The sequence below is a fragment of the Orbicella franksi genome, chromosome 7 (genome assembly GCF_964199315.1).
Source record: "Orbicella franksi chromosome 7, jaOrbFran1.1, whole genome shotgun sequence".
In the NCBI taxonomy this organism is placed as follows: domain Eukaryota; kingdom Metazoa; phylum Cnidaria; class Anthozoa; order Scleractinia; family Merulinidae; genus Orbicella; species Orbicella franksi.
This window is the reverse complement of record NC_138151.1, coordinates 24,564,641-24,636,729: the sequence shown is the minus strand read 5'-3', so window position 1 is coordinate 24,636,729 and position 72,089 is coordinate 24,564,641. Positions and strand designations below refer to the sequence as shown.

At 39.2% G+C, this 72,089-nt stretch overlaps 4 protein-coding genes and 1 pseudogene across 6 annotated transcripts; 2 read left to right on the top strand and 3 right to left on the bottom strand.

Moving 5' to 3' along the window:
- Positions 1-913: 913 nt before the first annotated feature.
- Positions 914-4,196, top strand: LOC145492375 (uncharacterized). Of its 3 annotated transcripts, none has more exons than XM_081471824.1 (2): positions 914-1,227; positions 1,392-2,404. In XM_081471824.1, exon 2 carries the CDS (start codon positions 1,409-1,411, stop codon positions 2,396-2,398), a length of 990 nt encoding a protein of 329 aa, XP_081327950.1. In that variant the 5' UTR covers positions 914-1,227; positions 1,392-1,408; the 3' UTR covers positions 2,399-2,404. The 3 variants fall into 3 exon arrangements, with proteins under 3 accessions (XP_081327950.1, XP_081327948.1, XP_081327949.1); XM_081471822.1 differs by adding an exon at positions 4,130-4,196 and having other exon boundaries at positions 917-2,427; XM_081471823.1 differs by having other exon boundaries at positions 917-1,146; positions 1,271-2,404.
- Positions 4,197-10,413: 6,217 nt separating this feature from the next.
- LOC145492548 (ATP-binding cassette sub-family C member 4-like) lies at positions 10,414-17,692 on the top strand (annotated as a pseudogene).
- An 11,161-nt stretch (positions 17,693-28,853) lies between these two features.
- LOC145492469 (opioid-binding protein/cell adhesion molecule-like) lies at positions 28,854-44,611 on the bottom strand (the record flags this gene model as incomplete). The annotated part of the gene is made up of 6 exons (XM_081471918.1): positions 28,854-30,828; positions 32,518-32,615; positions 33,498-33,737; positions 34,775-35,041; positions 41,620-42,003; positions 44,542-44,611. Coding segments are annotated over 6 exons (1,188 nt in total), but the record flags the coding sequence as incomplete, so codon positions are not given.
- Positions 44,612-46,254: 1,643 nt separating this feature from the next.
- LOC145492520 (tyrosine-protein kinase receptor Tie-1-like) lies at positions 46,255-51,308 on the bottom strand. Its single transcript, XM_081471987.1, has 5 exons — positions 51,114-51,308; positions 49,666-49,706; positions 48,843-48,939; positions 48,291-48,390; positions 46,255-47,679 (listed from the first exon to the last, which is right to left on the bottom strand). Exons 1-5 carry the CDS (start codon positions 51,155-51,157, stop codon positions 47,614-47,616), a joined length of 348 nt encoding a protein of 115 aa, XP_081328113.1. The 5' UTR covers positions 51,158-51,308; the 3' UTR covers positions 46,255-47,613.
- Positions 51,309-51,429: 121 nt separating this feature from the next.
- On the bottom strand, positions 51,430-70,131 carry LOC145492309 (uncharacterized). The gene is made up of 14 exons (XM_081471734.1): positions 69,716-70,131; positions 67,084-67,461; positions 63,460-63,723; positions 61,080-61,319; positions 60,121-60,218; positions 58,863-58,921; positions 57,761-57,951; positions 56,771-56,890; positions 56,309-56,327; positions 55,658-55,700; positions 54,639-54,975; positions 53,250-53,360; positions 52,508-52,698; positions 51,430-51,871 (listed from the first exon to the last, which is right to left on the bottom strand). Exons 1-14 carry the CDS (start codon positions 69,780-69,782, stop codon positions 51,725-51,727), a joined length of 2,265 nt encoding a protein of 754 aa, XP_081327860.1. The 5' UTR covers positions 69,783-70,131; the 3' UTR covers positions 51,430-51,724.
- Positions 70,132-72,089: the final 1,958 nt, after the last annotated feature.

Below are 72,089 nucleotides of genomic sequence, written 5' to 3'. Positions count from 1 at the left end.
ATTGTAATGGGAAATTATTTTTGTCCTTTCACAAGTTACACTGACAAAATTTGTCTGTAGTGGTTTTATTGAGTCATTTTTTCAGCCTGCGTATCTTATACAATCATCAACTAAAATAATACTTGTAGCGTGTCGTTCTTCGACTCTGTGACACTGCATGTGTACCCTGCCACGATAGATCTTAATTGATGCATTTTTCTTTCGGTGACAAGGCCACAAGGGAACGAAAACTTTATGGTCTAGGGCACCTGATTTAGTGTAATATGCATGTATGTAAATTAAAGCTGCGAGCGTAAACTAAATTTCCTTCAGCAATGTATTAAACTGGGGAGAATTCCATTGCGATGGTTCCAACAGGTATAAACATATCTTCGTGGGATCGACTTTGCATCATACCCTAGTGATTTGCCTTAAAACTTACCAGCGAATTTACTAGTTACCTTCGCAGTCGAACAATCCTTAATTTTCACGTAACTGATAATCGCCGCCAACGTGGATGATATATAACAAAAGATTTATACCAAGCCTCTTTTGTTTTTATCATCAAACATAGCCGGCAAACTTTTGTCATTTCACTCTCTAGAGACTGGTTGCAAACCATCAATAGCGAATTGGGAAACTCCATTAAAAATGGAATTCAGCTGGGAGATGTGAATTCGAAAACAGTTTGAAGCAATGCTTACAATATTAAGTCGCAGCATAGTCGCAGGTCAACAATCACACAGGATGATACGTGAAAGTCTTAGGCGTAGTCTCCATGCTACGTTTTTTCCAGCCAACAGTTAGACTGTCGTCAACGGCACATCACAAGCTGGTAAGAAAAGTGAAACTCACTGCACGCCAAATAATTACGCTCAGGAGGTGTCCCCTCATTTTTGTATAAGTTTTAGGAATGTCCATTCAATATTTAACAGTGGTTAGTTTGCTTGACCATGGCTTGACATTCCAGCTTGAATTTATATCTAACAGTAGGGGTATCGAATGGTCTTTGCGAGCATTTGCGAGCACGGGAGCAATGCGTTTATTTTATCCGAGCACAAACAGTGATTCTACCTTGTCATCAGTCTACGTCACTACGGAGTCACATGAGAAGCGCATGCGCGTTGCTGATCAGTGTGCTTTGCGTTTCGCTGGCAGTTTCACGCTGTGAGTATTTTTAATCCTTTAATCTTTGCAAATCTAAACCATCGCCGGGTTTTTCCACCTTTTACATACCTGGAGAGGAAGGTAAGGCTAAAATTGGATACTTATTGTACTTTTTCTTCTACAGCTCGAGCGATTCCTTTCCAAAATGTCTAATGAAAACACAGAAGCGTCGGGCACCTCCGACGGCTCTCCAAGCATGGTAGATTCACCTAATCTCAATAACCGAGATCTTGCGTTATCTCTAGATAACATAAACAGCAACATGGGGAAAATGGCTAGTCTTTTAGCTAAATTGTGTGAAAAGCCAGTCCCTGACGAACGCCCACAGGGCTTAAAGCGACAGTCAACATCCGCCGTATCGGATAATTCAGACTCTGAGTCTGAAGAAAACTCCCACAAACGACGGCGTCATACTAGTCTCTCGGATGATAATATTAGTCTTCACGCTAGTGATGATCTGGACGACGCAGATGACATTAAAATGCTCACCGAGTGTTCAAAGGCCACCGGCCAAAAAGAGCGGGAAATTCCCGCCAAGGAGACAAAGCTCCTTCAAGACTTTGCTAACAGTCTTGACGAGGATGACGCCACCGGCGACAAAATCCAGCAAGAGCTGGCTGATATTGCACTAAAACGATGGGGCAAGAAGCTGTCTTCTGACAAAATTAATAGTTTCTCAGACAAATATAAACAGCCTCAGAACTGCTCTGACATAAAGGGTATAAAAGTCAACCCCGAGATATGGAGCCAATTAAATGCCAAGAAAAAGAAAACAGACCTGAAGATCTCAAATTTGCAGCAGGTTATCCGCAAAATCACTTTTGCGACGTTACAAATGACCAATGTGCTTATTCAAAATCCCTCTGGTTTAGAAAACAACAAAATAATGGCTAAACAAGTTGACACCATTGCAATGCTGGGACATGTAAATACGCAGTTGGCCCAGCTGCGAAGAGATGAAATCAAACCATCAATGAAAGCGGAGTACTCTGCTATTTGCTCGGCTGAAGTGCCCATCACTAGCCAATACCTTTTTGGGGACGACTTGGCGAAGCAATTGCGAGATGCCAAAGAAGCGAGCAAAATTAGCCATTCCTTTACATCCTCATCTAAGAATGGTCTCTTCAAAGGCAAACAGCAAAGTTCAAAACAACATGCCCATCATTCTAAAGGTCCTAGAAGAGATTTTTTATGGAAAGGCCAAAACCGGCACTACAACAAGAAAAAATCACCAACCACCGACAAGAAATAATGGAACAATTGCTTCAAATAAAGAACAGGGTAAGTGGCTTTGGAAATTTCTTGCCCAACCTGGTGAATTATTTACAAATGTTATGCAATACATTTCAGGCTGGGCAGGTGGCTGCTCATTTTGCAGCTTGGAGGACCCTTACTAATGACAAAATCCTATTATCGGATGTGTTGGGAGCAGCAATTGAGTGTACTGCCACCCCTGTTCAACACAAGTTACCTAAGCAAATCTTCTCAGAACATGAATATCCCATTGTTTGTCAAGAAGTGCATAAATTACTTGAGAAACGTGTCATCACAAAGGTGTCACCTGTATCTGGGCAAATTTTGTCCAATGTATTCCTTCGTCCGAAGAAGGATGAGACTTATCGACTCATACTAAATCTCAAAAGGTTTAATGAGTCAGTTAGTCATTATCATTTTAAAATGGATTCACTTTCTACCATAACAAAACTAGTTACCCAAAATTGTTATATGGCTTCTGTTGACATGAAAGATGCCTATTACTCTGTCCCCATTCGATCTTCAGATCGAAAGTTTTTACGCTTTATCTGGGAGGGGGAGTTATATGAATTTACCTGCCTTCCTAATGGGTTGTCGTGTGCTCCCCGTATATTCACTAAAATTCTTAAGCCCCCTCTGTCTACTCTGCACAAACAAGGACACATAGCTGTGGCACATCTTGATGACCTTTACCTGCAAGGGCAAACCTATGAGAAATGTGTCCAAAATGTTATAGACACTACCGTCTTGCTGGACAAATTAGGCTTGGTTGTGCATCCAGAGAAGTCTACTTTCATACCCACACAAGTGCTTACTATCCTAGGGTTTGTAATAGACTCAGTAGAAATGACAATACAACTGACCAGTGAGAAAGCCACTAGTTTACAAAATGTCTGTACTGAGTTATTAGAAAACTCTTCCCCTTCTATTAGGGAAGTAGCAAGTGTTATTGGGAAAATAGTTGCTAGCTTCCCTGGGGTGATGTATGGAGCTCTTTACTACCGATACCTGGAAAAAGATAAATCCCAGGCCCTTATTAGAACAAAGGGTAACTTTGATGACTTGATGTCTTTGTCTCCTCATGCTAAATCTGAATTACAGTGGTGGATTCAACATGTGGGAGACATGTACAATGTAATCAACCACCCACAACCCCAGCATCAAATAACAACAGATGCTTCCCTTATGGGTTGGGGGCAGAATCTGCAGGGGTGTCCTCGGGAGGAAATTGGTCCCATCCAGAGTCTAAACACCACATCAACTATCTGGAAATGTTGGCTATTTTGTTGGGGCTCCAAACCTTTGCTAAAGACAAGAGCAACACACATATCAGAATAATGTGTGACAACACTACAGCAGTTAATGTGATTAATCACATGGGAACAAGCCACTCAGATTCTTGCAATTCGGTCGCTAAGGAGATCTGGGAGTGGTGTATAGATCGCAAGATCTGGCTTAGTGCTGCACATATTCCTGGAAAACAAAATCTTATTGCAGATTTTGAATCCAGAAGAAACCAAAGAGAATCTGAATGGAGGCTTGACAAGGCATCACTAATTTGTGCTCTTGAGAGGCTAGACTTCAAACCTGATATAGATTTGTTTGCCTCTCGTATAAATCACCAGTTCCCAGATTATGTGTCTTACAGACCAGACCCCGAGGCTATTGCCATCGATGCGTTTAGCCTGAGTTGGTCCAACCTTAATTTTTATGCTTTTCCTCCGTTTAGTGTTATTCCAACAGTGCTGAACAAGTTGATGACCGAGGGAGCACAGGGGATTTGTGTGTTGCCAGATAGGCCCACACAACCATGGTACCCAACAGCTCTCCAGCTACTCAAACAGAAACCAGTGTATCTAAAAGCCAGGAAAGACCTACTCCAGCTGCCAAGCCATCCCAAGGAAAATCATCCAATCTGGCACAAGCTGAATCTCCTCGTGTGTCACTTATCAGGGAGGGACTAAACAAGTATGCTTTATCACCTGCGGCAAAAGATGTGCTAATGGCTTCATGGAGGGAAGGCACCTCCAAGCAATACCACACTTACCTTAGCAAATGGAATCAATACTGTCAGGACAATAGCATCAATGTTTTTCAGCCTGGAGTAACAAATGGCATTGAATTTCTCGTTTTTCTTTACAAATCAGGCTTAGGATACAGTGCTGTAAACACCGCACGTTCTGCGCTCTCTTCAATATTTGTTTTGGAAGACGGAGTAAAATTCGGAGAGCACCCGTTAGTAGCTCGCTGCATGAAAGGGATTTTTGAGTTAAAACCAGCTTTGCCCAAATATACTGAAATTTGGGACGTTAATATTGTGTTAGATTATTTGAGAGCTGCTGCACCCTTGAGATCCTTATCTCTTAAGCAGCTTACTCTAAATTTGACTATGTTACTCTGTCTCACTACGGGACAGCGTGGACAGACTATACATAAGTTTGATGTTAATTACATCCAAGAAATGGATGACCGCTACAGAATAACTATTTGTGAGAAACTGAAACAGAGTAAGCCTGGGCGACATCTAGCACCCATTGATTTAATTTCTTTCCAAAGTGACAAGAAACTTTGTGTGGTTGAGCATCTTAAGGAATACTTACAGCGCACAAAACAGTTGCGAGAGGAGCACTCACAGTTACTGATAAGTTATGTTAAACCATTTAAACCGGTATCCAAAGATACCATCTCCAGATGGGTTAAGCAAGTGTTAGAGTCAGCCGGGATTGACATTAACAAATACTCTGCTCATAGCAGCAGAGCTGCATCAACGTCCAGTTGTAAGGCCAAAGGTTTAAGCCTAGCAGACATCATGAAGAGTGCAGGGTGGTCTAATTCTAGTACTTTTGCGAAGTTTTATGATAAGCCTGTCGTCACTGCCTCAGCTAATTTTGGCTCCGTGCTGCTGAATCCAGACACACTTTGATCTGTGAAACTGTATTTTCTTTTTCCTTGTTTGGGAATAAAGTTTGTTCACTGTTATGAGTTGCTCGTGATGCAGGACTTTGAAGTCTCATGTGACTCCGTAGTGACGTAGACTGATGACAAGGTAGAATTATCAGATTAAACGAGACTTACCTGTAAGTTGAAGTTTGATCAAGATTCTATCTTGTCATCAGTCCGGAACGAAGGAGTCACATGCCCTTATGTACCCCCCCTCCCATGTCCTTCGTTCCTATTTTCTCCTGCACCACTCACGTTGAATACTGATCAGCAACGCGCATGCGCTTCTCATGTGACTCCTTCGTTCCGGACTGATGACAAGATAGAATCTTGATCAAACTTCAACTTACAGGTAAGTCTCGTTTAATCTGATAATCAAACTTGTCTTGTCGTTAAAAATTACAGATGGCGAGCAGCGAGAACTTCGTAAATTTACCGTTTGTCGGAATCTCTCTTTTATTGAAAGGACAATAGGCGCAATCCCGGTTCAACCAATCCCAGCAGCTTGCAGCCAATCATGCCTAATGAAGAGCAGCGAGCACTTCGTAAATTTAACACATGCAACCGGACAAATAACACGCGCAACCGATAATAATTGTATTGCCAAAACCTATTTTAACTTAATCAGTTCCACTCAAATCGTTTCAATTTCTAAGCTCAATTTAAATCGCAAAGACCATTCGATACCCCTTCAACTGTCAGGTCGTACTGCCCTGAAAGCTGCAAAGAAAAAGAGAACTGCAAAGCAAGCCTATCTTCAGTCTGAAATAATAATTGGTGAAGGGCAGGTAGAGAAACGTGGAAGTGCGAACTAATAAATTATGGTGTCCCGTGTTTAACACTTCTTCTAATGGACACTAAACTGTGGGAGTTGATGTTGGAAAAGTACATTTACAGACAGCATAAAACATATATAAGGGACTAATGGTACACTTATCTTCCCTGGAGTTTTCCTGTTGTTCAGTCCATATAAATCACATTTAATAATGACTACTGTACTTCATTATTCCAGGTAGATAATCCTTTTTTTTTTTTTGAAACAGTCATGGTAAAAATGTTTTTGATATAGTTCCCAATAAAGCACCTGATGAAAGAATTCTCACAGAACCACTGGCTGACTTTTTCGACCAAATGAAGCACTTGGGAAAAGCATTCTCACAAAAACGGCAGCCTAAAATTTAAAGGCCAAGCTGCTCTGCTGCTTCAGGGATTTAGCCAAACAATATTGTTTGGTCTCGAAACAATTAAGATTTAAATCATTGCTCAAAAATTATGTATTAATGTTTAATTTCATTAAGCCTGACTTTAACTTCCCAGTTAAACACCGGGAGAAAGAATTCCCACAGAACTGCAGGCTAAAAAGGCTAAGCTGCTCTGCTGCTTCAGGGATGAAGCCAAGCAATAATAGTGTCAAATCCAAAATAAATTTTCAAGTTTAGTAATATTTTAGTAGTAAATTGGTAATAAATTGACGATTTAAAATATTTGCGTTCGACAGAACGCAGTTCTAATTGGGTAATGTATTTTTCTATGGACACCAATTTGCCCTTCCCCCCCCCCAAAAAAAAAATTCTTCAGAGGGGAATGACGTCATCTCCATGTTCGTCCATGCGCTCTCTTTCAAGTGTTGTGCTATATTGCGGACTTTCCGGTGTCGAGGCAGCTTGTTGTGGACTGTAGCGGATAAGTTGTTTATTTAAAGCTTGATTTGGGTTTAATGGCATTTAAAAACCTTGCAGATCCATGTTTTCACGAAAATGTGTACGACCTTTCAGAAAGCTGTAGTTTGGCTGCGCGTTGTGTACCCTCTTCTCTTCGACCAAAACCAACGCTGCCTTCTGCTGAATAAATCAAAGGAGGAATGCGTAGTTTCACTGGTAGTTTCGCTGGCCTAGATTTCTGTTCTATGCACAAAATATGTAGCATAAACCCAAGGATAGTGTTTACATAGGAAAAGAGTTCAACTCCAACAGGATTACTTTGTTACACCAACATGTCCTCCGTTTCATTGTTTTGGAAATGAAAATGCTCAATGGCTGTTCCCCCGAAGCCAAGGCGACTCAAAGTCGTGTTCGTAAACAGAATAATTGTCCTAGTTTTGGTAATAAAAGCACGTCGTCCCGCATACCGACGGAACAGGAAACGTTTGTGTCCAATAAGACGGTCCAGAATCGTAGGGTTCCGGTCAGTATAAAACATGGACTGCGGACAGCGGACTGCGGACTGCAGACGGCCAACGGCCAACGGCGGACGGCCAACGGCGGACGGCGGATGGCGAACGGTGGACTGCGGACTGCGGACGGCGGAAAACCGGAATGCGGACTACGGACTGGGTATAAAGCACGGTGTGAGACATAAAACGCGGACTAAGCATCACGGACTTGGTATAAAACACGGACTCGGGTAGAAAGCGCGGACTGCAGTCCGTGTTTTATGCTGACCGGTTTTAATTAATATAATATTACGTAATAGATGTATAAACAAACCTCCTCGTATGCACATCTTTTCCATCAATCCATTTGTTTTCGCCCCTGCTGGAGGGAGGCCAATTTTACATCTACCTAACAGCTCAGGCACAAAATGCTGTTCTCAGAATTTTTGTTTTTTTAACGTAAACATACCAAACCAACCAAAACTCTAACGCACTCTTTAATCCACGATTACTGCTAGTTTTAAGTCTATCAAGTAGTAAAAATCCAATAGATGTACAACCTTGAGTAGACAAGACAACAAAATGCTTAATTTAAGTTAGGCAGCATTTGAAACTGCACTTGTGTTTTGGTGGCAATGACAACAATAGACTTAGTCACTGTGATGCAATGAACCTGCACCCACTTCATTTTTAGCCGAGGACCATTTAGCATTTTTCGACCTCTTTCAAGGCTTCGAATGGTTGCTTAACCGGAGTTGCTTCAACGTTGCAGGGCTTGAACACGCTTTATATTTTCTGGTGAAGGTGACAGCGTACGTCTGTGGCAAGCAGGCGGGAATCTCACCATTCCCACCATTTCATCGATTGAAAGGGGATTTATAAAAGCTTGATCGTTTTGAACTCCCCTGAACCGATCATTCAGCGCCTTGTAGATTTTTCCCTCGCACTGAGTTGGCAGGAATGTCAAAACTAGTGGACACCACGACCGTACCCCTTTTCCTTTCCGAGCCAAACCATCGACCTTGGCGACAAAAGTGGTAGACTTGGTCGGTGCATAGATTGATCAACAATATCATGGATAAACTGTGCTTGCTACGGTATTATGATTCGGTCTGTAAGACTGCGTCCGGTTTACATAGTATCACTGGATAATGGTTCACATACCATCATTCTCTCCGGCGCTTAACCTTGAATGTTATTGTCACTGTCATAATCATTAACCATTCGCATTGCATGACCATCTCCTGTCTGGTCTTCTTCTCTTACTTTTGTAGTGAGATGCGCGACAAGTCGATCACCGCAAAGTACACGGCGATGACAGATTTTTCGATCTCGTAACACAACTCACCGGGAATTAGAACCCATAACCTGCTGCGAATTTTGGAATCTCATAGGAGGGTCCTGGGGGGGGGGGGGTAGGGTACTCCCAGAAAAGTTGGGTAGGGGTGTGCGGCCTACTTCCCAAAACCTTTACCCTATTTATGACCATAATCTGCGATTTATGCTACCCTATTTACGACCTGGCCAACAATTTGATACGCTATTTATGACCTTTGTAGCTGCACAGGTGCCCTAAACATAAGTTATGAAGGGCTTTTGTTGACGGTCTTATTGATAACGATGAAAAAGTAGCTTCTTCTAAGAAACATACCCAATTCAAGACTAGAGTGCAAAGACCATACCCTATTTAAGACCAAAATGGCCAAAATCGATACCCTATTTATGGCCAAAACGGTTGAAAAATCCTACCTTTTGGGGTCGCACATACCTATATAGGCCATATAAGGGAGTACCCCCCCTCCCTCCCCGGGAGGAGGGTGCATTCAAAACACAGCTGAAAGCGCCTTGATAGTCAGAATAACATACTTGTGGATTTGGCCAAACCTAAAAGCGGGGCTCCCGTAACATACTTATCATTTACTCGAAACATTAACCTTTAAGAAATTCACCAAAAAGCATTTCTCCAAACCGAATGACTTCAACAAACAAAACGAGGGGTTCCGAACGGAAAGTGCGAAGTTTTGAACAACACTTAGCGGCGGCAATAAGTCTGATATCTATGATGCTGCGTGATAATAAATAGGTGAACGACATTAAGATCGTGTTCATAAGAAATAGTGACTTGCTTATATCAATAAGTGTTCTCCAAAAGTGAGCTTATATTGTTATACAAATGCGTTTTGTTGTCCATCTGTTAAGAACGTAACGCAAAAGTTTATAGAAATAAAACCAAAACAATTCCCCTAGACGAAATTGTTGATTTACTAAACGATAGTTACATTCGATTAAACTGATATTTCCATACCATAGACGGAAAAGTCTATTTTAAACTTGTCTGCAGTGTTCTGTAGCACCGTCTTGTTTTACAAGTATTCAGGGAGACCGTTGATTCAGACCTTGTTGCAACCAGAAGGACGATATAATTTCTTCTAAGCCATTATTACCCTCTTTGCCATGGGTCGAGTCTTCTTGATACTTATGTTCTGGTTCTAAGTACGAAATTTTATCTGAAGTTTACGTCCATTAATGCGCGTAAAAATACCGTAGAATTCCGAAAGTAAAGGCCCCCGTTACGTTCGGATTTAGCAGGCAAAAAGGGCCGCCACTTTCGGGTAGCCGTTACTTTCGGATGGTTAAAAAACGTTTGTAAGATAACAGTCGTTTCAGACAAAGTGGACACGTAGCATAAGAAATTAAACATTCCATTTATGTATGTTTACAAAGCAGACTGTATAAACAAAAAGACTCGGGCCTTAAACCGGTTGGTACTGTATATCACAATACAACTGATTACCCTACAGTATATCATTTGACAGCTGCTAGACAAACACAGCTTATAAATCATAGTTTCAAGAAAATTCAGTCAGGTTCGAAATAAAATCACAGATAACTCTTCAAGTCAATGCTCAGTCCTGCATTCAGGCTGCTCCATCCGCATGATCCGCGTCTGAGAAGAGAGACTTTCTCTTTCAGTGACTTCTAAAGGGCCGCTACTTTCGGGGGGACCGTCACTTTCGGGGAGCCGTTATTTTCGAGGGGAACGTTACTTTCGGAATTCTACGGTAACGTGACAGTGGAAATCCCGCTGTAATCGTGTGATGCGATAGCCCACGCGTAGACTGCGTAGCAGGCGTTAAACGTGGGAGGGGGAGGCAAAGCGCCAAAGGAAGGAAGGTATTTGCGGCATAAATTTGCGAGCTGTGAGTCAGCCGGCGAACTCCGAAACGACAAATTTATATTATCTTGTCGTCAAACTTGAATTTTGATCTCTATATGTTGATCTGCGCTATTTTTCAGCTTAACTGTCATGGCAAGGAAAGGATACAAGAAGATCTCCACGAACGAAGATAAAGAAATAGTCAGCTTCGTGTCTCTTCTGCTATTTTCATGGATGAATAGTATCTTCAAGATAGGCAGTGAACGACAATTAGATGAGAATGATCTTTTATCGCTTTCAAAAGAGAATTCTACCTCTTTTCTGACCGATCAGCTTCAACAAAACTGGAACAAAGAAAAAACAAAGTGCAACAGAAATCAAACAACGCCTATACTTTGGAAATGCGTCATAAAGATGATACCAATCAAGGATGCCATGGTTATTGTATTCACAAGTGCTGTAGAATCAATTTCTTGCCTTCTCCAACCACTGTTATTGGGATATCTTATTTCAATACTGATATCAGCTGAGCCACAGAAAGATAATCTTCTCTACGCTTGTACACTTGCTTTGTGTATTAATGTTGTTATGAGAGCTCTCAGTATGCATTAACATGACTATAGATACGAGATGTTGGGTATCAGAATAAGTTGCGCCTTAAAAGGTCTAGTTTACCATAAGGTAAGCACGAGTAGTCTAGAATAGTTTAACCTCCGACCGTGCTTTCTATTTGTTCGCAGAGGCGCAGTAAAAAGAGCGCCTGATCTTAGTTAAGAATAGCCAAAGGATAGATCCTGTTTCCCTGAGGCTTAGTTACCTTTACCTAGAAGTTTGATATTCTCTAAAGGGATTTGGTAGTAAAAGAATCAAAGGTTCTCGTTTAGAGCTTTCAAGGGGTATGCCAAGGTCGTTTTACGGTGGTCGTGTCATGTCGCCCTATTTAGAGTGCGCTGCTTGTTCTCTTTTAGACGTCGTTACTACTAAAATCCATTCTTGTTTTCAGAACTGGATGTTTCAGTAACGCACTGTAATTGCATTTTTAGGTTATTTTCTTTGTCCATTTTATTCCGTATTTTAAATACTCTTCTGCGGAAAACCAAGACGAGAAAATCCATGACCTAGTATTATCTGGCCAAAAAAGTGCAACTACCTTACCCTTTAAGATGGCACATATCTATATAACTTTAGTAGATGGTACTTCCCCGATTGTAGGTTGACGGTCACGCTTGTCTTTCATAATATCGATACAGAGTATACACTAGTCGCACACTAGCTTAATTAATAGCAATAAACCTAACTTACTTGACATTAAAGCGATTTTTCACATGAGAAAATCTCTTTAGTTCATAATTTGTCATGGTATAAGAAAAGTAGTATTATCTGAATTGATGCATATTTTTTTAAAATAAGACAGCGATGATGACCGTTAAATTTATTCCTTTTTTTAACTATTAAACAGTTTTTCTTGCTTCGCAGATGCTTCTTCTCAGCAAGGATGCATTACTAAAATTCACCGCAGGCCACGTGATAAACCTTATATCAAACGATGTTCAGCGAATGGAGGAAGACAGTCATGTGGCTTTCCATATCGATTTCTTCGTGTTTTGTCTTGGTTGTGATAACAGTGTTACTGGAGTATTTGATTGGCTGGCATTCTCTTATGGGAGTCTTCTTCTTTTGTTTTCTTGTGCCATATTTCGCTGGGTTCTCCTGTATTAGTGCTGCACTACGCTTGCGCACGGCAGCGGTGTCCGACCGGCGCATCTCTTTGATGAACCAGGTGGTTTCTGGGTTTCGTGCCATCAAAACGCGTGCGTGGCAGGGAGAATACCGAAAAAAATTCAACACACACGAAGGTAGGTGGAAAGTGGAAAACAGATGTGGTGCTTAATATTGACTCAGAGCGTTCTTGGTTTTTGGACCAACAATCCTGAAATTATCGGTTTATTTTTCGTAGTCCTTATACAAACGAAATTTTCAAGGCAACGCTCTTGTTATCATATTGATATTAATGTATTCTTATATTCCTATTTTGTTCTGTTTTCAGAAGTGAAATTAACATCACCCGTAAGAAAAGTGTCATTCTGTCAGAAGTTCTTGCCTTGCAGAACAGTTCCCTATCAGTGGCGACCCTGTTGTCTGTCGTTACTCTTGTACTAACTGGTCAACCCATAACACCTGTCAATATTTTTGTGCTGCTTGGTTTTATGGATATCGCAAGAATAGCAACATGCCGTTTCTTTCCCTCTGCTTTACTACATACAAACGATGCTTATGCGTCGCTGGGACGAATAGAAGATTTTTAGAAAATATCCCCATCATCTCACGTGGTCAAATTAGCAAAGACACCAGTAACACAGACAGTAGTTCAATCAAGGCTACGAACGGTCTCTCTGATCAAGAGAGGAAAAAGGAAGCAGTAATCAACTCTCACCAAGTAAGAATTCAGGAAAAACACAGTGCTTTATGTGTGACAAGTCTGACGCACAGACATACCAAGCGAGAAGACGATTTTATTTTACAGGATATCCAATTTTCCACAAGGTCACAAAGTCTAACATTCATCACCAGACCAGTGGGAAGTGTAAAATCTACTCTTCTCTCAACGATCGCCGGTGAGATCACCGACATCAGCGGCAAAATAACCTTCCAAGGTTCTTTTGTTTATGTTCACCAGACAGCTTGGATCTTCTCTGGAACCATAAGAGAAAACGTTTTGTTTGGTCAACCGAAGTACAACGGAGTAATCGAGTCATGCGCCCTCACGGAAGACATCCAGCGATTTCCTGACTATGACTAAACAGTTGTTGGAGAACGCGGTGAAGTTCTGAGTGGAGGTCAGAAGGCGAGAGTTAGTTTAGCACGCGCAGTTTACGCTGGTGCAGACCTTTACTTGTTAGACGATCCTCTGAGTGCTGTGGACGTAAAAGTTGGCCAACATGTCTTTGAAACATGTATCAACGAACTACTGGGCGATAAAACGCGAGTGTTAACATCACACCAAAAACAGCAGATGAAAGAAGCTGATCAAGTGATTGTATTGTACAAAGGCCGTATGTTGGAAAAGGGAAGTTTCACTGAAATACAAGAAGAAGGTGTTGTAAACACAACTGTTGACCCTCTCTATCAGACAGTTAGGAACGATAGCAAGTTAACTAAGAGCGTTCCTCGGGAGATTGAACAGAAAAACGAAGATGACAATGACTGTGAAACAATGGTTCCACTACATAATGAAGCTAGGGGTCTGGAAATATCGCAAGATCGTTCCATCGGAGTGCTTTCATCAAAGCTTTACTGGAACTACTTTGCAAGCGGAGTACATTGGTCAATAATCTGTGCAGTAATTTGTTTGTGCTTTATATCGCAAGGTAAGAGTCAATATTGTAACTACTCGTTCATGGGTAACAATTGCACGCAGTTTCATTTTTGTATTTGTAACAGGACTATATAAAAGCTGGTCAATGACAATTTCGTTATGATTTGCTTCTTGTCAATTTTTTTGTCATATTATTTTAATATCGCCTCTTTTTTCTCTCAGCAATGGTAGTTGCTCCTGACGTCTGGCTCTCGTCGCTTACAAAGAAACTTCCAGAAGACCAGAAAGACAACACGAACCTCATTATCTATGCTTGTCTTGTCAGTGCTTCCCTTATCTTTTCCGTCATTCGAGCATATGGATTCCTTTTTGCTTCCTTAAGATGTTCTGAACGCCTTCATGACAAAATGGTTTTAGCTATGTTACAAGCACTGGTGCATTTCTTTGATTCAAATCCCGTGGGAAGAATACTCAATCGATTTTCAAAAGATGTAGGCTGCCTTGACGAGTTGTTGCCCAAGACTTTTCTAGTATCTATCCAGCGAGTCTTGTTGGTGTTTGCATCAATAATCATACCAACTTTTACAAATCTTTGGCTTCTATTTCTTGTTGTTCCGTTGACTGTGTTGGTCTTGCATATCTCCAAGTATTACTTGAGGACGTCCAGAGAACTCAAAAGGTTAGAGTCACTATGCCGCAGTCCAGTCTTCTCTCACTTTTCTGAGACCCTGAATAGACTGGACACGATTCGAACCAGGCGAAGACAAAGGGATTTCGTGGATCAGTTTTACAGGTGATTTGGTTCTGTCGTAACAGTTTTTAGGGAGCTTTTCAATAGAGTTTTGATCATAAGACGCATCTGCTTTGATTTTGCGCGCATTACTACGTAAATTGATTGGCTTGAATATCTTGTGCCATCAAGATCAATTACGACTGGCTTGCATATGTTTTATAGAGCCTCAAGTGTTTAGTAATGACTGGCTACTTACTTACTGTAGTTTCATTCCGTTAGATATCAAGATGTTCATAATCAGTCGTATATTATGGTGGATGGCCAGTGGGCGATGGCTTGGTGTACGCTTGGACCTCCTTGCATCCATGTTAATTGGTGCAGTGTCTCTAGCAGCTGTTTTGGAGTCTCACGATGCCGGTAGGTGCATTTGTAAGGTAAATCAAAATCGGCCAAAAACGATACTAAATCTGAGGATTTGTCATTAGGAAACCACGCTTGCCTCATTCGTAATAGAGCTGATCAATATATTCTATATCACTTTGCTGTTTACCTCTTAGTCTCGTGGAGGTGTATCGCAGGGACTTGCCAAGATTTCAATTTCGGTATAAACTGAGACACGGACAATTCACGTTAGTTAAGGGCAATCGCAGCCTGCAAATAGAGCAGCCTATCATTATTTGTTAACGGTCTGTTTTTCGCTTACTGGCAAAAGGCATTTCGGCTTATCCGCATGATACGGTAACAAAAGTGAAGTATTCTTTTATGACGGGGGCGGCGTGCCGGGCAGGCTACGAGCAACGGACTCTTAGTGGATAAAGAAACGCTGTACTTGTAATCGATAATGAACCCATTGAAATTGTTCAAACTTATACTTATTTATGAATACCCATTTCTGCAACGTGTAACTTTTCATTGGCACCTGATAACTTGGAAGAAAAGGCCATCCACACCCTTTTCAGTCTCACAAAACACAGCAAATTACCTCCATTCCTAGCGAATAAAATTTTCGACGCAATTATCTCCCCAATTTTGCCTAATGCAACAATAGTATACTTTATATGGCAACGTACCATACACAACTCTAATAAACTAGAACGATTCTAAGAGATGAATTTTATAGCATAATGCAACATATCGTTACGACTTTGAAACAATTATCTTCGTTTCAAGCCATCAATCAATCAATCAATCAATCAATATTTTTAACGGGGTCGGTACGCTTAGCTAAAAAGCTAGTTTACAGGTACGCCACGAAAAAAACAAAAAAAACAAATTACTTATAAGAGCCTTATGAAGGTATATAAATTTAAATAAATTAAGATTAAGAACTGGCTAATATTAAAATATAAGAATTAACAATGTAGTCACAAGTAAAATGTATAAGAAAATATGATCATTAAAAACAGTAAAAATTGATTAAGGATAGATCCACTTCGCACTCAGAGTCCCGTGAGATCTAATGTTTTTAGGTTGTTTTCAACAGTAGTGCACGTTTGTATCTCTCGAAACTCGTCCGGTATAGCGTTCCACAATTTCGATGTAGCGTATCTCCATGATCTTAAGCCGAAAGTTGTTGATTTTACTTTTGGAAGGTCCAGTATTGTAGTGCCCTTAAGGTTATAAGTGGAGCACCTTATTGTTATAAGATCACGTAACCATTTAATATGGTCTATTTAAAGGTGAAAGAGGTCTCTTAACCGATCAAAAGTGGAAGAATATCCGTCAAATGATAATGTGGAATTAGTCTATTTGGCGGAAAGTTGTATCATAGGGCGGGGTATTTTTATTCCTCAAGTTTAAAAAACAATACCAAGCCGTATCATACAACTGAATAATCTAAATAATCAATTTCATTTTTTTTTCTTTTGTCTTAATCAGATTGGGCAGGACTTGCGCTTGTTTATGTCATTCAAACTTCGATAAGTGCTCAATACGCTATCAAGATAACCTCTGACGTCGAGAGTTTCATGACCTCAGTTGAACGAGTGATGACGTACACCAAACTTGACTCAGAACCTGGATACAAAGTGCACAGGCCTCCCCAAGCCAATGGCCACAGGCAGGAAATATCACATTTCAAGATGTTTCATTAACGTACTATCCGGGGGACCTCGAGTACTGAAGAAAATTAATCTTAACATTAAAGGAGGAACAAAGATCGGTGTTGCAGGCCGCACAGGTGCAGGGAAGTCATCTTTTGTGGCAGCTCTCCTGCGCATGCCAGATGCCGATGGAGACATAATGGTCGATGATATTCCAATCAAACAGATCAATCTGCAGGACTCCCGACGATGTATATCCGTTCTTGGCCAAAGCCCTGTTCTGTGTAGTGGATCGCTAAGGAAAAACCTTGATCTCTTGGAGCAGTTGCAGGATGTAGATTTGTGGCAAGCTTTGGAGAATGTGCAACTGAAAGCGTTGGTAGGAGGTTTAGAGGGAAAGCTAGATCACGAGCTCTTGGAACATGGAGTAAATCTCAGTGTAGGAGAGCGACAGTTAATTTGTTTGGCTCGTGTGCTGTTGCACTAAAGCAAGATTGTCATCTTGGATGAGCCCACTGCTCATGTGGATCCAGAAACCGCACAAACAATCTGGAACGTAGTGCGTGAGAAACTAAAGGAATCCACAGTCATCACTATAGCTCATCGTTTAAGCACCATCAAAGACTGTGACATGATTTTGGTTTTGAGAGATGGGGAGGTTGACGAATTTGATAAATTTGACGCTTTAGTAAATAAGAAAGGAGGTGCTTTGAGTGAAATGGCTTGATTTGCAGGAATCTAGATAGGCTAGTTCCCCCATTGTTAATTTACAGGCCATTTTCAATTTTGATCAGTTTTTACTTCTTACTTATCGAAAAAAGAAGCAGAATTGTAGCAGCTCTCGTAAGCTTGTAACTCTTTTGCTTTTTAGAAGCTGTTTTTGTTTTTGGGTTGGTGGCATTGTTTCTGTTGATTATGTTATTGTCCTCTCAAAGGGTATCACGCCATTCATGTGAGACCTTACGAGAGCTGCTAGCCGACACAAAAATAAGCAGTCGCAAGTATCATTTAAAATCTTAATAAAAAAAAAAATTGCCTTTGATGTCATGGAGGAGCATTGTACAAAGAAGCGAAAACACTCTATTTCATAATGAAAGAATGAAAGATGCGAATGCAGCCATAACACTACTGGAAAAATGTTGGTAGAGCATTGCACCGGTGACAGAAAGGTCGTGGGTTCGAATCCTTTTCAGAGCCTGAAAATTTTTCAAGTTATTTTTCCAGTAGTGTTATGGCTGCATTCGCATCTTTCATTCTTTCATTATTTAATTGCTACTGTTGGACTTCTATTACCATGAAATTCATACACTTGAGCCGAGTATTACGTCCACTGAACATATAGGGCCGAACTCACACACGACCGCTCTCATGTGGCTTTGATAGCTCAGTTGGTAGTGCATTGCACCGGTAACGCAAAGGTCGTGGGTTCGAAGCCCGTTCAGAGCCTGAAATCTTTTCAGGTCATTCTTCCAGTTGTGTTATCAGTTATGGCTGCATTCGCGTCTTTCATTCTTTCATTATTTAATTGCTACTGTTCGACATCTATTACCATGGAACTCCATTTCATCTGTACAACGTTCTTTGCGATTGGTGTGTGATGTATTAGTCTTTTAACGGTTACTACTCACGCACTTTTCTTTATTTTATGTAACCACTTATCTTTTACACTTTTAGAATTAAGATTTTTATTAAATCCATTTTGAAATCACTGGTTATCCTTGCTATCTGATTGGCTCTCGGTGGTGCGATTTATTCACGAATTGCACTATTTTTTGACAGTAAAAACAAACCAACCAACCAGATTTCAAGATTAGTTTAAAGTAATCAATAAAATTTCAGGAAAATGAAAGGCAAAAAGCCACTGTGTGGAGAATGTTGCAACTACTATTGCCAAAACTTTGTTGTTATTGTAGCTTTTTTCCAAAAAAAATTGACGAATTTAATTAATTACAGTTCTGAATGACGATTATGAGTTCCTTTAGGCTGAAGACCTACTTTAATGGAAGTTCCCAACTTTCAGTGTCCATTTTGACGAATATTTTGGCGATTTTTCTTCAACATCTGCTCAGGATCCGTATGATACTGAGTCCGGTAAAACATAAACAAACGAAAACCACACAACTACAAATTCAGAGCCATCTCAAGAAGGTAGATGTTTCCAGGTTTCCGGTAGTTTCAAACGAAGCAGCAAAAGAGCTCAACTCTGTCGCTGTGAATAAACATAGTCAAAATACGCCACACTGCACAAAATAGTGAATGAACGAACGTCTTACGAAGCCGGTGCCAGTCCCGCCATCTTGGAAATATCTTAAAACAAATGGCGCCGCAAGAACTTGACAAGGTCCTGAGTATTGAGTCCTACGCCGAGGTTACAAAAAGAAACGGAGATGATAACGAGCTGGACCCCTTAAAATTATGCCATTGAACGGTATTTAAAAGAAAAAAAAACGTACTATCCACTGGGCATCGTGCACTCGAGGGAGTTTCACTAATGAAAAGAAATCGATCGCAGAATTACACAGGATATGCACCTTCAAATTCCTTCTCCAAAGACAATGAAAAGTCGCAGCCTCAACCACAGAAGAAAGGAAGGCCTTCCATAATTGATTCAGGCGACGAGAATTGAACTTTTATACCTGAAGTAGACTATTCTCGTTCTGACTTCAGATCAGAACTGCTTGTTTCTTTGTCATGCTCGAGTGAGTTTTCGTCACATGACATCGTTTTGCATACTAAATGAGACGTAAAGGCGTTTCCGGTTCGGCTTTTTTTTAACAAACCGGCTACTGGAACAGTACACCTAAAATCTAAATTTTAAGGCGATAAAATTGTGCGATTTCAAAATGGATCTAATAAAGTGGCAATTGAACCTCGTGTCGTGCAATTTTGGTCTGAAATCATACTTGTGATTTCAAATCGAACTCGCGGTGCGCGCTCGTTCGATTTTGAAATCACGCGTATGATTTCAGACCAAATTGCACTCCACTCAGTTCAATTACCATTATGAATTTAGGGAATGGAATGTTGTTAAATAGGCCCTGAAAATTAATTACATTCTGTACGAAAATATAACGTGTACGTTATAAAGTAGCAACTAAATTTTTTCGTCAACCTGGAGTAAGGCGAGCATTAACATAACTGTCTTTACATTGTTATAGTCGTTATTAGGCCGTCGCCAAACGCTTAAAGGACAAAACAAGTTTACCTTTGCTGTATCTGAGTGACTGTACCGTAATTCATACTTTATACTTGTTAGTGCTTTCTGGAGCTAGAGAATGTAGTTACGTTTTCTAGTTTTGGCAGGAATTCATTGAGACAAATTCGTTGATACGAAATGACAAGTTTGCGTCCTTCAGTTCGTAACTGCCAGTACTATTGTTTTTTGTTTTTTTTCAAGAAAGCTTACAAAGTGACCGCCTCTGAAATTGAAGACCTAATAGCTCTGTAAATAACATCTGTGAAAGTAAATAGCATTAGGTTGAGAGGCAATACAGAGCTTCAGATCCACGTTTGCCGAAAATGTCTAACTACGGTTTGAGGTTAGACGTATTCCGATTGCCGTTCGGACTTCAGTCGAGTTAGATTGGGTAAATTGTATCGAATAGAAATCATCTTGTCAATGCATTTGAAATTGTCAAAATAACGCTAATTTTGACAAATACAAAACCTCAAACGCGACGTCTGGCCCTGGCCACGTGACCCATACCACTTTGCCGTTCGCAAGAAACGTGGATCTAAAATCTCTATTAAAACGACGGACGGACTCGGTAGAATGGAGAATTACATATCACTTACTTCCTCCAGTGAGAAAACTGTGCCTCTATCGTCTTCCAATCCGTCCCAAAATAAAATTTTATAGAGTTGCACATTTAAATACCTAAAGGCAACAGTCTTTCAACGCCACTTAAAAGGTGGACTCAAGTGAAATATATTTTGGTATTTTACACTTTATGATTCGTCAACTCCTGCCCTTTTATATCTGGGTCCTTATTCAGGGGGGGGGGGGGAGGTAATATGCTTTAGAATTGTATATGTAGTTTACTTATTTTTATTAACGGGGTCAGCTTTATATGAACATTAAGTTCTTCCCTGTTGGCACCCTATTTGCATGTACACATTCGTATATTTTTAGCGCAAATAAAGTTGTTATAAATTTTACACTAGCCCGAAAAAAATTACTATCGAGTTGATAGCTTTATTACAGGATAATTTTCATCATTAGTGGAGCTCCTGTGCGCCGAAGGCGCACGAGCGAAGCCCCATGCCTTAGAAAACTTGGTAACCCATCGATTTTAAAAAAAAAAAAAAGGTTGTCACGTGACTGTCCGTACGTCCGTCTGCCAATACCCTGAAAAATAAGACAGTAGCACGATTACCATAGCTTCATCTTTGAATTTTGGGTATCCATGTTAATTGACAGCTGTCAAAACAAGCTAGCCGCTAACCAGTATGACGTGATCATATCTCAGTCTCAGGCTTAGAGCTCATCAAGGTCACGTGTTTTTTGAAGTTGACCGCTGACCAGAGACTGTTTTTTTTTTTTTTCGATTGGATTTCGGGGTCAAGCCAAGTTATTACTTTAGGGAGAAGAAGGGAGTACACGCCAAGGAAAAATTTCGGCGCAAATTTACTCCTGGCGCGTTTTTGACTTTTCTTCCGACATATTCCTTGCACAACCGTGTCGTCAGTTTGTTAAAATTTAACTGGAAAAATAGCGAAACCACACGCTGAACAATTACATGTTAACAATTGATCAATTTTTGAGTTTCCGATCCAAGAAAAACAAATCCTCTTTTTTATGGATGGTTATTGCAATCAAGAGCTCCGCTTTTACACTCGGCTAAATCTATATATTTGTTCTGGGCGGAGAGAGGCACTGTACGAGTACGGAGTCTTGCAGCTAGCGGCCAAGAACACAGCACAACGACCCCACCAGTGCTCGAACCCAGACCGCGTCGACCCGGGTCCAGCACACTAAACACCAGGCCACCACGTCTTATTTGTCCATTGAAGTAGCACATTTCAAATAGCGAAATTATTAAGCGGAATCAACGTTAAGACCCAAGTGATGAAATCAACGAATACAAATGCACTGCTCTAACAAGCTTACCTATCCATAGCTGCAGTCCCTTAAAGATGGAAAAATGAAATGATTAACTTTTATTTATTTATTCATTTATTTATTTATTTATTTATTTATTTAACTTCGCCTAACTAAAATACTAACATATTACAAAAAAATTCATTAGGCAGGGAGATCACTACAGCGTAGCCAATTACAGTGGATCCCAGGGTACTGATAAGAATTAAACTTAAGCTACTCATATTTAAAGGAGAAGAATCGAAAGGAAACAAAAAAGTTCAAGTTGCTATAGAAACAGCACGACGGCGGGCACAGAAAAGACCTCAGGTTGTTAATCAAGTTGGGAGGAGAAAAGATGAAGAAATTGATAAGACTTCTCATTACCCCTTCCTATATGAAATAACAAAAAAGAGCTTAACGAACTGATGCCGGAGGTCTGTTAACATGGCAGTATGGGCCACGTTGGGTGTCGGTGTTGCAAGAAATGATGATGAAGGATTCAAAAGAGGTAAAAGTCTTATAAACAATAAAGAAAAACACAAAACGTCCCAGACCTGACATAAACGCTTTGTGTCAACGTTGTCTGGTTCAGTTATAACTGTTTTAGTAGTTATATAATATTTACATCCAACACCATAGAAGATTAAAGTCGGAGGTTTAGCAGAACCAGGTAAATTATCGGACAAGTGAAGTCGTCTGGAAGTCACTGTTAAGATTTACTCAGAACATTTAGAATAGTGCTCACCTTTCTTGTGAAGCCATAAGATGTACACAACAAGAGCAATGATTATGACAACAAGGATACCGTTGCCGTCGAAATATTGGAATTTCGCATTTATTTAACTAGCTCCTGCTGAATATGCTACGAATGCGTTCAGTTCCAAATAGAAATACGAAAAATCAGCCGTTGTGGTTCACGTTCTCCAGACAACGTACAATTTGGTCATTTCAAGTTGCCGCTTTGCAGAGGGCGGCAAAGAAATGTACCAAGAATTATAACGCACGTGCGCAGCCATTGTTTTGCTCATTAAGCCTTTTCTTTAGTGACGTTCTCGTTGCCGTTGCCGTCGTGTTTTGTGCAAGGTCCCTTAATGACACACAAGAACCATTAAGCTTTTTAAAATTGGTTCTACGTTTAAAATATGCAGCGTGGTTTTAGTAAACTACTAAGCTGAAGATTGTATTCATTGCAAGGTTTGGGAGCAAACTATCCATTTTTTTTTTTTTTAAATAAAACTTCGGCAAATTAAGCTTTGCCTGTTACTAGGTAAGCCCCGTGCTTGGATCGACTTGACTCATCTTTTTTTTTGTTAGTCATAGCAAGTGATGTAATAAGCGTGACCCTGGTAATCACGGGTGAAGAATGCACTGATGGGGAATACAATCAACTTTGAGAGAAACTCAACAAAATGGAAACTAATTTGTTTGCCCAAACCTTATTACGCAGTCACCCTTAGGAAATACTGAGCAAGGCTCGAGACCATTAATGCATAGTGAGTGGGCAGGTAAATTGACAGGTAGGCTAGGCTGCAGTTGGGCAGGCAGATCGACAGGTTGACACACAAATTAACACTGTCAGTCGGAAAAATTGATGGACAGATCGACCGAGAGACAGATGGACAGATGGACAGAGGGACGGACAGATGAATTTGAATCGTTATGAACTGCTGGTGATGGGGATTCGGGATTAACTAGCTAAAGGATTGAGTTGATTGATGGCTTGATAAGAAAGAGTCATTTGAAAAAGAGGGATCAGTTGGTTGATAAGGAGTAAAGCACCGTAAAATCAAATCTGTACTAGGCGCACACCCGGCCCTCGGGACTCTTACTAGTGTCCCCTTAATACAGGGTGTCCGCTGAAAACAGGTTCCCTCAGAATTCTTCTTAAAGGAGTCAAATAATATTTCTTAGTATTGAAAGGCTTTGAAAGTAGTAATTATGTTAGTCCAAAGTTCTTATAATAGTACCTTTTCAAATCCCGAAATGGTTCCGGCAAAGACCTCATGCCGTAATATGTTTTACAGTTATGAAAATAAATTTTTTTAGTTTTTTCAGTTTTTTTTTTTTTTTTAACGAGGAAAATTAATTTGCAACTTTTTAAAACAATGCTAATAAATTTCTAAGATTTATTTAGGGTAAAGAGGCCAAATTATTAACCATTAGCCGTAAAAGTCACCACCTTATTGGGTTCATTGAGACCCTCTGTGAAGGTTCACACATTCAAGCTCCCTAAAAACAAAATCGAATGATAAAATTTCGCATTTCTGTGAAAGCTCTCTTTTGTCGGCAAACTTAAATGGGTACTGGTTATGTATAAATGGGTACTGGTTACGGAACAGGGGAGCAGGGTGCAGTAGAGGTAACCTCAATAGGTGTGCTTTTAATTTTCTTTTAACACGCGTTCCCAATGCATTGGAGCCTTCTAAAACTCCCCTTTAAGGGCCCTAGTCAACCACACCTTTGTTTTTGTGTACATACAAGAAATTGACTTTTATGTTTTATTCAGAGCATGTCAAAGCAAAGAAAATCACCGTGAAACTACTAAAGATACAGGGACATACTTTCAGGAACACAACTTACAGTAAAGCAACAAGACTTCGCCTCACTATGCAATATCAATAATTTCCATGGCATCGGAAATAGCAGACGCTGACTAGGGTCCTTTAAGAAGCTGAGGACCCGACAATTACTGTATTATGCCTCAAAGCCGTGGCTTAGTTATACATAAAAAAACCCTAATATCATAATAGTCCTGCACCTGTCTAGTCCACATGTTAGCAGGAATAATTTCTTCATGAAGACAATACTTAAATGGAAATGACAATCTGATGTATACTCTCTCACAGATGGCTTTTATTTCTATTTCTATTTCCTTTTTTATTTCTTTTATTTTTTTCCCTTGTATTTCACTGTAAAAAAGTTAATAAAAAAGGTAACACTCTGTGTTATCATCAGGAAATGTATTAAATATGGAAAGATATAGCAAATGACGATACTGCAATAATTTCCTCTGAGCTTATTAATTTTTGTACGATATTACTGAATCAAATCTTCCGAAGACCTACGGTGTTCCAGATCATCAAGATGAAAAAAAAAAAAAAAAAATAATAATAATAATAATAATAATAGAGCGATATTTCTAGGTTGAGGCTCAATTCTTTCCAGTCACTTTTACACTGAGCAGTAAAAATATGGTCATCCAAAGTCAATTGAACCAAACTACTTTAAATACTTTACTTACCCAGTGTAAAAGAGTGACAAAAGTGGGCCATTTTTTCTCCAGCTAAAATCATTATTTGCATTTTACTTCCACATTCGACCAACTGTAAACGTTTGAATTTCGTAATTGGACGAACCAACGTGCAGCATAATGTTCATCTATCCTTTTCGTGCATTTGATGAAGCCAGGTATTCACATCATCTTATACACATTCCGTGGACTGCGCTACTTTTACTATCGCAGGCTAAGGTACAGAAAATTCCCTGTGATCAAGTCTCAGTAAACATGACCTCCAGGCGAATGTTTGGAACACGGGACTTAGTTTGGCCCCGTGACTAAAGTGTATGCGAGCTCTATTACTCCGACAGGCGTTTACAATAAACAGGAAACAGGAGCCATAATCGGGGACGGAGACCGTAAGTCTTGGGATCCGCGCGCACCTATGATATGGGACAATTTTTCTATTTTTAGAACAAATTGCGCTATCCTGACGTCATATATCCGAGCAGATCCACGCACATGTCGGGGACTCTTGCGTGGATTTTGTCACGTTGCGTGATCAAATGGTGAGAGTTGCGAGATTCTCTTGTAGATTTTTCAAAGCGATGGCAGGGAATAAGGCAAGGAATAAGATCAAGGGCTCTTATATGTCGTTTTATGCTCTGAGCTGATGGAAAAGGTGAGTTTTTTCAGGGTCGAAAACAAGACTTCAATTTCGCGCTGTGAATGAATATTATCTGCTCGCGCTAGTTAAACGCGTAAACATTTGCGTTTGCTCTGTGAAGAAAAGTTATGAAAGAAAACTCTTTACTCTGGTATCGAGTTAATTTGAGAGTTTCCCAAACAATGCTTAATTAATCATAACCAAAACCTGTTTTTGATAGTTGCTTATCGTTTCTGTTTGTTTGGCGATTTTGCAAAAGGTTTTGAGTAGCTCATTTTGCATAGTGCAACGCGTGCACTTTCAAGTCCGAGTCGGTGTTTTGAATTGTCAATCTTGACAAAGATTTCTTTGGTTGTCTTTTGTGCTTAGATGCTGCAACAATTTTCCCCAACGCCCAAAGGCTACTAACATCATGTGTGTTTCTTTAACATAGTGAAATTTTACACTGCGAAAATAAAATAGACACGGAGTTTTGACAACAGTCAACCAACAAAATTGAAATCGTTGTTCGAGTTGATTAAAGAAAGCATCATCGTAACTTTACCGATTATTTCTGCTGTATTCACATATTTTCAGCTAAGATTCTAATATGTGCTCAAACATTTATCAACCTTAAACATATTTAAAAACTAGAGATATTATCTGAATTCGATGTACGTTTTCACACGAAAGTGCGTGAGTCCAATTTGTCATGTTTTACTGACTGTACAAAGCACACATCGGCGGGCGCTCTTCTTCATCGACAACAGACAATTTGCTAGTTTTTTACACAAACAAAACTGAGCATCATCTACAGACATAAACTTTGTCACTTATTGGGCCTTGATAAAAGATCAAGCGTTGCTTACAATTCAGGCGAAACTCAAATATTTTTCTTTTTTTTGTTTACTCTTCGGTCGCGATAGACTCTGGCAAAATCCTCGCAAGCGTGTGGTAAGAGGAGGGAAACTTTGAAGTCCTGAAACGCTGCTATACCCAAATATACCCAACTAAGTTTTTGCTGTGTTATGGAAAAGCTGTTAATCTTCAACACATGTGAAACTTGGAGGGGAGTAATGTGGAGCTCTTGTAAAAGAAGTCAAAGAAGCAGCGGAACACAACTCGGTCAGTGATATAAAGCGGGACATAACTAAATCAACACTGTCTTACTTCTCGCAAACTGGAGCAGCTGACGACGAAAATACTGAAGTAAAATTTCAACAGACATGAACGTATTGAGTTGTGGGCCAAAAGCGTCGAAGATTTCGGGAATTTCGGAAGCCATTTCCTCGCGCTACATACGCAAATCCTCGCAGAATGTATGCGCGTGTGCCGCAGATGATGGCGCAATTTGTTCTAAAAAATAAAAAAAATTGTCCCATATCATGGGGACAGCCCCAATACTAGAAACGGCACGCGCTTACGGTCTCCGTCCCCGATTATGGCTCCTGACAGGAAAGAAAAAAAAAATCGCGAAACTAATACTCTCCGAAATTTGAATACAGTAATTTATCATCGGGTGATTTGATATCAACAGAACACTTAGCAAGAGAACTCGAATTTTCGTGGCACAGGCCGATATCTCGTCTCTTTGAAGCATGGAAACCAGTTAGCGGCGCAAGGGTTACTGGGAGAATCAAAATGGCCGAGACTAGTGTGTCTGGTATCGATATATCAATTTCTAGTATTACGTTGCGAAAATGTCGTTCTGGGCATTTGTAATGTGTCAAGTGGAAACTAGTGAAAGCTTGGAAGGTGTATTTCCTGGTGGTCTGATCAACCGTGGTAAAAACCTTCTAAAAAGATTCGATTCACTGTATAAACTACCAGGGTCATCAAAGTTTTCTGGAGCCTGACAAGTAGTTGGGGAAATTTGACAGGAAGTGTGCTTACGAAGGAACTTAGCATGCATTACTCATTATGGTGTTGGAATATTTTGTCTCACTGAGGCAGGAGAGCAACAAATCGATTTGGTCCCTGAAAAGGCCTGAAATTGACAGTGGAGATGCTAAAATTGACAGTGGAGATGCCAAAAATATGGCAGAAGAGTCTACCAGAATAACCATTTTTATAATTCGGGAAGCATTGTAAAATAAATGCATGTAAATGAGATAAATTAATTCTAATTTCCCTGTTGTTTGAATAATTTATGGCAAATATACAAACATTTCAAATTAAATCAAGGTATCTTAAATTTAAAATTTTTGTCACTGTGAATACATTTTTATTAGTTTTGTTTGATTTTTTTATTGATATCTTCACTAATATTCATGCTACCTTGCTGGTATTTATTGCTATTATTATTCTTATAGTAGTAACTGTTCAGTGTTGTGGTAATTCTTTCTTTAATAGTATTTTTTAATGGTTTGAAATCTGGCCTGAGTTGTTCGAAAGCCAGTTAGCGCTAACCTAGGTGATATATATTTTTTTGTTTGGTATAGAAATTTCTTTCACTGCTTATGGTTGTGTAGTTTTTAGATGAATCAAACTCAAAATTGAAAGACAAACAACATAAACGGAGAACTGGACCTAAAAGTTACAAAATGAAAGTAATCGAAATTCTCTCTAATCCTGGGTTAGTTTAATCGGGCTTTGAACAACCTGGTCCTGAATATTGGAGATTGTGGTGACTTAATTATGTACCAGTATTGGTACAATATTGGTTTATTGCAAGAGATATATGGAGAGACTGTTGCTAAGTTTAAATTTATATCAGTCCAGTGAAATAAAGTCTGCCCAAGTCGCCTAAAATCGCCTTGAGTCGCCTTAATTTGTCTTGAGTCGCGTTAAGTCGCCTTAAGTCGCCTAAAATCACCTGAAATCGCTTAAAGTAGCAATGTTTTTTTTTTCTCTGCCAATTTTGCTCAAGTCGCCTAAAGTTGCTTTAAATCGCCTAACGTCGCCTTAAGTTACGGCGACTTAAGGTCCCAGAGTAGGCCTAAGATCTCCAAGCGTTCCATTATTGGCAGCATCTCGAAGTATAGAAAGAACTTTGCTTTCTCTTACGGTGGAACTGAAGTTGAGGGCCAAATCAACAATTACACTTCCGCACCTTGGAAGAAAAAGGGAAAAGTTCAGTTCAAACTGAACTAATGACCAAAAAGAAGAGGAAATTCTTTTCCTTCCTAAATTTTCAGATTTCCAAATCTTACACAAAACGAAACATTGAAAAAAATGAAGTGGACTTATTTTTATTTCTGTAGGTAATCGTATGAATGTAAGTGCAATAAAGGATTTACCCTACGAGTCAAATTGACAATTCTCTCGTGCGTTAATTTGCACCGTAGTAATAAATTGGCCTGCTCTTAGCAAAGAAGTAATTTTCCAGTTATATAAGAACACCTTGAACATGTATATACGTTAGAGTTTGTTTTCTGTTTGACTTCCCAGTGGATAAACAGATAAATTCGTAACCCGTTCGATTTCGTGGTTACTGGCCTTAGCCAGTCACCACTGTGTCACCAGGTGTGTAAGTTAGACACTTTTTGGACGGAGAAATCTCCCGAAGCGAGGCGGAAAATACCTTGAGATTTGCTCGAGTTCCTACTGAAAATAATTGCTTTTACAGTTTATACAGCTACTGTTTAAGGACTATGACCTTCCCCCAAATACAAGTCCAAACCTAACCCGGAAGTTTGGGATTTTAGTTGTGCAAACTCAAAAATAATATTATTCTTACAAACTGTTGGAAACATTTTTCAATTTTCTTGAATTGAGGTCAGCGCTATTTTTGCAATGGAAAGCTGAAAAATGCGAAAGTTAAATTAATTTGATTTAATTTACAATATATAATCAGTCTCAGTGGCAAAATCAGCTATTAGTGTTTTACTACTATTGTTATAGTATGAATGTAAGAAGCATCCGTAATGGTATTACATTGTAAGTAGTGTGAGTATTAGTATCGTAAGTTAAATAAGTAATTGTATTGTTTTTTAGAGCAAGTTATGCAAATTGTAGTATTGTAAGTGGCATCTGTAATTGCATCGTATTGTTACGTAGTGTAAATAGTTGTATTACTAAAAATTTAAAAACGATCTCTGGCTAAAAAATGTTTATAGATATACGAGTTTTCGACTGTTAGATCTACAGTCTTCGACGGGTAAAGATGAATGACGAAATATGAATATAAATAAGTAAAAATAAAAAGACTGGACTATGTAAATTAATTATGAATGTGTGTAAAAAGAATGTTGTATTGCCCATGGAGTGGGCAGGAATTGTTGACAGCATTTGGAGTCACCATAGTATGCCACGATTCTAATGTTTTCCTTACTTGGAAACTGCCTTTGTCAATTAAGGAGGCGTTGTTAAAGTCAATAGAATGCTCACGGGACCACGCATGGTTCGCAATTTTGGAGTTTTGCAATTTTGCAAGTCTTTCGCGTCTCTTCCATACATCAAAGGTGTAACTGAGCCCTTGACCCGCGTCCTAAAAAAACATGATATTTCGGTCATAAATAAGCCGATGACCACTCTACAACAACAGTTCCCGGTCCCGAAATTTCGTCCTGCTCCGGATTCACAAACCAACGTTGTTCACAAAATTCCTTGCGCCGACTGTTCATGGTGTTATATCGGTGAAAGTGGCAGAGCGTTTAACACTCGAAGAAAAGAACACATAAGAAATATCAAAACAGCGGCTCAAGGCTCCAAAATTGCGAACCATGCGTGGTCCTTCAATAGTTGTATTACTGTTGTAAATAGTCATCACTACTGTAATTAGTAGTTTTAACGTTCTAAATTGGGTAAGTAGCCGTACCAGCGTTGTAAGTAGTGTGAATCATAATTAGAATATAAAATAACAATAATAATAATAATACTAATAATAATTGGTTCCGTTTAACTGAACATCACATTTGGAATGAAAAAAATGTCAGTTTACTTGCAGAAACATAGCGCTACGGAGCGTTACGAATGTCTACATCTCCACCCACTGACTTCACGTAATCATAACGAAGGATATTGCTCTACGAGACGTTCCGAAAAAACGTCCGAAAGTTTTCTGCCCAAAAATTAAATGCGAAATAAAAAGTTACTTAAATTTTTAAAGATCAAGTAATCAATCTGAAACTGTGCAGACCTGATACTTTTCAGTTGAACACCTTCATAACCCAGTTTGCCAGCAAAGAAGATATCGTCCATCTGAAATAAACATTTTTAATGAACTATTGTTAATATTCATTTTATAAAGTCATAAATGGGTAATTCTATGGATATGTTCAATATAAATTACCAAAGAAAAATGATCAAATAACACGTTCCGCTAAAAACTGCTAAAAGGGCTGCCAAGATAAATAATTTAATCCGTAATGTAACTTGCCATCACAAAGCACAACATAGACAACGTCGTTCCTTCATTTCTTTAATTAACAGTGTCATGTTCCCTACACAGTGTTTCAACTATTCCTAAATTTGATTATGAACTGAATAGTGCGGCTCAGCCCAAAGATTACAACTAACCCGCGATTCTCACAAAACAACTACAGCCAAACGTGTATTGAGCGGACCTCATCATTAAGCGAACACCCTCTATCCCTGGCTTGCACATGACGTCATCATTTTCTAAAATCTAAAACTAAAGAGCCACCAAAGAGTTTGTCCTCATCAGGCATAAGAGGGGGTAAATTTATATCTGCTTACAACTTTTCAGCTCAGTAGCTTGCTTCTTCTGGAAACCAGCGCATTTTGAATTTCAGAGTTATGGCTGTGTGTGACATAAAGCTACGAACGCGTTTCTTGAAGAATTAATACTTATCTCGTGATTTTTATCCTATTCAGAAGTTAAAGTGCTTATAAATGCTTGTTTGTTCAGTACAGATAATTAGCCGCCTAGATAGACAAAGTAAGTTCCAGATGCTCACACTATTTTAATTTAAACCTGTATTAAAGGGACACTGCATAAAATATTTTGTTTCCCGTTTTACTAGATAGGTCATTTAAGTTTGCCGACAAAAAAGAGCTTTCCAGAAATGCGACATTTTATCATTCGATTTTGATTTCAGGGGGCTTGTATTCTTGTTTGAATGTGTGAACCTTCACAGAGGGTCTCAACGAACCCAATGGGGTGGTGACTTTCACGGCTAATGGTTACTAATTTGGCCTCTTTACCCTAACGGTTAAGAGAAATCTTAGAAATTAATCAGCATTTTTTTTTTAAAAAGTTCCAAATTAATTTTCACCGTAAAAAGCAAAAAAAAAAAAAAAAAAAAAAAACTTAAAAATTTATTTTGATAACTTTAATACGTTTTACGGCATGAGGTCTTTGCGGGAACTATTCTGGGATGGGAAAAGGTATTATTATGATTATAAGAATTTTAGACTGACATAATTACTACTTTTAAAGCCTGTCAATCCTAAGGAATATTATTTGACCCCTGTATTAAGGGGACACTAGCAAGGGTCCCGAGGGCCGGGTGTGCGCCTAATACAGGTTTGACTGTACAGTGCCTTACTCCTTATCAACCAACTGATCCCTCTTTTTCAAATGACTCTTTCTTATCAAGCCATCAATCAGCTCAGTCCTTTAGCTAGTTAATCCCGAATCCCCATCACCAGCAGTTCATAACGATTCGAATTCATCTGTCCATCTCTCCCTCTGTCCCTTTGTCCATCTGTCTCTCGGTCGATCTGTCCATCGATTTTTCCGACTGACAGTGTTAATTTGTGTGTCAACCTGTCGATCTGCCTGCCCAACGGCAGCCTAGCCTACCTGTCAATTGACCTGCCCATTCACTATGCATTAACGGTCTCGAGCCTTGGTCAGTATTTCCTAAGAGTGACTGCGTAATAAGGTTTGGAAATACCCGTGTCTAACATAAACAAATTAGTTACCATTTTGTTGAGGTTCTCCCGTAGTTGATTGTATTCCCCATCAGTGCATTCTTCACCCGTGATTACCAGGGTCACGTTTATTACATCACTTGCTATGACTACCGAAAAAAAAAAAAAGAAAACGGTCAAGTCGATCCAAGCACAGGGCCTACATAGTAACAGGCAAACTTTAATTTGCCGAAGTTTTATTTTAAAAAAATGGATAGTTTGTTCTCAAATCTTGCCATGAATACAATCTTCAGCTTGGTTGTTTATTAAAACCACGCTGCATATTTTAAACGTAGCACCAATTCAAAACTTAATGGTTCTTGTGTGTCGTTAAGGGACCTTACGGAAAACATGACGGCAACGAGAACGTCACTAAACAAAATGTTTAATGAGCAAGAACAATGGCTGTGCGCGTGCGTTATAATTCTTGGTACATTTCTTTGCCGCCCTCCGCAAAACAGCAACGTCAAATGACCAAATTCTACGTTGTCTGGAGAACTTGAACTACAACGGCTAATTTTTCGTGTTTCTATTTGGAACTGAACGCATTCGTAGCATATTCAGCAGGGGCAAGTTTCAATACCGACAGACACACTGGATAGTTCCAAATAAATGCGAAATTTCAAAGTAAAATAGAAACGCATTTTTTACTAGGCGTCGTCCACGCCGTCGCCGTCGTATATGTGTAAGGTCCCTATCGTGAGACCAAGAACGTCTACGTCAGCTAGTGTAAGAAGCAAACCTTCACTGCGCTGGCCAAGTGCATGTAACAAAAAAGAAAAAGTTCAAAGAGGGCTAGAGGAGAGCACATGATGCGACTGCTGATATAATGTAAAGGGTTACTACAGAGTTACTAACACTGTTATGCATAAAAGATTACATCGTCTGTCTGTAATATACATGCGTGTAAAATTTTTTCATGAAAGCCAATGATCAATACAAATGCCGGAAAAGCCTTTTGTACACAAGTAATTTTTCTATTGCTAACTTACAAAGAGTGGTATTTTTTGTATCACTGCCCAGGAAATTTTCCACTTTGCAGGTAAACGTGTAGACACTTTTGTCACTGGCTTGAAAATGTAGCACGCTCTTCTGACACACACTTTGTTGTGGATCACATGGAATCCAAGTATAGGTCGGTTGAGGATTTCCTTCTGCTTGGCAGTCAAGAGATGCACTTTGTTGTGTTGCAACTTCATGCTCACTTACAAGTTTAACAATCTTGGCAGGATCTACAAGATTAATAAAAGAGGGTATGAAAATAAAAATAAAAACTAACTATAAATATGTTTACTGCTTTTCCAGGATGCCTGTAGTCTTCAATGAAACATAGCCTCTATTTGGCACGAAAATATGCTCCGATATTCGGATATTTTATTTTTTGAGACGCAGTCCGTTTAAGAGCAAAGCTCGAGGAAAACTGCCGGCTTCAAGGAACAGTTTATGTCCAATGGCAAATTTCTGAGCATATTTGTTATGTGTTTATTAACGTTCAAATATGTTTTGCAAACACCCGCGTGATCTCTTGAAAACTGGGGAATAACACTGGGATATTCTCCAGTTTTAGCTGGGGTATCTTCAATCACGTGACGCGTTCAGATTAGTTAATGACGCAGTAAGCGTGCCATGCTCGAATGTTGTACGTTACGCGTCATCTGTGTGCGCTGTATTGGACGCTGTATTGAACCTTCTAAAGAAACCTACAAAATTTCACTGTCGGTACACGTCAAGTGTATATGTCAATGACGGCTGCCCGAAAGCAGCGACGGTCGAAAGGTTGTAACCGAAAAATTATTCGTTTTTTTTTTGTCATTAAACAAGAAGAATATAGGTTGTATCAAGAAAATCCATGCAAGTATTCTCAATTCTGAACAAAGTCGATCGTTGAGACATTTCCGTTAATCACGATTTATGCTATTTTGAGAAAATTCACTTTTTCACTCATCTCCATGAAATGCTGCTTGTGGTCAAATGTCAAAACTATATTATATTGCGAGTCCTTAGAAATAGAATTAGAAGACTGCAGGGCGACTTTGTTATAGGGTGTTTTAGTTGAGGGACCTCTCACACGTATGTGTAAAGTTAGTAAGCTAGGTTTTCCGCTAAAAGGTCTCATCCAAAATTGTAGAGAAGCCCAATTAGACAGTCTCGACGCAGATAAATCAGTTGCATTAAATATAGGCTGTGAACTGTATTTAGTTGATTGTTAATAGACCAGGGTTCACCCTTTCTGTTTATAAACAATGTTTTGGATACGTAACATGCTTACATGTAACATTCACTTTAAATACTTGGCCAGCTACATTTCCAAATCCGTTGTAAGCTGTACAGCGGTATGTCCCGGAGGCAGTTCTGCTAATGTTCGGAAAATTCCAAGTTGGACCCTGGTGCAGTACTTCACCATCACTACCATCCTCCAGGACTCTGTTCCAGGTGATGTTTGGTGTTGGTTTACCAGTTGCTTCGCTAAGCAAAACCACGTTTGATCCTTCAAGCACAGTCTGGTCACGGCTGACATTAATTAGCTTGACAGGAACTGAAAATAGAGATTCAATGACAGTAACGCATCCCTGACACTCAAAAAGGTTATGTGGCTTTGCCAGTTGTTTTACAGAACAACTCTAGTTTTAAGTTTTCACGATGAGTCTGATCACAAAGTGGATTGGAGTGAGGGGTACCCGCCCTTCTTAAACATAGAAATAGAACATAAGTCTGAAGTCAGAAGAAATGCGAATGCAGGCGAAGCAGCGACGGATCCAGAAGTGCTAAGAAAAGAGGCGGTTGTGGGGGGGGGGGGGGGGTGGGGGGATTCTTGCTCTAAACAGGACGGAGGTCGTGCCCTCTGGTCTTGCCTTTAGAACCATCACTCACTACGAAAGTGTTTACGCCTAAATAAGATCTCCTGGTACTAGTGGATAAATCACGGCAGGTCCCTGGCCAGGACCTTAGGTTTCGAGCAGCAATTTTGTTGTGGTGATCACTGCTACCTAAAAACTAAAATTTACCCGTGGGGAGAAGCGTAACTGAACAAAGGCTTGAAGAGAACTTTTCGAACTCATGATTACTAACAATTCATCAAGTTTAAATATGGGAAATTGTGACCGTGATGGTGCTTAGATATCTGATTTTTTTATTACGATTTTATTGCTCCGTTTTCTCCTTAGTGTTAGTATCGACTGAGAAGATATATCAAATACTCAAGACAGTGTTTGTTCACATTACCAAACACCTCAAAGTTCGCCAAAAATACCCCGCTACGCGCCATATTTTTGACTCCCTTTGCGTTGATTGGAAATTTGGTCAAACTCGGTATTTTGTGTTTGGTATATTACTAACAGGATTGTTCTCATACTGGATCAAGTCTCGTGAAGATTTTTTAAGTGGTACATATCACTGACCTCTTTCTTTCTAGCAATGGTTCATGGAACGGAACATTGACTTTAACGAACAGACGGTCAAATTAGTAAACGAAATAGTTCGTTTTTTATTGAAATGTTTAAAAATCTAACGAGACTGACAACTTTTTTTGTCACGAAAACATCACGATAATCGTGGTAATTTTACTACCTATGGGTAAATTAAAGTAAATTAAAGCGATTGGTCTTTGACTGCTTATAAACCCCTCTCTTTGAGTTATTACTAGTCAGAACTCAATTGATTGAATTCGCAACAAAGCTTCGAAGCATTGACTTCTCAAAGTATACTTTTAATCTTTAGAGCAGGTTTCAAAATGCGGCCCCTTTTCTGTCTAGTCAGAAGTTCAAAACTAGCGGTATATAATTAAATAATATTAATTAAATAAAAACCATGTTGCGTAGCCTGTTAACAGGCTCCGGCTGGAAGGGTCTGACCGCAGCTGGAAGGGCCGAGAAGGGACTGGCTGAGAGTGAAGTGGCGGATGGGGGAATGGGGTGAGAGCTTTGCCCCATCCTCGACAAGAGAGCCTTTTCATAGGCTCCAATTTACGTCTTTCTCTCAGCTTTTTCTTAATAGTTGACAGGACTCCGTGTTGTCCAATTCTGTCATTAATCATGGTCGTGATTACACAAATCAGCTTCCCGCCTTCCGCGCGGTCAGTCCGATGATGTTGATCAACCGTATGAATATCTGCAACATATTTTCCTCTAAAATTAGAAAACAAAGTCATTCTTGACTTCATAAATAGTTGACCAGGAATAACACTAAACTCTAAAATGACAGCTTAAACGAAATTATGGTTTTGACATACGTGGAGAACATTTAGCAGGGAGAGAATCAAGAACTCAGGGAACTAATGCAGATAAAATATTTGGGCAGCTTCAAAGATGCAGAGCATTGTGACAAATGATAAATTGAACCATAAATTTCATATACCCAGGGAAAAGGTCGCTAACGTCCTTCAATAAATAAATCCAAAGAGTTCAAGAGAAAGGTTGAGGAGGATGTTAGCGAGACTGAGATAGAACAGTTACTAGCCTAATTTCTGTTTGCTTATTGATGTTGTACGTGCCTAGCTGTTAAGGACTATCGGAATTCTTCAGAAATATTTAACAATTATTCCATGAGCGCGCGTTGGATATGAGATGGTAAATAGCCAACGAGGCCCGTAGGGCCGAGTTGGCTATAACCAATCTCATATCCAACAAGCGCGAATGGAATAATTGTTTTATTAAATTCGGTGCGTTTGTATACTTGGAAATTATAGCTTAATTTTATTGGTTTTCAATTTTACAAAGCGACCGGAAATCGATGTGGCGAAAACAACAACAAGTGGGAAATCACATGACATGCGCGCCGTTTGTAAAATTAGTTGAATGAAAAATTTGAAAGCGAAGCAAGCGAATTTGCTGAATGAATTTACAATCAAGTAGAATTCAAGGAACGTGTATCAAATGAAGGAGATGTAAACTTGTTCAGAAAGTTTGAAAAGCGTTCAAGTTCGAGTCATGGAGAAGAGCCGAATAATTGTGTACTTGCACATTGCCGTTGTAATAACGCTGCAGAAAACTTTGATCGCCATGTGACACAGACGTTGTGCCAAAATTATGCTCGACAAGACCTCTTTCGGAGTTCCCTTGCTTTGAAAGCCATGGCATTTCGAGCTGTATGTGTGGAGCTCATTGTTGGCCAGACTCAGAGTCAGAGACAGAAACTATCTTAGCGTCAGATTCATCTTCAGAATCTCCGAGTTCACCCTGATGGTTTTTCGTGGCTGGTAAAGAACCGGGCTTACTTCGGTTCAGCTCAAAACACTCAACTCCTTGAGGTGTTTTTCGCAAGGACAGCAATGATGCCTGTTTTCCTGAGGCCTTTTACAAATGCTCTAATAATTTATTTGCCTGGTCAGAGATAATGGAAAACGGTTTGTTGTGCGGCGGCGTGCGAAGGAAATGATCAATGGCGGCTCTCCTTATGGATTTAATCGATGAACTTTTGCAATACGTACCATCTTTCTTCCTCGCAGACGAGTAAAAACACTTCAAACAAACATTCAGTTCTTCTTTTGACATTGCTTATATCGGTTTCGGAAATTTGGTGCCACCAGGACTAGCAAGCCATTCTGTTAAGGTAAACATTGTTTTTGTTACATAATCTTCATGAGTGCGTAAAATCTCGACTGTCATATTTTAATTTTGCAACTTTTCGAGGAAACTTAACGTATACGTACCGTTAAATAATCTAATCTCGAACTTTGTGGCTTTTTTGTTGTTACTGGGACGGCATTGTCCATAATTTCCTGTTTTTCTTCTGTAGATAGCTCACCGAATCTGTTTTTTTTTTCGTCCATGTTTTTCTCGACGAAACTTGGCTTCCCGCGAAAAAGTTTATGCCGAGAGACATTTACCGCATTCATTTCCATATAAGGTCAAACGCAGGTATAATGGCTGGTAATCGAGATCCAGTGAACCAATAAGAAAGCTAGAATTGCATTATCCGAGGTTGAGAATTTAATAAAAACATATATTCAAGGAATTCTTCATATGTTAGGTACGTAGGTAGGGTAAAGTTTGCATATGAGCCAAGTGGCCCATCAGGCAAGCGCTAATCCCGGTTTCTGAAACATGAATTGACTAGGAGTATTTCTACTCCCATCTGGATGGGATGCTAGTCCATCGCAGGGTTACCCCCAGCATTAAGTTCGCCGGAACCTGCTTATACACCTGGGAGGAGAGAGGCACTGTGAGAGTAAAGTGTCATGCCCAAGAACAAACCACAATATATGTCCCAGGCCAGGGCTCGAAGCCAGACCGCTCGATCCGGAGAGGAGCGCACTAACCATGAGGCCACCGCGCCTTCCAATTCTTTACATCCTAAGGTGAAAATTTGAAGAATTCTTCCGGGAACCAGAAACTAAATCAAAGATCGTCTTCGGTGACGGGGCGGGGGCAGATGAACAATGGTTATGAGATGGGCTTATTTAGAGAGACTCCTATTTAATTCTGAACCCCTCTCTGAAACCATGCAGTATTTCAAGAGTACTTGATGGGTTATAAACAACTGATGGCCTTCAATAGGAGAGTAATCTGGATGTTTAATAATTATTCCCCGCAGTGGAGGTGGCTAGTGGTGGATATTTACCGAGCCGCGAGGCAGCGAGGTAAACATCCACCACTAGCCAAAATATATCACTGCGAAATATATCAAACAATGCTAAGAATGGAGTGACAGGCCTACACAACTCCTATCCACGTGTAATAGCCGCTTTAAAAGTTTTGCTCAAACTATTATATCTTTAAGTATCTGCCCCTTTTGTATTGCACGAGAGGGGATCTTTGAATATTTTGCTAAGCAATAATCCTGTGTTTTTAGGAAGACATTTCACCAAAGTAGAGCCGTTAGAGGTTCATAGGTCTGTGTGGTTTCCGTTGTTATCCGCGTTTAATTTGTAGAGTTTGACACCTTTGTTTTTTTTGCCACGTGCTAGTTTTTTTTTTCTTTCTTTCTTTCTTTCTTTCTTTCTTTCTTTCTTTTTTTTTGGCTCATTTGTTCTGCAAGATATGTTTTAAGCTCTCTAAATATTAGCTCTGGAGGGACAAAGTTTGAAATATTCCTTGAACACGTTGGTTACTTGCATTTTGTATTATTACGCCGGGCCCGGCTGTTTGATTAAGTGTTGTAAGTTATGCTGCTTCTTATCACGGGTGTCATATTTATTTTTGCCCGGCTTCGCCAGAGAGTCTGGTCTTCCATAAGCGATCGCAACGGCGATATTACAACGAGAACACTGGAACCACGAGGCTCATCGAACAGTGCATCCGCAGCGATCAGAAGGCACTGGAAAATCAAAGATTTACTATAGCCTGGGGCAAATTTACAAAAATATTTTGACCTACAAGAAATTCGCGGAGCGAGTTTTCCTGTTCAGGTAGAAGATTATCGATTTCAAGCTGCTCTCTCACGGCATTGAACGCTTTTTGCTAACATTCTTCTATAATTGCACACATCTCATATCCAACTCGAAGTAGATTAAATAACGTACAAATGTACAAATGTACTTGGGAAACGCGCACAAAATTACGTTTAGCATTACGTGATAGCTGCGTTATCGCTTTCGCAAGAATTATCCAATTAGAAAGCGCGTGAGAAACTAGCCAATCAAAAATGGATACACAAACTGCGGGATATCAGAACAAGCTTATGGGAGCCGGTGTTTTTTTTTTTTAGATTTTTCTAAAGCATTTGATACTGTGAACCATAATATTCTTTTATCTAAACTCTACCACTATGACATACGAGGAATAACCCTTAACTGGTTTGAAAACTATCTACATAATCGCACTCAGTTTGTTAAGATTGGTAGCATCCAATCTAGTTCTGAAACCATTACTTGTGGAATACCACAGGGATCAACTCTGGGCCCTCTTCTATTCCTGCTTTATATTAATGACTTACCTAACTGCTCAAAAAAACTATCGTTCCGTATATTTGCTGATGATACAAATATGTTTTATGCAAGTGATAATCTGCATCAGCTTGAGTATGTCATGAATGAGGAATTGAAATTAGTTTTTAAATATTGTATCATCAACAAACTATCTATAAACCTTACCAAGACTAATTACATGATAATTTCATCTACAAGACTAAGACCGTATATACATATTCCTAACATTGCACATAAAAGTCAAATTAAGTATTTAGGTATTTATATGGATCAAAATTTACAATGGGAACCGCAGATCCAGCACATTAATAATAAATTAGCAAAAAATATAGCAATTATTAATAAATTAAGATATTTTGTTGATCTTCATACATTGAAACAATTGTATTATTCTTTCATATATCCATACTTATCCTTTCCTATCATAAGTTGGGGTAGTGCATGTAAAACTAATTTACGTAAAATCATAACTAAGCAGAATAAATGTGTCCGAAGCATATTCTTTGCTTATAGCAGGGAAAATGCTTCACCATATTACAATCTTTTAGGAATTCTCAAATTTGAAAATGTGTACAAATTAAAAGTGGCTCTATTTACTCATAAAATTTTAAATGACTCAACAAACATTCCAACTATATTCCATAGAACCCTTACTCAGGCATCTGAAGTCCATACCTACAATACAAGATTTGCTGCGAATTTGAATTTTCATAGGCCAAAAGTAAATAATAACTATGGGTCCTCTACTTTCTCTTTTGTTACATCAAAACTTTGGGAAATTATTCCAACAGAATTTAAAAAACTGCCTTACACTTCCTTTTATAAGCAATATAAACTATACCTCTTAAATACTCAATATTACTCTTCAGCATTATGATTTATTCATTTAACTTGTTTATTTCGAATACTTTTGTTATTCACATTTTACTTCCTTTATTGCATTGTTTCTATTAATTGATGTGTCTTGTCTTTTATATTTGAACGTGTCAGTGACCAACACGATAGCATATGCTTCTTTTGTCACTGAGCACATTTTGTTTTGGTTTTATTATTATTATATTTTCCTTATTTTAATTAATGAATTTTTTGTAATAGTGTGCGATAGTGAAATATGTCTGTAAATAGTGTCAATTAATAAAAAATCTGAAAAAAATCTGAAAAAAAATCTGGGCAGACGGACTATACCGGCGGTTTAGACCGACTGCGACGCAGGCTACATAGATTAGTACAATAAACATAAAAATGCTCACCTGTTACAATGACTCGTATTCTGTAACTCCATTGGTTTGAATCCGTTGTAAGCTTGAATTGATAAACTGCTTCTTCTGTTTCAATGACATTTTTTATTATCAAGGTGGCCCGTTCACTTCTACTGATACCAAAACGTGCTGCGTAATCATTTCGTTTAAATATTGTAGTAGTATCACCAGTTCGCGTTCCAATATCATCAAAGCTGCCATTATTCAATCTTATAGAAAATGTAGTTGATATCAGTGAACCAGAAGACAGAGAATAACTCCACCTCAGAGCCACCCGAGTACTTCCATTTAACACTGGCTTATCAACTGTTCTGATGTCAGTTGGATCCGTCTGTGTCCACTGAGGAGGAGGTGCTGTCCACGTTACTGAAGTCGCTAAAAAAAAATCAAATATTACTAAGAAATTTTTTTTGTCTCCTCGATTTTCTAAACTACATTTTAAAAGTTAGGCTCACAAATGACACGCTCGATTATTCTCCGGGAAAACCGTCAGAACATTAGTATGAGCATCCTTTACAAATTCTGCGGCCAATTTTTATGCGCTTATTTTTCTGAACTATCGAATCATTTTCAAAAGACAACAACATGACATTTTATTAAGGGTAAGCTCCGGCGGTGTTGGACACGGTTCACGTGACAGTATTAGACCAATCATATCAAAATGGCTCTAAAACGCCTCCAGGAACACAGAGACATCAAGAAAACACAATACAAACATAAGGTAAGCCACCCTTATTTAAATTACAAGCAGCATCTAGAGCAATTTTCGAAGCGTTCTCATACATTTTCTTATAAACGGCTAAAATTATCACGCAATCGCCAAGAGCATAACGTCACGTATTAATCGTATTCAACGTCTGGGCCGCATCTGGTCACGCCTTTTCAGGGGTATTCTCGTGATGCGTGATTAGCTGGTTTTATTTCCGTTTAAATCATTCTTCGTGATCCGCGACTTGAAGGTTTTGCGTGACCCGTGAAAAACTTGAATTACTAACCGCTAATCGTGATCTCACCACTCTTTTCTACGTGATTTTGAGACGCGAGTCCTCCGAATGGTTAGAGTCGTCTGTCGAGAGTGACTTAGGTATACGATTTGCAATATGGAGCCTTGACTTAGCCTTTCACGATTTTGCTTTCTTCAAACACTCTCTGTAGTGCAAGGACAGATTGTTTAAAAGAGTGTCTTACTTTCAGGAGAAAGAGAAACCAAGCAGCGGTAACAAACATAAAAAATAGATTACGCATGGTATTATTAAACTTGACGTTTCGTATTTTACAACACACATCTTCAGAAATAACGGTTACAAAATATGACTTACTTTCTTATTTTCCTGATTCAGAAAAACGAAATTTTTACATACGTGATCCGTGATCCTCTATTTTTTCCGTTCGTGAACCGTTTCAGAGATCCCTCCCCTCCGGTACGACCCTCTTCAGAGGGATATGTCAACTCAAAAAGCCTCCAGCAAGTGAAATAACAGAGCGCCTAGCGTTTACAGTATTACGTTCACGTTTCACGTTTTAGGCCCAAACGTATTGGGTCGGTGGTTAGCAATAATGGGCAAAACGGAAGAAAAGCGATGTGCAACAAAACAAAAAGAAACCTAGGTGAAATTGCCTAAGCGTGATTACAAGGAGGCACTCTTGACGGACATGAAATCTAAAATTGAAAGTATCTGTTATAGTAAGGATCCCTGGAATAAGCAGTTTGCCGCGAAAGGTCGATTAGAAGTCCATGCCTTTGGGTATCAGTGACTTCGTAAAAATTTCTTTTCCCCAATACCCCGCGCTCCTTTTGATATTCTATTTTAATTCTTTTTTTTAATGTTACCTTGAAAAATGAACTTCAATTTGGTTGAAAAAAAAAAAAAGAAGAAGAAGAAGAAGAATTTAGCAAAGGTAGCCCCGCGAAGGTTTAAAGAGTAACCTTAAAGAAAGAAACGGTTCGCATTACAATACAGGAGAGCTGCTAATATACAGAAATCAAATAATATATAATAATATAGTACTTGTGAGTACAGCCCTTGCGAAAAAAAGACGTGTTATTCTTTTACAATTGGCGTATAGTTAAGCTTATCAATGAATTATTGAACAAAAAAATTAAATCAACGAGCAAACGAAAATGAGAACGCACGAATAATTACAGAATTAGCAAAACCTTGCCAACAGCCGTGTTTTGTGTTCTGAGAACTTCGCAGAATACTTGCCATGCTCTCCATCAGACTTATTACTTTAATTTACTCGCTACTCCTAGAAAGGGTTTTAAGTGCTGTAAGAGCAACTGAAAGAACAAATTTCCGAAACAGGATGTTCAGAGAAATAAGACGATAATATTATTTTTTTATTAAGCATAGCGTGACGTACGTGTATCGTGACAAGAAATGTTCACATTCTAGACGAACTCAAACTGTAATAGCCAACTGTTTATGCGTAGCGCTTCAGCACGAACGCCTTCGAAAAGACATTTACAGTCAAACAAGAAACAAATTAACACAGGCTCTCTCTTATCAACACCCTGTGGTGTTACTTGAATTGATCTATCAACCGAAAGCGGAAAACATCGATTAAAGGTATATATACACAATACTGCAAGACACGCTTCTGCGCTGATGCCTTGAAGATGAATTCTAAAATAACAGTAGTAGCAGCTTCAATGATAAAATTGTGGCCGTCTTCATCTTAATTTAACTGACAGTCTAAGATTGTTGAATGCTGTGCCGGAGCTACGAAAACATAATCTGGCAATACTTGATTGCGAGTTAACTAAGACAGGTTAAATTTCAACTACCGCTAGCATATTTACTATTCCTTAAGATTAAACTTTAAAGGAATCTGCCTCAAGTAAATATATAGACTGGTCGAATCTAAAAAATTACAATCCAAACTCAACAAAGGTAGAAACACGATTCTTACCTGTAAGAGGAAGAAAAATAAGACCAACTGCGAGGAACCAGACATTATTTGTAGTAACTTCCGCCAAGATTCATTCGTCCGATAATTTATCTACAAACTCAGTTTAGATCAGTTGTTATAACAATAAACCAGAGAATTATGGGTATCAGGAATAAGTTCCCAGCCCCCTGCCTTGTGTGTCCATCTTGTTGATTAAACAGGTACTTGAAAACATGACACTACCCTCTAGGAATGGTTTACTTTCGTGTTTAAAAGCAAAACGAAGTCTTCTTGTTTGGAAACACAATTCATAGTGTATATCAGAGCGAAAATTTGATCGCCATTTATACTAAGCTCGCTGCGTTTCAGTAAATATGGTGCTGCTTTGAAAGGGGAGAATTAGCGGAATGAAATATCAAAAATTTGAAGCAACCAGCCTTAGAAGCAATTTAATGTATTTAGCTGAAATTTCCTCATCCAGGTTCATGTAATTGTAACAACCAAGGCTGTGACCTAATTAACAAATCGAATGTGGTTTAGCGTGGTCTGTACTCTTATCGACAACGAGTACGCGTCATTACCTACAGTGGTCAAAATGTTGTGGACTCACGAGGCGCAGCCGAGTCCATAACAAATTTTGACCATTGTGATGACGCGTAGAGTACCGGAACGACACATTGCCCGACACATTGACGCGAGCAGCGTGGAATGGACTCTTATCGACGTCACTCCTAAATAACAACAATAGCTGCCGTAACCTTTGCAATTCTTAGAGACTACCTCATATATACCCATTGTTTTATTGTACAATGTATACATGCTACATATTTTAATTGTATATACATTTTTATTATTATTCCTCTTTGGTAAATAATTTTACTTACTTTACTTACTTACGGCAAATTAGCCAATCAAATTGCGAGATTAGCAGCAATTGTGGTAAAAAGGTTCCTAACCATGAAATCCTGGGTGCCCAGCACTTAAGCTTATATCAGAACAGGCGACGTTTGTCGCCTGTGGTACCCGGGCGCCTCTACAGCACAGCCCTGACAACTTATTTCAGTCTTAAGGGTCCATTAATCGATTCATGAGCGCGCTCGCGTTGCTAAGGAGGTGAAATTTCACTTGCGTCAGCCTGGGCACGGAAAATTTAAACAATTCAAAAACTCTCAAATTTGGTTACACTTAAGACGTTTTTTCTTTGTGTTTCACAAAAATCAAAGTAACCAAGCACAAGCAAAAACAAACTAAAAGAAAAACAGAAAAACAATCGCAAAAGAAAAGAAAACCATCTCCATGTGGCTTTCGTGTGCCTCATTTGATTTTATCGAGCCGCTGGTAGTGTAAACTGCGCACGCGCTAATTAGGGTAACTTCCGTCAGATACCGCGGGCACTTCCGGTTTCTTTAAATGCTAAAGCAAATGCGGTTTTTCATTAAATCCAGCTTTTTTCGACGAGTTACAATTTAAGTCAACTTTGGAAACATAGCTATTTATTCCTTGTGTAAAATCACACTTTTCAATCAACCAACCAACCAACCAGCCAATCAATCAATCAATCAATCAATCAATTTATAATTCAGTTTCCAGTTTCGCTTTTCCCGCATGGGGGAATGGAAATGGTAGAAGTGGGTTAAATAATAAACAGCCTTTGGTCCCAAAAGAGTCTAATTTTTAAGGACTACCTTAATTATACTAAGGCACAGGATTCAAACCAAAAAAACGTTTCCCAGGTTTTTTTCTCTTCTTATGCAATAATCGAAATTTACTTGAAAACTAGGGACTGAAAAAAAAAAAAATGAAAAAAGAGAACACGTTTAGGATGGACAGTGAACCAGAAACTTTAATTAGCGTAAAAATTGACTCGGGGAAAAACTTCAAAAACACAACAATGAGACTTTCAGTTTAAATTAACATCTATTCAAAATGCTTAGTATATTTAGTCTACTCAGCTAAACTACAGCAAAACATCTAGTACAAAGCTGAGTTTATATTTATGATTTATACCATGCCATAGGAAATAGTCAATCAGCAGAAAACAGGAAAGCCGTTGAATACTCAGCAAAGTTACGCTCGACCTTCCCGTTGCGCACTGCATTAATTGTGTTGCCACTGTATTTTCTGTGGCATGGAATTAAACTATTATGCAACACTTTCTCGTGGGATATATACCTCTTACTAACCGAGTCGGGCCATAAATCGAAAGGGATAAACGAGGATCTGTAACTTACAGTACGGACCGAGAAAACGAGGTTAGTAAGATATTATATCTCTACTGAGTGTCTGACGGGTTCGGGAACGAGTTTTATTTACTCGGAACGGCTTCAAATAGAAAGTTTTAAACTTTTACTTGCTACAAAAAAATTAAGAACACTTGGCGACAAATCACGAGACATTTTGGCAACAACTCACTTCCTCCGTCTGTATACTAGTCGTGTCTTGAACAACAACACCATTTGCACAATAATGCTCACATTATGGCACTATCAGGGGTGATTGGCGTGTCTTCCTTATGAGCCTGCCAGGATATTTCTGTCTCGTTGATAAGGTAATGAACTTATAATTACGGAACTTATAAGTTAAAGAGCTTATAACTTAGAACTGAGAATTCATAATTACATTCAGGTTGTATACCATCTAAGGGCACGTCGTTAGGTGAAATGGTTACAAGGGATCATTGACAAGGGATTCGAAATACCATTTAAATAAATTTGTAAGAACCTTACTTAGCCAGAGCAAAAATTTCTTCAACAACAGCCTATCGCCGGAGAAGTTCTGACAAAATATGCATTCTTTTTCTTGTATAAAAGTCAAGACCAAACAAATATATTTTTTTTTCGCGAGCTTAGCTTAGTGAAATAATTCCATCCAAGTTCATTTTTATAGTTCCACTGAGGAAATTTTGGATAAGTGCAAAAAACGGTTTCAAAAGCCTTAGACTATAATCCAACCTAATACATATCTTCTTCTAACATTCAAACTCCAAAGCCAAAATATATCATCACTGCACTAATTGTGATGAGTTATGGGAGAAACTATTAGGCTGTTTATACGCCTAGTCAGTACTGTCTCTTAAACTATTATTATTATCTCCTACACGACCAAATCTTCAACGTTTGCGTACAACTGCTTGTCATACATTTCCATGTTGATCAACCTCTGCGGAGAAAAAAATATGACAAGAGTAATCGGTCATTTGATACGTTTGTCCTTGTTACCTTAAGACACGTAATTTACGTGTATGGAAGGAAAGCCATCTGATTCCTTCTCATTTGCTAAGCTCTAGCCAATAACAACAGACGTGTCAGGCAATAAGGTTGATAATCAAAACAGTCACTTGGCTTGCAAGGGGGTCTTGGAACTTTTACCGTGCAAGTATCCAATAGGTTGTTTCGGTAATTGTTTATTATTTGCATCATGCATAATATAATCCAACTTGAATGAGAGGTACTTTTGGCCAATGTTGTTTTTACCCGAAATGCCTCGCATCCCCGTTGAATTTCTGCATATTCCAAAAAATAAAAATTATCCGTGAAAAGAACTATTAAAAGGTCTTACTACAAGTTCTGATCAATCCTTTCCCTTGATTTCTTGCGTGTGTTGTAATCCACTACACAGATGTGATTATTGTGGTTATGGTACGTTTTAACAGTTTTTGCAAATAACAGCCCTCTGGGCTGATTCACTACAACTCCTGATAAACATCCCTAGTGCTGTTTTATGACTGAAATTAATTTTGACAATTGAAAATCAATCTGCCATTAGCTTACCTTGTATTGGTTTTCCATTTGTTTGAGTTCATTCCTCAGTTCAGTAAATGTTGGTCTTTTATCCGGGTTTTCTTGCCAACATTTCGTCATTATTCCATATCTAAAATTGAATAAATTAAGAAGTCATGATGTTACATCCGTTAGGAGGCGTGGTGGCCTAATGGTGATTATTAGTGGTCTGTGTTTGAGCCGTGGCTACGGCCCTGAAGGTTTTTTGTATTGTTGAAATTTTGGACCAAGGAGAAAAACTTGTTGGGTGGATAAACTTAAATGGAATAGCATCTCTTTCAGGGGAACGGGGAAGAGGCAAAGAGTAAAGGGTGCGGGGGTAGGTGGTGCTGACGTTTTAGTTAGGCTACTTGGTGAACTAGATAATTCAGGATAATAATTTCTTGATACTGGTATTCATTTAGCATCTCATGTCATCTCTTCTCCTAGCCGGCAGGCGCCTAAAGACTAATTCTATTAAATGGTAGAACTCAAGCAACTACGGCAACTAGTTTCATGTTCAACAATAATGTTGACATAAAAGGTAAAAATAAGAGTGATTACAATTTTTCATCCACGTGTTGTGGCTTCGACATTCTGTGTCCTCGCTGTAGCCAGTGTACAATTTTTCTGCCATCCATCCGTGGATATGGTGAGCCACCTGGAAGAGTACATTTTATAGAAGACATCAAGACCACGATTCCTTCCAAAATAAACACAGTCTCAAAATTGTAACCATTTCTGCAGCAGTTTAGGTAAAATGGTTGGTATTAAAAAAAATCATTAAGTATCTTCTCCTAATGAGAGGCAATTCGAGGAAAACAAAACAAACATTAGAGACGAATATTGAAATCAGGATATAAAAAATTGTGAATGCTATTTGAGAGGAACAGACCAGTTAGCTATCTTACAAACCTGGTCGAAGAGTTGACCTCGGGTCTGTGGTAAAGAAACTCCAGCTAGGGTTAGACAGGAACTTGAACCTGGACGCTCTAGTTTCCAAGCGTAAAAGCCCAACAGAGCTACTCCACCAAACTGACTGTAACCTCCTTTATTACATATATTTCCGCGCCTTTCAACAACACGCGAACTTCAAACCCTAACTAACGATAGTGTTTTTGGCTCCCGTAAATCATAATTACGACGACCACCAACGAACGTTGGAAAAAAAAAAAAAAAAAAAAAAAAAACAATATGGATCGAGATCTACCACTCACATCCCACAGATATGACGTTTGAAAATACTGAAGTTAGTTTCTGTGCCCCGAAAGGCCCGTTAAGATGATTATCGATAGCGAAGCACGTGACCGTTGATTGAGCAGATGTCGCGTGTTATGGAAAGGCGCAGTAAACAAACTACGAAGGTGCAAGCCGCTACCTAGCTTACCTATCGTGAAAATCTCGTAAAGAAGAACTCCATAACTCCACCTGTTAGACAAATAAGTGTTGAAATAATAGTTATGGCATGGTGAAAATAAACCTTGATACTTAAAAATAATAGCATTGGAAGTTCTTCGGACTGTGGATGCTATTTTACTACTGCCCTTTTAAGGGATTATGTTATAAATAGTAGTATAATTTTGCAGCTTATGAATATGTATGACAAGATTTGGAAGAACTTTCTCTTATCTCTTAGGCAAAAAATCCTTGTTTACATGTAAATAATAACAACAAACAATCCTTGGAGCACAAAGCCTCTGACGAATTTAAAAATACCAGTCTGGCCACAGGAGAAATCGTTATCCAGTGGATAACTGCTGACAAAACAAACCACGCTATCCGCTGGATAGTGTTATCTACCTTTCAGACAACCCGAGACATGTCCAATCAGTTAACATTAATTGGTGCAGTATATCTTTCCTGTCTTATCATGGACGAGCAAGAGAAGTTGTCATTATAAAACAAGTAAAGTAATATGGTCATCCTGGAGTAAGCCGTTGTGTAAACAGCATTAGGGACTTTAAGATATGGCACGGCTAGGCTGTAGTACGGCGGCAGATAGTGAAGATCACTTCCGGTGACGTCATGACGCGCTTACCAGTACGGTTTTCCCGCCGTAGGATCGCTTTCTACTACGTGAAAGTGCCTGGTTTCACGTACTCTTCACTACGTGAGGATAAGCCTGCTGTTTACTTCACATTTTAACGCTTTTTTGACTGTTTGAACAGCCTAATTTGAAGATAAAGTTCTCAATCATAAAAATCAGTTCTAAGATCATTGTTTCCTTGTCATTTGTACAGAAAATATGAACGATTTTAACACCTATAGCGAGAGGATCAATTCAGTCATATTAGTATAGGGCCGAACAGCCGGTTATAAGAAAGCTTCGTGTGTTCTAATCTGAGCTGTAATTGTTGATTACTGTTCAAAATGTATTTTACTATAATCGAAAGTTTCGCATTTTCGGCCTTATCACGTAGTCGTTGTACCAACAACCTGTCCGTGTTGAAATCAAGCTTTTTTATATCAGAGTTTATATTTTGTTTTGTGGTTGGAATTACAGTCGGTTCTATCAAATTCTAAAAGGCAAATCTGAGTTCTGGGAGATGTAAGACGGATACAGGAGAAGGAAATCATTGTCATCAATCAAGCCTATTTCGTATGAAAGTAGAATAATCTCTGGTTTCCTTAAAAGTAGTCATTTTTGTAAAGACACGTCGAGGCTGTACATACCATTGCCGTACAGCAAAATCTTAATCATTTGAATTTGGAGGGTAAAACACCGTTGTCAGCCTAGTCCCTCACGGCCAAAGTAGCTGTAGTAGCACCTCGCCGTAGCGTATCTTAAAGTCCCTATTTACATGTATAACGTTGAATCACGGTACATGCACTCACACATCGCTTTTTGCTGAATATGTCCCATAAAGCAGTGCTTCCATTGCAGTCCACTTGACAGGGAGACGCCCCTGGAAAAAGAGCAGAACTTTAATTTTTAGCAGAGAAAGCAGACGAGAAGGTCTGTACTGTGGTTTGATATATCAGTTAGTAGTTACATAACCGATTAATCAGTAGCAACTATAAAGTTTCGCAAGTCCCTGGGATAGTCCCCGGATTAGTCTCTTAAAGAGTTTACACAAGGGAACTAGTTCCATGGACTGGTCCCTTGTACTGTTTGCATTAGGGGACTTATTGCACAGGGACATCGCATGGCAAACTATTTGAGAAAAAGGTATTATTCTTAACTCTGTCGCTTTTTAAAAGCGAAACCGGAATTGTTAAAATAAGTGTAGCAATGAAATATATCAGGCAAATAAATATTGTAAATTAACCGTCGTAGCAAGTCAATGAAGCTAACATTTCGAGCGTTACCCCTTCGTCAGTGCAAAGCGCAATTTGGAAAAGTAAATAAAAGCCTGATTTTTTGTTAAATTATTTTCACTCGGTCGCAGAGACTTGTCCCATGAATAGTTCACACGAAGGGTTTTAAAGAGACAAGTCTCTGGGACTTATTCCTTCATCTTGTCTCTTGCCTTTGATTTTCGTTCGTAAATGTTGTCCTGTTGAACATCTCTAGCCATTCCAAAGTCTGTCACTTTACAAGTTTCTCTTTCACCAACCAACACATTACGAGCTGCCAGGTCTCGGTGGATAATCTGAAACAGAGGGTTATTACTGACATTTGGAAGTACCGAACCCAGCAAAATGAATCAAATATTTTACATAACGTTTGCCAATTACTAGCGTACAAGCATTTCGACATTTAGCTCCAGGTATATGTATATTACAAGTTTTGGACGAACTGCCTTGTTTAATCCTTCTAACATCATATAATGATATTAAAAAAAAAAGAAAATAAATTATTATAAATTAAGAAAAAAGACAGGAGTCGATGGGAAATGGCCTGAGATTGTGACAGTACAAAAATGGGTACAATGTAACGTTTTTCACTCTACACTTGTGAAAACAGAAAAAGGATATGACATAACATGACATGACATTGTATATCTCCTTTAAATGATTTGACAAAGGCACTTCCTATAATAAGAACGATCATACCCTTTCCGGTAAATCTTTTCGCCATCCTGGATGGCATTGTACGTAACGTTCACATGACGATTTTATTACCGTGCATGACGATAGTTTCGTTACAGCGGAGTCACAGTACAAGGTCACAACATGGCGCCGTGGAAACCGTTATAGTTAGAGGTTTCCATCAATAACGTGCCAATCCGCAATAAATCAATAAAGGCGCAACAATAAAAGGTTAAATAACTGAATACATTACGTACTTGTTTTGATGACAAATAAGACATTCCATCAGCTATTTGCCACGCAAATTTCATCAGCCGTTGTGACGTCAGACTTGTCTTTGGTGTGATATCCGGGTCTTTGTAATAAGTGTCATTCAGCCCACGGCTCTTTCTCAGGTATCCCAGCAAGTCTTCAAATGGAACATATTCTATCAGCACTAACAAAGGCTCTGAGATGAAAACGAGGTAAAAAAGAGACACTGCATGCTGATGTTAAACAAAGATGGGATCGTAATTGGACAAAAACAATCTTCATGATTTTCACTGGTAAACTGTAGTTGAGTTGAAGGATTATTCTATTTTGAAGTGACTGTAAGTCAATCAATCAATCAATCACTCCATCCATCCATCCATCTATCCATCAATCATTCATTCTTTTAAGCAAACAAGAAATCTTGTCATAAAAATGTTCTTCTATGCAGTCGTGCGAAAAATTACCCAAAGAATACATTAACTACATTAACAAGAATAGATTAATTGCATTAACTAACGGCCTACCTAACTAAGACAGACCGCGTACAATAAAAACCTATGTAATAAAACGTACTTTAATTTATAGTGCACTAAAAATAATATTTCCCATTAAATGAGGTTTTAAACACAACGTATTCATAAATTCATCTGAGTTGGCTCAACAGCAAGAAGGGAAAGCCCATTGAATAGAGTCGAGTGATATTTCAAAACAAGACCGTTTCCTTGAGGGTTTTAGTTCAAAATTTACCAGATTCAGTGACGCATCCCAGTAGCTTGATGACATGAGGATGAGGCTTGAGCTGTTTCATTATTTCAAGTTCTGATAAGAAGTCTCTCTTGTCTGTCTCGGGCGCATTCTCTGCAACATAATCCCAAATTAGATTCTCAAAACACAATAATCATGATTTAGTTATTGACAAGTCGCAGCTACTAGCCTACCAATATCACCAAGCTTTCCGGGAAAAAAACAACCCTCATTACGTTAACAATACTCGATTTGGAAAACAAAGTAGAAACCAACTGACACCAGCGTGAAATCAATGATATTGTGATATCACAACAACCATGTTGCTGTGACGGAATACTAGCATCAAATCATTAGCATAATTTCCTCGTGAAATAAGACTAAGTCCAACCCTGACTGTTTTTAAATCAAAGTTAAAAACTTGCTTTTTCAAATTTAGCTTAGCGTGTTTACAGAAAGCCGACCAACACTGGTCTACTCTTGCATTTTCAAAGCCAGGTAGACAAACGTCACAAAACCGGTTTATGGAGGACAATGTTACATCGCGCCTGTGCCCTGTCATCTACGACATAAGCCTTCAATGAGAAATATGCCAAGTTACGCGCTATATTCGCCCGACTTGATTATTCAATTGGCCTCAGATTCCACCATTAATATGTTTATATTGCAGCTAAGCCAAAAGAGAAAACCGTTGATGGCAACACGATCAGAATAGTCCTTCCCTTCAAAGATCAGATAGCCGCTAATGCAGTCCGTAGGCAATTACCTGATCTCAGCAATAAGATTGCCGTCACTTTACAGCCAATTTTGTGAGTACAATATTGGAGCAAGATCTTAAGGCGAAAGAAATTAAGCCGAGTATTGCAAAACGTATAAATATACATGTCATCTCTGTCATGTAGACTATGTTGGCTATACAGGCCCACACCTTCATGAACGCATTGCTGAAAACAAGTATTCGGCTATCGGTAAAAACCTTTTAGATGTACACGGTGGCAAGAATCTTCTTAATGAGGGCCAATTTCACGTTCTTAAGAAGTGCCACCCTAACCCTTACGAAATACTATTCATCAAAGAACTGAGGCCTAGCCTTAACACTCAGAGTGACTCTATCAGTGCTAAACTCTTTGTTTAGCTTGTGGCATTTTTATATTATTATTATTATTATTATTATTATATTGTCCTAAGAATTTTTACAGTTGTAATTTTTTATAAGCCACTAATAAACATTATTTATTATTATTAAATTATTATTATTATTATTATTATTATTATTATTATTATCAAAATGCGTATTTAAAGTCTGCCTAGACTCCAGGCTAGAAATGGACGATTAGAAAGTCCGTAACATATTCTGCAATATTTCACCACTATTTTAAAAGCATTTCACACCTCTTAACTTTTTAATAGCCACTAGTGTCTTCCCAGGCCGTCCTCGAAGACTTATTGCTGTTCCCTTGGCAACCTGACCAAACGCACCTTTACCAATGATCTTTTCTAGAGTTACATGGTGTCTAGGAACCTCCCAGGAGCGCGTCGACGGATTAAGAGGTGCGTATTGGCTGCTTGATGTAGCGTTTGATGAAAAATTATTCTCTCTATCTTCTGATGCGTTTTCTAAGCGAGAAGCCTGATTCAATGACGTGTATTGGCTTTGAAGGGAATCTCCAGAATTTTGAATCCTGGCGGGATCTTCGTCCAGTCCAATGTTATCCATTTCCATTTGAGTCTAATGCGAGAGATATTGTTAACACAGAGTTGACGTTTAGAAATTACTTTTTCTGAAAGGGAGATGTAAGTTGATCTGACTTCACTACATAACTAATTCAGACCAGAAGGGTAACGAAAACCTTAGTGGCGCCTTCCAACTTTGAATGGCGCTTGTAACTTCAAAAGCGCTATAGCAATGAACTTCAAATTTGACGACTTACCTAAAATTTATCTAGAAAGAAAGAAGTATCCCATTTCATTGGTCAAGGATCTTGATGTTTCCAGGGCAACCGTATTTTCAGAGGTATTTTTTTCTGTCATTCTTAATTTCATTAACCTTCTTGATGTTCTAAGTTTTCTTTGTCGGTTTTTGACTGTCTGTAACAATATACCTTACGCACGATGGCTCAAAGATGGCGTCTGTTCAGATATGATAACGCTATTTCACGTCATATAACGTCATCTCTCTATGATATGGACTTCAAAGGAGATATGTTTGGACGTGCTACAAATCCTCCAAGTTCCATTGCCATAGTTATAATGCTCTAAGTATGAAAGGTTGATGGCCTCAACGTCTTACACCCCTCCCCCCTTCCTCGTCCCTCCCATCAAAGGGTTAATTACAGTCACGTAAAAGGCCAGTCATGTAATACTTTATATTAACTTCTTTGAAATGCATTTTTTGTGACGTAAAGACCTACATGTAGTTTGCCTCTTTCTTCATTAGATGCCGTTCCATTTATCCTAAAAAATAACCAACATACTAGTTTTCTCACAATGTATGAAGAAAATCCACATTCAAATACGTAGTATCCAGGGTGGCTCAGTTTGTCGTATATGGCACCTCAAAATACATGGTTATGAATTCGTCCCAGATCCCGACCCAAGGTCTTTAAGTGTCAGACCTAACATGTTTTGGACTAGACTAGCTTTAGCTTTTTAAAAACATAAAACGTTTTAAATAGCTTGTGAAATGGGAGGCTTCATTATTCCAAAAGTACTAAGGACCTTTGAACGGACTTGGAGTTTTGTGCTTCTCCCCGTTAATGGGCTGCAAGTCTATCGCAAGGTTCCCTCCTAACATTTTATTCTTCAATACCCATTTATAGTGCTTAGTGGAGAGAGGCACTGTGAGAGTAATGCGTCTTACCCAAGAACACGACACAATGACCCTGGCAGGGCTTGAACGCAGACCGCTTGACCTGGGTCCAGCACACTAAACACCAGGCCACCACGGCGTATTTCTCCATTGAAGTAGCACATTTCAAATAGCGAAATTATTAAGCGGAATCAGTGATAAGACCTAAGTAATGAAATAAACGAACACAAATGCGCTGCTTTAACAAGCTTACCTATCCCTCGTTGCAGTCTCTAAAAGGGGGAAAAAGGATTTGATTAACATTATAATCACGTTGGTAGGCGAAAGTATGGAAAAATGAATAAGACTTCTCATTACCCCGTCCTTTATGAAGTGACAAAAAAGAGCTTAACTGATGCCAGAGGTCTCTGAACATGGCATTATGGGCCACGTTGGGTGACAGTGTTGCAAGAAATGCTGATGAAGAATTTATAAGACGTAAAAATCTGATAAACAAGAAATAAAAGCACAAATCTTCCCATACCTGACATTAAAGCTTATTGTCTCAGTTGTCTGGTTCAGTTATAACTGTTTTACCAGCTACATCCTATTTACATCCAAAACCATAGTAGCTTGAAGTGGGAGGTTTAGCGGAAGGAGGTAACGATTTTTAAAAAAGGAAGTAGTCTGGAAGTCATTGTTAAGACGTATTCAGAATATTTAGAAAATTGCTCACCTTTCTTGTGAAGCCATAAAATGTAGACAACAAGAGCAATGATTATGACAACAAGGATACCGATCACAACTCCCAATACGATGCAGCTGCAAGCACAATCCCCGCACGCTTGAACTGTTACTATAATATGATAAAAAGAAAACTTCATCAGATCTCTTTCAAAGCAAACGTATTTTACGTGCTTGTGTTAAACATGGCAGATATGTCTCACTGTTTTTCTATCTGACTGGCTAGATGGCTGGCTGCCCGCACCTGCCTTTCCATTATTTTGTCCTTTTGTCCTTCAATCCTTCCCTGTGTTTGTCCGTCATTAGTTGTTTTAAGCCAGATTGACAACAGCAAGGTATAGCAGTGTATGACCCTTTGGTGCGACCTCGGTAAACACAAACGACTAACTATAGTGCTCTTAAATGTATTAATTTCTTGATGCTCGACATTTTAAACCGGTCTTAAATGTCAGTTTTTTCCTAAGGTCATTAGATATCTTCAGAGTAAAAAATACATGAAGCTTATTTAGCGAGAGGCAAGAAACCGCATATAACCTAAGGGACTTTGAGAGTAAACCAACTGTTCTATTGTCGCGCACAAACTATTATAAAAATAGATTTAGCTATAGTGGCGCCTTTCTTTGGAACAGTCTTCCTTCTCGTATTGGGAAGCAGAGTCTCTGAGGCAGTTTAAACGCCTACTCAAAGGAGATGTATAGGGCACGGCGTTTTGCAAAACAGCTTTTTTGCTTAATTATTTTTATTACACCTGACATTAGAAATTAAATGTATTAGGTTGCTTTAAGCTGACGAATTTTCGCCGTTATTAAATAAAGATTATGTTTTGCTTAGTATGAGAGTTCTATTATTATCTGATGTCGTTTTTGAAGAATAAAATACAAGAGATCGACACGCAGCTACTTGACAATTCGCTACGGCATCTTAAAAAAAAGAAAAACAAATTCACAGGACAAAATTTAAATGATATTTTATGGCAACATACTGTCAGATGAGCTGGCAGGTGTTGTGGTCATGGTGGATGTTATCCCAGTGTCTCGTGTGCCTGTAATGGCCGTCACACGAAGATCTCCAAACTTTCCATTCTTGACAGCATCTCGAAGTATAGAAAGAACCTCGGTTTCTCTTACAGTGGAACTGAACTCCAGGGCCAGATCAACAATTACACATCCACACCTTGGAAGAAAAAGGGAAAAGTTAAGTTCAAACTGAACTAATGACCAAAAAGAAGAGCAAATTCTTTCGCTTCGTAAATTTTCAGATTGTCAGATCTCACCCAAAACGAAGCCTTTAAACAAATATAGTGGACTTCTTTTTATTTCCGAGGGTAATCGTATGAATACAGGTGCAGTTAACGTTTTACACTACGAGTGAAAATTCTCTCAAAATTGCATGAGCCTCATGTGCAAATTTGAGAGAATTTTCAAATATCACGAGCAATGTAAATCTGCTCGAGCTTTCATATCATTACTCATTTATTACATGACTGGGAAAATCACGAAAGCGGGCGCGTTAATTTGTACTGCAGTGCAAATTAAAAATTAACGATAAATTGGCCTGCTCTCAGCAAAGAAGTAATTTTTCCAGTTATAGAATAAGACCTTGAACATGTACAATCGTTAGAGCTCGTTTTCTGTTTGACGTCCCAATGGATAAGCAGATAAATTCGTAACCAGTTCGATTTTCGTCGTAACTGACCTTAGCCAGTCACCACTGTGTCACCAGATGTGTAAGTAAGGTACTCCGTGACCTTTCGGAAGCTTCCGGAGTGAGGCCGAAAATATCTTGAGTTCCTAATAAAAATAATTGCTTTTACAGTTTTTAATTGGTTCCGTTTAATTGAATATCACATTTAAATCGAAAAAATGCGAGTTTACTAGCAGAAACATAGCGTTACGTAGCGTTACGAATGTCTACATCTCCACCCGCTGACTGTAGTAGTCATAACGAAGGACATTGCAGACTCCTTTCCCCACGCTCTGCGAAATGTGCTGAAAAAACGTCCGAAAGTTTTCTGCCAAAAAATAAAATAAAAGGTTACTTAAATTTTTAAAGATCAAGTAATCAATCTGAAACTGTTTGCATACCTGATACTTTTCAGTTGCACACTTTCATAACCCAGTTTACCAGCAAAGATCTTGTCCATCTGAAATAAACAATTTCAATAAACTATTGTTGATATTCATTTTATAAATTTATAAATGGGCTAATTCTATGGATATGTTCAATATAAATTACCAAAGAAAAATGATCAAATAACAAGTTCCGCTAAAAACTGCTAAAAGTGCTGCCAAGATAGATAATTTAATCTGTAATATAACTTGTCGTAACAAAGCACAACATCGACAACGTCGTTCCCTCGTTTCTTTAATTAACAGTGTCATGTTCCCTACTCAGTATTTCAACTATTCCTAAATTTGATTATGAACTCAATAGTGCGGTTCAGCCCAAAGATTACAACTAACCCGCGAACTTTACAAAACAACTAGAGCCAAACCTGTATTAGACGGACCCCTTATTAAGCGGACACCCACTATTAAGCGGACAGCAGCACAAGTCCCATTTTTTTTCCCCCACGTTTACTATAAAAAAAAAAATGTCTGTATTCAACGGACACCCTTATTAAGCGGACGAGGAAACCTTAAACTTGACTTCTAGGGTCATTTCTTTTTTTTAACATGTATTAAACGAACACTGCTAAAAAGTTGCTTGTTTTTTTTTCCGCGTTTTAATAGATCGGTCATTTAAGTTTGCCGACAAAAAAGAGCTGTCACAAAAATGCGACATTTTAACATTCGATTTTGTTTTTAGGGAGCTTGTATTTTACGGCTAATGGTTAATAATTTGGCCTCTTTCCCTCAACAGTAAAGAGGAATGTTAGAGATTAATTACCGTTGATTTAAAAAGTTATACAAATTAATTTTCATCGTTAAAAACCTTAAAAATTTATTTTGCTTACTGTAAAACATATCACGACATAAGGTCTTTGTCGTAACCATTCCGGGATGACAAAAGGTATTATTATAAGAATTTTAAACTAACATAATTACTACTTTCAAAGCCTTTTAACACCAAGGAATATTATTTGACCCTTTGAAGAAGAATTCTTAAATCTTGGGGATCCTGTTTTCAGCGGACACTCTGTATTAAGCGGACACTAGCAAGGGTCCCGAGGGGGTCCGCATAATATAGATTCTGCTTGCATAACTGCTGCCTAGCCTGTCTGCCAATTCACCTGCCCACTCACTATTTATTAACGGTCTCGAGCCTTGCTCAGTATTTCCTAAGGGTGACTGCGTAATAAGGTTTGGACATACATGTGTCTTACTTAAACAAATTAGTTACCGTTTTGCTGAGTTCCTCCCATAGTTGATTGTATTCCCCATCGTTACATTCTCCACCCGTGATAACCAAGGTCACGTTAATTACATCACTTGCTATGACTAACAAACAAAACAGTGAAGTCAATGCAAGCACGGGACCGTAGCCAGTAACAGACAAATCTTAATTTGCCGAAGTTTTATTTTTCTTGAAAAATGGATAGTTTGCTCCCAAATCGTACAATGAATACAATCTTCAGCTTGGTTGTTTACTAAAGCCACGCCGCATATTGTAAACGTACCATAAATTTAAAACTTGATGGTTGTTGTGTATCATTAAAAAGGGAACTTACGCAAAACACGACGGCAACGGCAACGAGAACGTCACCAAGCAAAAGGTTTAATGAGCAGGACAATGGCTGTGCGCGTGCATTATAATTCTTGTTACATTTCTTTGCCGCCGTGTGCAAAACAGCAACGTGAAATGACCAAATTCTTCGTTGTCTGGAGAACGTGAACTACAACGGCTAATTTTTCGAATTTCTATTAGGAACTGAACGCATTCGTAGCATATTTAGCAGGGGCAAGTTTTAATACCGTCAGACAGTCTAGATAGTTCCAAATCAATGCGAAAATCGAAAGTAAAATAGAAATGCATTTTTTACTAGGCGTCGTCCTCGCCGTCACCGTCCTATATGTGTAAGGTCCTTATTGTGAGACCAAGAACGTCTACATCAACTATTGTAAGAAGCAAACATCCACTGCGCTAGCCAAGTACATGTAACAAAAAAAAAAATTAAAAGAGAGCTAGTGGAGAGGACATGATGCGACTACTGATATAATGTAAAGGGTTACACTGTTATGCATAAAAGATTACATCCGTATGTGGTATACTTGCGCCTCATATTTTCATGAAAGCCAATGATCAACACAAATGCCGGAAAAGCCATTTGTCAACAAGTAATTGTTCTCTTGCTAACTTACAAAGAGTGGTATTTTTTGTATCACTGCCCAGGTAATTTTCCACTTTGCAGGTGAACGTGTAGACACTTTGGTCACTGGCTTGAAAATTTAGCACGCTTTGATGACACACACTTTGCTGTGGATCACATGGTGTCCAGATAAAACTAGGCTGGGGATTTCCTTCTGCTTGACAGTCAAGTGATACACTTTGTTGTGCTGCAACTTCATGTTCACTCACAAGTTTAACAATCTTGGCCGGATCTACAAGATTAATGAAAGAGGCTAAGAAAATGAAACTAAAAACTAGCTATAACTATGTTTACTGCTTTACCAGGATGCCAGTCTTCAATGAAACATAGCCTCTATTTGGCGCGAAAATATGCTCTTATATTTGGATATTATAGTTTCTGGGAAGCGGTCTTCTAAGAGCAAAGCTTAAGGAAAACTTCAGGCTTCGAGGAACAGTATATGTCCAATGGCAAATATCTGAGCATATTTGTTATGTCAAAAGGAGACTATTGTGTTTATTAACGTTCAAATATGTTTTGCAAACACCCGCGCGATCTCTTGAAGACTGGGGAATATCACTGGGATATTCCCCAGTTTTAGCCGAGGTATCTTCAACCACGTGACGCCCTCGGATTAGTAAATAAGGCAGTACAAGTGGCCAGACACGAAGGGTCATGTTGCAGAGACATGTTGCAGCGACATGTTGCAGCGACAAAAACGTGTGTAGTACACACTGAGGCGACATGTAGCGGGGACATGTGGCAGGGACATGTAGCGGGTACAGGTGGCAGGGACATAATCACAACATTTGCACACACTTGAAAATGTTGCGGGAACATGTCCCAGGGATGTGCTGCAGCGACATGTCCCCTCGTGTGAACTGACTGACCGCGTGGTGCATGGCTCTGGTAATTCCCAGCATGCTTTGAGACACTGCATCATTGAAGTAAAATGGCGGCCATCAAAGTAGAATCGGTTCAGGATGATTCTCCATCCTATATGACAGCGGTCATATCTCTTGGAATAATAGCCAGACACGTATGCTGATCGCTCATTTCAAGGCTAATCCAATTCTATGGGACAAGCAACTAAAAGACAATGCTACCAGACAGAAAACTAAAAAGGCAATGGCACCTTTGTTTGCATGATTTGAGAAGGCACAACCACCAAGAAACCTAGCGGCGATCAAATCGAGGTGGCACAACTTAAGGAGTTCGGTATTAAGATACATGAAAAAAGCAAAAAGAATCATTCCAGTCAAAAGCAGCAGCACGAGTACCGCTACTGATGGCTGCCATCTTGTTTTTTCCTGTGCACGAGCGCAAAGAATTCTGGTCGTTGTCTCTGGTTGGCTCAACTTTTGATTCTGTATCAGGAACATGTTGCGTAACTGTACACACGAAGTTTCATGGCATCTTTGCAACCTTTTGTCCCCGCGACGTGTCCCATGGTGTTAAACAATCTGAACTTTGTGCGACATGTAGCAGGGAAAAAATATACCCCAAATTAGTGTTGCACATGAAAAAAAGTATCAGTTTACACGAGGGGACATGTCGCTGCAACATATCCCTGGGACATGTTCCCGCAACATTTTCATGTGTGTGCATATGTTGCGATTTTGTCTCTGCTACATGTCCCCGCTACACGTCCCTGCTACATGTCGCCTCAGTGTGTACTGCACTCGTTTTTGTCGCTGCAACGTGTCTCTGCAACGTGTCCCAGCAACATGACCCCTCTGTCTGACCACCTTAAGAACCTCGTAAAGAAACCAATAAAATTTCACTGTCAGTACACGTCAAGTGTATATGTCAGTAGCGACTTTTCCAAAGTAACGACGGTCAAAAGGTTGTGACCGAAAAATTATTCGTTTTGTTTTGTTTTTGTTTTTTGTTTTTTGTTTTTTGTTTTTTATTATTATTATTAAACAAAAAGAATATAGGTTGTATCCAGAGAACCCATCAAGTATTCACAATTATGAACAAAATCGTTGAGATATTTTCGTTGATTTATGCTATTTTTCCATCCCTACCATTAAATGCTGCTTGTGGTCAAATGTCAAAACTAAAATATATTGCGAGTCCTTAGAAACAGAATTGGAAGATTGCAGGGGGATTTTTTTCATAGGATGTTTTAGCTCAGGGACCTCTTACACGTACATGTAAAGTTTGTAAGCTAGGTTTTCGCAAAAAGGTTTTATCCAAAATTTTACAGAAGCCCAATTGAGCGATTCTTGATTCTATGAATGCAAGACGCAGATAAATCAGTTACATTAAATATAGACTGTGAACTGTGTTTAGTTGATTGTTAATAGACCAGGGTGCACTCTTTATGTTCGTAACAAATGTTTTGGATACGTAAAATACTTACATGTATGGATACGTAAAATACTTACATGTAACATTCATTTTAAAAACTTGGCTAACAGTTTCATATTCATTCTTAGCTGTACAACGGTATGTTCCAGAAGCAGCTCGGTCGATGTTTGGAAAATTCCAAGTTGGACCCTGGTGTAATACTTCACCATTACTACCATCCTCCAGGGCTATGTTCCAGGTGATGTTTGGTGTTGGTTTACCAGTTGCTTCGCAAACCAAAGTCCTGTTTGATCCTTCAAGCACAGTCTGGTCACGGCTGACATTAATTAGCTTGACAGGAACTGAAAAAAGAGATACAATGACAGTAACGCATCCCTGACACTCAAACAGGTGGTGTGGCTTTGCCAGGTGTTTTACAGAACAACTCTAGTTTTGAGTTTTCACGAGAAATCTGATCACAAAGTGGACTGGAAATAAGGGGTGCCCGCCCTTCCTAAACATAGAAATAGAACATAAGTCTGAAGTCAGAACAAATGCGAATGCAGGCGAAGCAGCAACGGATGCAGAAGTGCTAAGAAAAGTGGTGGGTGGGGGGAATTCTTCACCTAACCAGGACGGAGGACGTGCCTTCTGGTCTTGCCCTTAGATCCAGCATTCACCACGAAAGTGTTTACGCCTAAATAAGATCTCTTAGTACTAGTGGATCAATCACGACAGGTCTCTGGCCAGGAACTTAGGTTTCGAGCAGCAATTTTGTTGTGGTGATACTTGCTACCTAAATATTAAAAGTTTACACGTGGGCGGAAGCGTAACTGAACAAAGACTTGAACAGAACTTTTCGAACTCGTGATCACTAACAATTCATCAAGTTTAAACATGGGAAATCATGGCCGTGATGGTGTTTGGATGTCTGATTTTTTTTTCTACGATTTTATTTCTCCGATTTCTCCTTGGTGTTAGTATCGACTGAGAAGATAAATCAAATACTCAAGAGAGTGTTTGATCACATTACCAAACACCTCAAAGTTCGCCAAAAATACCCCGCTACGCGTCGTATTTTTAACTCTCTCCTCAGTGATTGGAAATTTGGTCAAACACGATATTTCGTGTTTGATATATTACTAACAGGATTGTTCTCACACTGGATCAAGTCTCTTTTTTAAGTGGTACATATCACTGACTTCTTTCTTTCTAGCAACGGTTTATGGAACGGAACATTAAACTTTAACGAAGAAACGGTCAAATTATTAAACGAAATCGTTCGTGTATTACTGAAATGTTTGAAAATCTAACGAAACTTACAACTTTTTCTGTCACGAAAACATCACCATAATCGTGTGAATTTACCGTCTACCCCTTGGGTAAATTAAAGCAATTGGTATTTGACTGCCCATGAACCCCTCTCTTTGAGTTTATTTCTAGTGAGAGCTCAGCTGATTGAATTCGCAGCAAGGGAAAGGGTTGCTCACGTCTTTCAATTAATAAATCCAAAGAGTTAAAGAGAAAGGTTAAGGAGGACGTTAGCGAGACTGAGATGGAATAGTTACTGGCCTAATTTCTGCGTGCTTATTGATGTTATGCGTTCTAATGGCTACTCCATAAAAAAACTTCTTTTTAGCAGTTAAGGACTATCAAAATTTTTCAGGAATATAAGCATAAATTCAAGGAATTCTTCATATGGTAGGTATGTAGGTAGATAGGAAGGTAGGTAGGTAGGTAGGTAGGTAGGTAGGTAGGTAGGTAGGTAGTTAGGTTGGGCAAATTCTGCGTACGAGCCAAGTGGCCTATCATGCCGGAGTTTATCCCGGTTTCTGTAGAATGAAGCGATGAAGCGATGAAGCGAAAATAAAAAAAAATTCACCGTGCCGTTTTTGAATTATAAGCCCCTAAAGCTGTAACTAAGGGCGTTTTAAGGAAGTCACACTGTTGCTATGGTAATCTATCGTGTAACGAAAATGATAAGAGCTTGTTAACCAGTGATTGGGCAGTTTTTTAATACCATGATTGTAGCATCAAGTGATAAAGAATGGTTATACCGACCCATCAAAATCTAAGTGCTGGACTGGTTTCCACTCGTCAGGAAATATGCCATCGCATAACGGGCCTGAAATAATATCAGCACACTCACGAATCAACTTAGCAGAGATGTTGTCTAGCCCTGTTAGTAGCTTTAGTTTTAGATAATCTATTTAGAATGGTAAGGATAACACTGGTAGTAGTTGCTCGTAAACAGAATTTGTTGTAATTTTCAGGAGTATTGTTTAAATAGGTAGACTCTTCGTCCGAAGTAAAAGGTATTTCGCGGGCTAGTCTGGGCCCTATCGTTGAAAAATGTTCGTTAAAGGCGTTAGAAATCTCGTTAGAGTTACGGATAGAGATGTCATTTACTTTCACTTCCTTTACTATCTGGTTATTTTGATGACGAAACATGAGATTAGTAATAGTTTTCCAAGTCCTTGGAGCGTTTCCTTCGGATTGAGTGAAACTAGTGTGATAATAGGCTGCCTTATGCTGTGTTTTCACGAGAGAGGTTTACTACGGTTACTGCTTACCATGGTTTCGTAACTAAACCGCAGTTATCAGAGAAGCTGTTTACACGGAACTAATTAACTAAAGTAGGCCGCAAAGCTGAAACTATTGGAAGATTAGTAAAGTGTATTATCGTGCTGCAATTTTGAACAGAAACTATCGGACGAATAATGAAGTGTTTTATCGTTTGTCTCACGACGTAGTCACTTGAGATGTAGATCGCGACGTTTCGACTGCTTACTGCTAGTCTTCTTCAGGCGTTAAGGTCGACTGATTGCACGGTATCATTTATATCACAAAGGTCGGCTGTGATTGGTACATTTCGATCCACCTATTGTTCCATTGTTCTAGTGAGTAGCTGTTCCCTCAGCGGTCCGCTGTTGTACCGTTCTCCTGTTGTTGTGTATTTTGATCGTGGGCATCCATGCTTCAGGATTTCTATTCCACTATCCCTGTTGATGTTGTTAGGGTGAAGTCTTATGTGAATAGCTTCTTTGATCTTACGTGTGTACCAGTGAGGATCTCAATCAATAAACTTGACCTCATTCCAGATGGGATAGTGGCCGGTGTCGTGGGCGTGTTCAGAAACGGCGGAGGTCTGGGTACCGGCGAGTTGTATATCCCTGTCGTGTTCTTTGATCCTCTCCTGCATGGATCTCCCTGTTTCCCCAATGTAGACTTTGCCGCACTCATAGGGAATCCTGTAGAGAACGCCATCCTGTTTAGCCGGGTTGACGGCGTCCTTTGGTCGCACTAAGTGTCACCGAAGTGTCGTGTCGGACTTAAAGACGGTGCGAATGCTTTGTTGTTCTAGGCAGCAGCGGAGAGACTCCGAAACTCCTTCGACATAAGGTAAAACGACGGTGGATTTAAATTCCGCTGCATCCATACACATTCTCACCCTTGCATACATTTTTCTCTTTTTTACCCACTGATCACGAGATTTCTCATCAGCGGAGTGGGAACCCACATTCCTGGGATTCCATATATCAACACCAAAGGAAGCCACGAAGGTTACAAGTGATACTACTGACTAATATACTTAATACAAAACGTGGTGTATTCTTAGCTGACTCATATATTCACATGACATTGTTCAAAACTGTTTGGAGCTTGCACTGAAAAGTAAATTCTTCTTCATAGATTAGTGCAATAAACATTACAATGCTCACCTGTTACAATGACTCGTATTCTGTAACTCCATGTGTTTGAATCTGTTGTAAGCTTGCATTGGTAAACTGCTTCTTCTCTTATAGTGACTTTGTTTATTATCAAGGTGGCCTGTTCACTTCTATTGATATCAAAATGTGTTCGGTAATCATTTTTGTTAAACACACCACCAGATATCGTTCCAATATCATCGAACCAGCCGTCATTCAGTGTTATAGAAAATGTGATAAACAGCAGATTTGAGCCCGCTGACAGAGTGTAACTCCATCTCAGAGGAACCTGAGTACTTCCATTTAACACTGGCTCATCAACTGTTCTGATGTCAGCTGGATCCGTCTGAGTCCGCAGAGTAGGAGGTGCTGTCCATGTTACTGAAGTCGCTAAAAAAAATAAATATTACTCAGAAATTTATTTTGTCTCCTGGATTTTCTAAACTACGTTTTAAAAGCTAGGCTCACAAATGACACGCTCGATTATTCTCCGGGAAAACGGTCAGGACATTAGTATGAGCATCCTTTACAACTTCTGCGGCCAACTTTTATGCGCCTAGTTTTCTCAACTATCGAATAATTTTCAAAAGACAACAACGCGACATTTTATTTAGGGTTTAGGGTGAGCTCAGGCGGTGTTGGACGCGGTTCACGTGACAGTATTTGACCAATCATATCTGAAATGGCTCTAAACTGCCTCCAGGAACATAGACACACACACACAGACAAAAAAAACGCAATACAAACTTAAGGTAGGCCACGTTTATTTAAATTACACGTAGCATTTAGAGCAATTTTCGAAGCATTCTCATACATTTTCTTATAAACGGCTTAAATTGTAACGCAATCGCCAACAGCATAATGTCACGTATTAATCGTATTCAACGTCTGGGCCGCCTATGGTCACGCCTTTTCAGGGGTATTCTCGTGATGCGTCATTAGCTGATTTTATTTACCGTGAAACTTGAATTTACGAAATTATTCTTCGCGATCCGTGACCTGAAGGTTTTGCGTGATCAGTGAAAAACTTGAATTACTAACCGATAATTGTGATTTTACTACTCTTTTCTACGTGATTATGAGACGCGAGTCTTCCGAATGGTTAGAGTCGTCTATCGAGAGTGACTTAGGTATACGATTTGCAATATGGAGCCTTGACTTAGCCTTTCACGATTTTGATTTCTTCAAACACTCTCTGTAGTGCAAGAACAGGTTATTTAAAACAATGTCTTACTTTCAGGGAGGGAATATGCACGAAAAAAAAAAACGCGTTTTTTTTTTCGCGCTCTTCTTCTCGCCCACGACTCGCGCTTCGCGCTTGCCTCGCTTTCGCCTCTGTTCGCCTAAAATACGCAAACAATTACGCCTGTTCTGCAGGCTAGGGTAAAACAGAAGGAAAGCGATGAGCAACAAAACAAAAAGAAACTGAGGAGCAATTGCCGAAGCGTGATTACAAGGACGCACTCTTGACGGACATGAAATCTAAAATTCAAAGTATATGATACAGCATCTCTGGATTAAGCCGTTTGCCGCGAAAGGTAGCTGAGGAGTCCATGGCTTTTGGGTATCAGTGACTCCTGGAAAGTTTATTAACTTTTCTTAAAAATCTCTTTTTCCCAATACCTTGCGCTCGTTTTAATATTTTATTGTCATTTTTTTTTTTTTTGAAATTGTTACCTTAAACAATGAACTTTAATTTGGACACTACAAGAGAGTTGCTGATATACAGAAATCAATACTGAACAATGTAGTACTTGTGAGTACAATTAATCAAAGTATAATTAAGCTTAGGAATGAATTGATGAACAAAAAAATTAAATCAACGTGCAAACGAAAATGAGAACGCACGAATAATTACAAAATTATGAAAACCAACAGCCATGTTTTGTGTTCTGAGAACTTCGTAGAATCCTTGCCATGCTCTCCATCAGACTTATTACTTTAATTTACTCGCTACTCCTAGAAAGGGTTTTAAGTTCTGTAAGAACAACTGAGAGAACAAATTTCCGAAACAGAATGTTCAGAGAAATAAAAAGTTAATATTATTCTTTTTTTATTATTATTAAGCACAGCGTGACATACATGTATCGTGGCAAGAAATGTTACATTTCCGAAGAACTCAAACTTTATTAGCCAACTAACTGTTCTTGCGTAACGCTTCAGCACGAACGCCTTCTTGGAGCGGAAACGAAAATACCTTTACAGTCAAACGAGAAACAAATTAACACAGGGTCTCTCTTATCAACATAATCTGGTGCTACTTGAATTGATCTGCCAACCGAAAGCGGAAAACATCGACAAAAGTAATATATGCACGATACTGCAAGACACGCTTTTGCGCTGATGCCTTGATGATGAATTCTAAAATAACAGTAGTATCAGCTTTAACGATAAAATTGTGCCGTCTTCATCTTAATTTAAAGTCTAAGATTGTTGAATGCTAAGCTGGAGCTACGAAAACATAAACTTGCAATATGTACTTGATTGCGAGTTAACTAAGACAAGTTATATTTCAACTACCGCCAGCATATTTACTATTCCTTAAGTTTAAACTTTAAAGGAATCTGTTTCCAGGAAATCTATAGACTGGTGGAGTCTAAAGATTATAATCCAAACTCAACAGAGGTAGTAACACCTCTCTTACCTGTAAGAGGAATGAAAATAAGAGCAACTGCCAGGAACCAGACATTAGTTACAGTAACTTCCGCCATGATTCATTCGTCCGATAATTTCTTTACAAACTGTGCTGGAAGTTGTTAAAACAATAATTCCTGACTCGTTCCCAGTCGTCTTCATACAGGAGAGATGCAGCGCAGGGAGAGATGGGTACCGATAAAGGGAGCGCAAGGTGAGATGGGCAGGGAGAAAACGAAGAAGGAAGACGACTGGGAAATCCTGTGTCGCAAAGTTGTTCCACGAGTCGAAAAGTTGTGCGAGACCGTTTCAGCAACGATTTCCGCCATAAATTGATTTGCTGTGTTTGACTTGTTATTCGGATGTTTTTCTTTTATCTGTTTGGCAACGGCTAGCGTTTTATCGTGATTTGGGATTTCATCCAAGATGGCGTCCAGTGGAGGTGACGATTCCACTTGTGAAGATGTGAACTTGAAAGAGCTCAACGAGTCCATCCACTAACTTAGTATTCATGGTAAGTTATGAAATGGCAAGAAGTGAATTTTGGTGTACATAAAGATTAAAATACAGTTCTCTCAAAGCAGACATTGAATCAAGATTGTATTAGGTTTTCGCAGAAGGTTCATTTTTCTCAGATGATGATGCTGATCGTAATATACCCAGAACAAGAACTCCAGTCAAACCAAGAAGAATACTTGCCAGTCAGTTCGATCACCCAAGTAATGAAGACGGTGTCACGGGAAGGTGTAACGATATTATGTAATACGGCCTGGTCGCCCAGCGCTTTAGTCAGCATCGACCACGAGTTAAATTGTGTTGACCTGTTGAGCCAGGAATTACAGAGCCTTTACAAAGCTGTCGTCCTTGTTATTTAAACCTTAAAGTCCATTACATGGTGTCAGAAGAGTGGTTACCTTGGATTTACACACCAAGATTCGCGTGAACTCGTGAACGCCACGAACTAACAAACCCGAACAAGCTCACCTAGAAAACCAACATGGCCGCCGCTTCATTTGGTTTGCCTCCACCGGAACCTCTACAACTCCAGCAAGGGAACACAGCCCAGAAGTGGAAGAAATTCAGACAGAAATGGAGCAATTATGAAATAGCAACCGGCGTAGCACAGAAAGATGAACCAACACGTGTCGCGACTCTACTTACCGTAATCGGCGAAGAGGCTGTCGATGTTTACAACACGCTCACGTGGGATGAAGAAGGCGACGAGCTCAAAATTGAAAAAGTCTTGGAGAAGTTCGAGCTGTTTTGCAACCCGAGGAAGAACACTATCTATGAACGCTATGTTTTTTTCTCGAGAAATCAAGACAGTGGTGAGTCCATCGACCACTACGTGACTGTATTGAAGAACCTAGCGGACACTTGTGAATTTGGAGCACTCAAAGAGTCGCTTATCCGCGATCGGATCGTTTTTGGAATACGAGACTCCTCAGTAAGAGAACGACTCCTGAGAGATGCAAAGCTAACCTTGGAAAGTGCAACCGAGAAAGTCAGGTCAGCCGAGCTCACTCAAATCCAACTGAAGCAAATGGCAGCAGACAAAACAACCGATGAATCAATTAGTGCCATTAACACTGAGAAACCGCCTGAAAAACAGCCTAGTAAATTACCTGTGATTGATTGCAAATTTTGTGGCAGAAGACATCCAAGAAACAAGAATCTTTGCCCTGCATATGTTTCAAAGTGCCAGAAGTGTGGTCTAGCAAACCATTTTGCAATAAAGTGCAAAACAAGGGAAACAAGACCACCGAAAACAGGCAAACGACTCCACCTGGTTGAAATAGAAGATGATACTGAAGATGAATTCGCTATCGACATGGTCACTCACAAAATCGGAGCACTGCACACCGAGAGTAATGATAAAGTTGCAAGTCAGTTGTTTGTGACGATGATGGTAAACGACAATGCATATGTCAAATTCCAGCTTGACTGTGGAGCAACCTGTAACCTTCTACCACTGAAGGACTATGCAAAAGTTATGGGAGATCCTGATGACCTCTATATTGAGAAAAGCAAGGCCAAGTTAACCATGTACAACGGAGCCGTTATGTACCCAGTGGGGAAGTGCAAGCTCAAGTGCAGGAGAGATGGCTCGTCCCATGTCCTTGAGTTCCAAGTTGTTGACCGAGATGTGAGACCACTTCTGAGTGCAGAAACATGCCAAAGGTTGAATTTCTTAAAAGTGCTGGTGAAAGACTCCTTCCATCATGTGGATACAGTGACTCAAGACAGCCAGTTTACACCATCAACGTTGAAGACAGTCATTGATGATGACCTCTTGACAGAGTATGCAGATGTTTTTGAAGGCCTTGGATGCCTCGCAGACCCTTACCACATAGAGATCGACCCAACAGCACAACCAGTGATAC

Coding starts and splice junctions, on each gene's coding strand:
- LOC145492375 (XM_081471822.1), top strand. CDS start 1,292: ATGTCTAATGAAAACACAGAAGCGTCGGGCACCTCCGACGGCTCTCCA.
- LOC145492520 (XM_081471987.1), bottom strand. CDS start 51,157: ATGGAAGCACTGCTTTATGGGACATATTCAGCAAAAAGCGATGT. Junction 48,391..48,842: donor CAACACGTGGATGAAAAATT/GTAATCACTCTT, acceptor ATTCAATTTTAG/ATATGGAATAATGACGAAAT. Junction 47,680..48,290: donor AAATGGAAAACCAATACAAG/GTAAGCTAATGG, acceptor TTTTCTCCGCAG/AGGTTGATCAACATGGAAAT.
- LOC145492309 (XM_081471734.1), bottom strand. CDS start 69,782: ATGGCGGAAGTTACTGTAACTAATGTCTGGTTCCTGGCAGTTGCTCTT. Junction 67,462..69,715: donor TATTTTCATTCCTCTTACAG/GTAAGAGAGGTG, acceptor TATTTTTTTTAG/CGACTTCAGTAACATGGACA. Junction 58,922..60,120: donor GGGAGGAACTCAGCAAAACG/GTAACTAATTTG, acceptor TGTTTATTTCAG/ATGGACAAGATCTTTGCTGG.